Genomic DNA, 71,855 nt, shown 5'->3' with positions numbered 1-71,855 from the left:
CATTCATATGTGTTAATCTTCTTGTGAACCTTTAAATAGAGTAACTTTGGAAGTTTCTTTTAACACATGCATTCATCATTTATATTCACATAAGATGGGTACTCCCGATATTGTCATGAGAATTTTAAGTATATATAGTAGCGTACTAGATTCTACTGTCTCTTTTCATCTTCTTGAGCCGAGAGTCTATCAAAAACAACATCTCTATCCTCCAGGGTAGGGGTAAGGTCTGCGTACATATTACCCTCCTCAAACATCACTTGTGAGATTACGCTGAGTTTGTTGTTGTTGAGCCGAGAGTCTGCCGAAAACCGTCTCTTTACCCTCCAAGGTAGGGGTAAGGTTTGCGTACATACTACCCTCCCCAGGCCCCACTTGTGAGATTACATTGGGTTATTGTTATTGTTGTTGTTGTTGTTGTTGTTGTATACTAGCGTACTGGACTCTATATAAGTAGAAGCATTAGAATCACTTGATAGTTCTTATTTTAATTTTCAGACTCTCATCTTGTTAACTAACTTAAACGCAATACTTATCCAAAAACAGGACAAGTTGAAAGAGTTTTCGTAGATACACTTTCAGTATCGCGTAAGAGAGAGAGTTTAGAGTGCCATAGATTCCTCGCTAAAAACTCTTCATTATTTAGCAATTGCTGCAGTTGTATAACAACTAGGACTGCCTGTATATTTTGATACATGTCACCTGGATAAAGTAGGAATATTCTACTCTACTTTTCATTATCAATAAAAATGACTGTTATATAAATTGAAATTGGGCTTTTCTGATTAACCTGTCACAATGTACAAAAATTTAGAATAAATGTGAAACTGCCAAGTGTAGTGTTATATTATAAAATGTTCTGATATTCTTTATCAGAATATTATATACTTTGGAGCAAAGTGATATTGCCACTTTAATACCAAGGTATTAATAGAGCTTATGGCTCCCCAACTACTCGACTGTCCCATATTATGAGATTTAAATTTACCACTCTATATATTTTATTCATTTCCAAAAATATTTATAAATAACATTATGTTACTAATTCAAAAAATCAAAGCAACATTTTCAAGATTAATACAGATTAAAATCTGATAAATTTATGAAACTTTTATACGTCAGAGAATTTATTTAAAATAAGTACTCATCACAGCTTTTATTTTAGAAAAATATTGTAGGAGTTGACCTTCCACGTATATATATATACTTCTATTCCTGTCGTTTTTTAATACTAGCTAAATACAGCGGCGGAGACCAAATTTTCATTGAGGGGTTAGAAAAAGTAAAAAAGTAATTAAGGAATAACTAAGAAAATCTAACATATAACATATACATAAAAAAAATTAAATCTTATATATATAGTGTACTTTTGATTGAAATTTGAATGAATTCTTTCCGCCCTTAATGATATCCATGGCTTAAAAATATTTACATAATCAATTCAATAAATTATTTATCAGTAAATCTGCGAAATTAAATTAGTCAGACCAATAATTTTTGTATTACAAATAATTTTAAAAAAAAAAACCAAATTTGACCCCTTTCTCTATGAAAATTCGTGCATCCCGTTGTCAAAGTGGTGAATTCGTCTACGACAGTTAAAAAGTGGTTAACAGTAGGTGACCCTCAGCTTGTACTGTAAACTTCTCCTTCTCTTTTCTTGTGTACAAAGAAAAACATACTATAAAATAAAATAAAACGTTTTCCTCCTCGTCAATTAACCAAATTTTTTGTTCACATGCACAGAAAAACTTGACAGAAATTATATAAACCATTAAAATTAAAGTATATAACATAAAGTTTTGTTAATTGAAAAGAATTAAAAAGCTCAGTGCTTCAGCAACCATTAATACATGGCACTGTTTCGGAAATTGTTCTATCGGAAGCCACCTGATGGACTGTTGGAGATCTGCGACAGAGTTTACGGTTCGTTTCCCTTTGGTTTTTTCAATTAACTCTGTAGACAACTCAATTAACTGTTTGCTTATTAAGATCGACCTAGATCAATAATTGCTAAATTTGATTTATTTGTTCATGTTTTAACTCTAAATGTCTAATTCTGTTGTTGAAATGGAAAGTGTAGAAGTGATCATCTTCTAGGTCCTTTTTTTTTTGGGCTCAAATTGTAGGATATGAGGGAACTCATTTGGTTCAAGTTCACATTTTTATTTTTAAGTGCGGTGGTATTTCAGCTAGCTTGCGTGCACACTATTCCACCGGGTATCCTCCTCTACTAGAATTCAAACCTGACACATGGAAGAACATGTAATATATGAAAGAAAATTGGTGGATTTTCCAAAGCTCTTTCGAAATTGACCTTTTACTTGTATAAGTGGGTAAAACATTCTTTAGGGAAAAAAACAAGGTTTTGGAATTTAGTAGGTTATAAAATTTTATATAGCTTACTCCTCTTTTCCTAATAGACCTTACTAGTCCGGCACAGTTCGCGAATAAACCTAGTGGAAGGTTGAGACCAGCAATGCTATATGGAGTGAGATGTAAGGTCTAGCATTCTTACAAGATGAATGTTGTAGAAATTTGGATGTTAAGGCAAATGCTTGAATACGAGATTAAACACAATTAGAATTGCATCAACAGAGGTTGTAAGTGGCACACAAGACGTTTGTTATTTTGTTAGAAGTTGGCCTTATGTGGGAAGGCTGGAGCTCTTGACTGCAGAGTCATGTCGTCTCTCTTTCATGAAATGAAATAGTAGATGATTTTATAACATTTGCCTGCAGCATAATAGTTTAGCTAATAATATCATCTGTTGTTATTTGCAGTATTTGATAGGTGTTTCACTACTGATGTTTGGGAAGAAAAAAACTACAAAGGCTATGTAGCAGGTATAATTAGCCAACTTCAGGATCATTACCCTGATGTGTCAATTTTGGCTTTCAATTTTCGGGAGGGCGAGTCACAAAGCCTGATTGCAAATGATCTATCTGAGCATGACGTGACAATAATGGACTACCCTCGACACTATGAAGGATGTCCTTTGCTCACTATGGAGATGATAAACCATTTTCTTAGATCTAGTGAAAGTTGGCTCTCCCTTGGGCAACAAAATGTGCTCCTAATGCATTGTGAATGGGGTGGTTGGCCAGTTTTGGCATTTATGTTGGCTGCATTACTAATATCTAGACGACATTTCACTGGGGAACAGAAGACCTTAGACATGATTTATAAGCAGGCTCCTCGCGAGCTTTTGTACTTGTTGCAACCACTGAATCCAATTCCTTCTCAGCTAAGATATTTACAGTATGTAGCAAGGAGGAACATGAACGCGCAATGGCCTCCATTGGATAGAGCACTCACTTTGGATTGCGTCATTATTAGGAAAACACCTAACTTTGATGGCGAGGGTGGTTGCCGGCCCATACTTCGTATTTATGGACAGGATCCATTAATAGTTGCTGATCGATCTTCGAAAATTTTGTTCTCAACACCAAAGAAAAATAATGTTGTCCATCACTACAAGCAGGTAAGATTTCTTTTCCTTCAGAAATCTCAAATATTCTTTGCAAGTTCAGGATTTTTGCTATCTTAGAAAGATGGTATCTTTGTCAAGTTCTGTGGATCAGACAAGGCATTTATCATGTTGTTGCAGGTAGAATGTGAATTAGTTAAGATTGATATCAATTGCCATATACAAGGTGATGTAGTCTTGGAATGTATTAGCTTGAATGATGACCGGGAAAAGATGATGTTTCGGACGATGTTTAACACATCTTTTATTAAGTCAAACATTCTGATACTTAACCGAGATCAAATTGACACATTGTGGGATGCTAAGGATCAATTTCCAAAAGACTTCAGAGCAGAGGTATCATAGTTCTCCTTAGATGCACTTTTCTGTTATTTTATGTTCGCTCTATCAAGAAGCATATTATAATTTATGACTATGCACGGGATGAAGGTTCTTTTTTCAGAGATGGATGCTGTTGCTTCCCTAGATCCTGTGGAGGACAGTGCAGATTCGCTGAATCAAAAGGGTGATGCTGTTGGCAATACACTCCAACAAATAGCTGCGTCAAATTTGATCCCGGAAAGACTGGAATCTTTGTCCGAGAATACGGACACTAGCTTCCTCATTGATCAAGCTGCTTTAGAGAAGCCTCAAGAGAAGCAAAGAGCTGCAGCATTAGAAAATATTTCTAAGGGCTTGAGACAGTCTAATTTGGAGCAGCATGTTGGGTCATTCTCTGATCCGTCGTCCGAAGAATACCATGGCAACAAACAAAAAGCTGAGCTTCAGCTTATTGAAACCAAAGGTGAGATGAAAATGTCAGACCTGCAACCATCAACCGCTTTTTCAGAATCTTCTCCTATTGACTCTAGCATAGAAACTAATGCTCAATTTCTAATTGTTGAAAGAAAAAACTGAGCTGAAAATATCAAAGTTGCAGCCATCAAAATCTTTTCCAATGCTTTCTTCTATTTGTATTAGTGTAGAATCTAATGCTTTTGCTACATCATCACAGTGTCACCTCATGATGTCACAACAGTGGAACATCCTTCATTTCATGGACAAGAATGTGGTAAGCTGAAAAAAGTTTCTTCTCTACCTGAAAACAAGAACCGACCACTCATGACGGATGTTCTCACTTCGCCTCCTCCACCTTTACCGGCAAAGGATCAAGATATTGTCACTGGAAAGCCTCTATCTCCTGCTCCAATGCCACCAACACTACTCACTCCTCCCAAGGATAAGTTAGTCATTGGAACTGTACCTTCTCCATCACAGCCTACTACGCCCAGAAACCAAAGTCCTAATACTGTATATTTGAAAGATGATAGAACTACAGTATCTCAACCTGACACATTTCGGCTTCCTCTTGAGATGCTTTCAAGTCCATGTGAGAATGACAAAATTTCCAAAATGGAACCTTCTCTGCGTACTTGCCCGTCCGAAAGTTCTCCTTATCCCCAACCGCTTATCCCAAGTTTTTCTTCTCCATCAGCCTCCATACCCAATGTCAAACCTCTAGAAGAAAAGTTGGGTAGAGAGTGTGGGCCGTTGCCGTCGCCACCACCTCTACCACATTCAACCTCTGTATTGGAGGAGAATTCTGCTTCTGTTAGTGGACCTCCTCAAACTCCAGCACCTCTTACACCACCTTTGAAAAAAAATTCAACTTCCATTGGAGAGCCATCACCACCGCCACCGCCACCGCCTTCTCCTCCTCCTCCTTTACATACAACCCCTGTGTTGAATGAGAATTGCTCTTCAATAAGTGGACCACCTCAACCTCCACATCCACCTACCCCCCCTTTGAAGGAAAAATTAGCGTCCAAAGGTGGAAGGCTACCTCCTCCACCTCCACCGCTTCCTGGGCAGCCTGTGAAGGAGAATTCTTCTTTAACTGGAGGACCCTTTCCACCTCCAACACCTCCTTTGCCTACTGCATGGGATTCTAGTCCTACAAATTCATATGCAGTGCCATTGCCACCGCCGCCACCTCCTCCTTCCCTGGATTCATCACTCAAGGATAATAACAATCTTCCACAGACTGCTCCTGTTCCTCCTCCTCCTCCGGTTCTTTTTCCTAAGGTGGGTGTAGAAGCAAGTTCTGGTCACACACGGGCAGCATCAAGTGGTAGTGCAGGGAATAATCTGCCTGCTTCTCCATCTCCACCCCCTCCTGTTGCTCCTCCACCTAATAAAAATTACCGACGGCTTTTGTCTAGTACTGCGACTTCAAGAAGCAATTCAAAGAAGCTGAAGCCTTTGCATTGGTTAAAAATAAGTAAAACAGTCCAAGGAAGCTTTTGGGCCGAAATTGAAAAATGTAGCTATGCCTCCAAGTATGTTCTGGACATATTGTTAATGCAGTCATGTGGTCAACTCCTTTTTCAGAATACAATATCTCATTTACTTTGATGTGTTTCTGTTTTATAGGTCATCGGTGATTAATATGTCAGAACTTGAATATTTCTTCTCAGTTCAAAGTTTAGACCAAGCAGGTGCAGGAAGGAATGGGAATTCAAGGTCCAAAATTGGGCAGAAGCCTCAGAAAGTGCAGCTGGTGACTTTTCTGTTATCTGAATCTGTTATCTAAATTTGTAACATTTCATAAATACCTCTTACCTGATACTTGCATAATACTGCTGGAATCTACTGGCTGTTCTACTTCCAAGTTTTAAGAGAGATTATTTATCTAAATACTTTTATGGCAGATTGATCATAGACGGGCTTATAATTGTGAAATCATGCTTTCCAAGGTGAAGATACCGCTGCACGACATGCTGGTAAGAAAAATTCATTTGCATATATTGGACTTACATTTTTGGCATAACTTAGTCGGTGTATTTATTCTCTGAATAAAGCTGGATGAATCATATGTTCATGTTCGTATGCCATGTTTGCTTGAGTAACCATTATTTCCTTTCCATGCCTGCAAAAAGGTTGGTGATGTTATCACGATAATTCTTTTACCATTTTAAGGCCTCAAGCAACTTGCAGCCTGCTTTTTCATTGCTTTGATAGCTGGAAGTTTCCATTTTGGTGCTCCATATTAGTAATGATATCTTTTTCTCTCATACTTCCTAGACTATTAACCTAGATAACTTTCCATCCTTTGTGCTTTGTTCTTCAATATGCTGAACTAGCCTTTACAACTAGAAGTACTTATCAGATAGTTGACTTTATTGGAGAGTTCATGGCCACACAGTGGATTTTCCATACGAGCTTTTATTACAGTCTTCATATTTAAATGATAACATACTATTGACTTGAACGTGGTACAAGTTAACTGTATTGGTTTGATAACTTATTATGTTTTCCTATCTAACGCATGGCATTTCTTTTCCAATGTCTACCTGTACCAGCAGAGGCGGACCCAGGAATTTAATGCGACGGGGGCACAATATTCTATTTAATCAGTGCCCCTAAATGGCTTTTAGCATTAAGGGTGCCAAGAGATTTAAATTAATCATTTTCAAGGTATATACATATACATATACAAGATTTCTGCCGAAGTTTACGGGGTCCGGTGACCCCTCAACCTAAGCCATAGGTCCGCCTCTGTGTACCAGTAGCAAAAATAGTATTGGTCCATGAAAGTATTCGTAACTATGTAATCTATTGAAAATTGAATGATGTCTCCAACATTGGCTGATTCCATTTTGATATTTTCGGCAGAGTTCTGTGCTAGCATTGGAAGATTCAGCATTAGATATTGATCAGGTTGAGAACCTGATTAAATTTTGCCCAACAAAGGAAGAAATGGAGGTGCTCAAGGTAATAAATGTATCCACAAAATAAATTTAATAAAATATTACTCAATGCATATTAGAATATTGTAGACAAACTTATTAATCCAATGTTTCTGTTACAGGGTTATAAAAGAGATAAGGAGATGTTGGGTAGATGTGAACAGGTCAGCCCATTATGAACTAACCTTATCTTGGTTTACTATATCAGTTTCTCTCTCTGGACTTTCTTGTATATTTGACATAAAATTGCTATGACTATTCTCTGTAGCAGTTTATGTTAGAATTGATACAAGTCCCTCGTGTAGAGTCCAAGCTACGGGTTTTCTCATTTAAGATTCAGTTTCAATCCCAGGTGAGAGGATAGTGCGTCTGCTGCCTGATTTTAGAAATGTGAGGTTTTGTCTTGCTAAAGGTGCATATTTCGTTTTCAATATTTTCAGATTTCGGACCTAAGGAATAATCTCAATATTGTGAATTCAGCAGCTGATCAGGCAGATATCCTTTTTTCTGTTTTATTTCTTCCTTCTTGATTAATCTTTTATTACTCTCGAATGCTTTCTTGATATTCCCTGTTCGTTTTAATGTCCTAATCAGATCAGAGGTTCATCAAAATTGAAAGGGATTCTGCAGACAATTCTGTATTTGGGAAATGCTCTCAACCACGGAACTGCAAGAGGTTAGTTAACATTCTTTTTCATAGTATTATATTCTATTCACCACTGAAAAAAGCCCAACGATTATTGATGTCTCAGCTATTCTCATTGCTATGTGCATTTCTGGTCTTAAAATTCTTCATAATATCTTTGGCTTCACGGACATGGTTTATGCTGTTATTAACCATTTGGTGTATTCTTGGAGCAATTATTATTCCTCTTTTAATATCATGCTTGTCTTGATGCTACTGGTATAGGGTCTGCTGCTGGTTTCAAGTTGGATAGCCTCCTTAAGCTAACTGAGACACGTTCGTCGAACACTAAGATGACTCTCATGCATTATCTTTGCAAGGTAAAGATCTGCATTTTGTAAATAGCTTCATAAGGGCAGAATAATGCAGTCTACGAACTTTCTACCTGGCGTTTTCTGAAGTATGCTGAAATGAACCATTACTATTTATCAGAGAGCATTTATCAAATTCTAACCTTTCGATAGTCATGGCTTTCGGTGATACTAAGATATCCATTTTAAGTGGTTAGATACCGTTTTTTTTATAACACATAGGTTGAATCATAAAATGAAAACAGCCATCGATCTGCCTTCACGTAGTTACTTTTCTCTTTTCATTGGGAGACTTTTTTAGTTAGACTTCCCGTATCTTGTATTTCAAAGTATATTGCATCCAAATTCATCAATATAATGGCCCCTGAAATACATGGTGTGTGTGTGTTATACATTCAGAATTTTCATCATATTTATGTCATTTTTCCTCTAACACTTGTTTTGAGCAAGCACAATCCATCTTGACGACTAAGGTTTGCTCTAAGGTCACTGTGCAGTATGATTCTTTAAGATCTTATCTACCTATCGCAAGACAAAAAGGAAAAAAACTTAAGGTTTATCTTCGCAAAATGCATTTGAGCTAACTTTTTCTTGGGCTGGTGATAATCTTTTACAAAAAGCTTTATGAAATTTTTCTGCCAGATACTTGCTGACAAATCGCCTGAGCTACTTGATTTTTCAAAAGATCTTTCCAGCTTGGAACCTGCAGTGAAGGTACCTTTACTTGAACTGACTGTTGATATTGTTAATTATTAGAGATATGGATGGAACTTACTGAATTAAAACATGTTTTGTTCAGATACAACTGAAATATTTGGCAGAGGAAATGCAAGCTGTTAGCAAAGGAATGGAGAAAGTTAAACACGAACTCTCCATGTCAGGAAGCGATGGACCTGTGTCTGAGAATTTCTGTAAGGTAATCTACCAGTTTATTTCATCTTTCTGGTTAGCTGCACTTGTTATGGTTGGGTAACTAATGAAAAAAGAAATTACAGAACATTGGTATTATAATTAATTGGAGTAACTTCCACTTGCCAGGCTCTGAAGGAGTTTCTGGGCTCTGCTGAAGGCGAAGTCAGGTCCTTAGCTCAGCTTTTTTCGGATGTGGTATGTCTGACCTTTTACGACACAGGTTTTCATGGTCTTATAGTAATTCGACCATATTGAAATATTCCTCAATTGGTGCCCTTGCTTCTGCATATGACAGGGCAGAAATGTCGATTCATTGATTGTTTACTTTGGAGAAGATCCAGCTCGCTATCCATTTGAACAAGGTAATAAATGTTGAACTCAAGCAATTATCTACTTCTGCTAAGAATTTCATATGGCTGTTTGGGCATATTTATATCCTCTAAGTTGTGGTTAGTAAAACAAGTCTTCTTACATATGAGATGATCTTCAGCTTACCTCTATTATATCTTTTTCCCCATAGTTGTCGCAACGTTTATGAGCTTTCAAAGAATGTTCAATCAAGCACGAGAGGAAAATCGCAAGCAGCTGGAATTTGAGAGAAAGAAAGCAGAGAAGGAAGCTAGGGAGAAGCAGAGGACACGTAAGCAAACTTGATACTTTGAGCATTCAGTGTATAGTGCGAATTGATGTAGTCATATATCAGCCCCTGGGTTTTGGTTCAACGGTAGAGGTAGCACCAACCGGGAGATGTGTGGTAGGCGTATATCACGAGTTTGAGTCCTTACGGGGATTCAAGTCTGGTATTTAAGCTGAGAAGGATATAAGGGCGGGCCCATTATCCACCAAGTTTCAGAAATGGAGAGCAGATTTCTCAGTTATCAAAAAGAATAAATATAGTCATACATGAATCACCATATGCTCCTGCAAACATACATTGCGGATATGTGCGGACATCGCAAAGCTTTAAATGGACTGATGCAAGCTCCCTGAGCTTTTTCTCTTGTTTCAGCACTATAGTGGAACTTGCAAGTAGTCGCATATCATAGCAAAGCTTTCTGAAGATTGAAGATCCTGGGGAGTGAGAAATCAGTTCTTGATGGTGAACGGGTAGATGATGTACGTTTCTGTTAGATTGTCCCATATTTGTTGAGGAAATGGATGTTGTCTCCTTCTATGGTGTTGGACAATGATCACCTTATAAGATAGCTTTTGAGGTTAAGTATGGCCCAAGGTTCATTTTCTTAAAATTGTCAAAGTGGAACATACAAGTATAGCCAAATCAAGATGAGATGGGACGGGACTGCCATAGGAAAGCCCGCCCCCGCTAGCTAACATAGAAAGAGATTCATGTATAGCAGTAGTCTCTATGTGAATCTCTTCCCGACTGGCCAGGCCGAATCGGGGCACCACTTGGGATGGTTACATTTGAAGTTGTTCTATATAGTAGTATATCTTCCCCTAGATTGAAGACCCTGGGGGAGTGAAAAGTCAGTTCTACATGGTGAAAGTGGACAATTTTTCTGTGGAAAAGTTGGCAATGGTACTGTACAGTGCTCTAACAGGTAATCTTTCAAACTTCCTAGTCTTTTTTCTTGTTTTGAATGACCATTTTTTAACACTGTTTTGTTGGAATAATTGTTTTCAATGTTTATGCAGAATATCTAGCAGATGAGATTACTTCCATGATGTGTCAAATGTAAATATTCACCGGGGAATTAGATGTATAGAATTTATTTGGAGTATATGCTGATATAACCGATCCCAACTTGTTTGCTATTGAGACGTAGTTTTTGAAGGACATGCCTATATACCCCAACTTGTTTGGTACTAAGACGTAGTTATTATTGTTGTTGGCTAATTAGTTTCGTACTTTTTTGTATTTTGTGTTTCACATTATCGATTCAATTTATTTATTTAATTTTTTTTGCCACCATGGCTTTTTTGTAAATACAATTTGGAGTTCAGGTCATGTTCCTTTTATAGCAATAGATCAAATATGCATATACATGCAGTTGAATATCATGGGTTTCAAAACGGGAATAAACTAAATATTTTCGAGACAAAAACTACTATTTTCCTTATTATATTTATTTAACTTCTTTATCTGCTTGAAAATTAATGGGATTACAGCTTTCTTGATATTATATTAGTAAAGAACCCTTGATATGAGATAAGCAAGCAACCAATACATAGCCGGAAAGATGGTGAATATTATCGGGGGCGGAGCCAAAATGTTGGTTGCAGTTACAGTCGAACACATTAATTTTTGTTCAAATTTTATATTTGTATCAAAAATTTTAATAAATATATATAAATTTTTAATTTAGAACCCACTAATTTAAAATGAATATAATCCCGAACCAAATTCTAGCTCTATCTCTGAATGTTATTCTCAACTTATCTAACAGCCGATAAGAATAATTTGAAAGTCAAGTTAAAATTTCACAAAATAATACTCGTACATATATATATATATATTGAACTCGTAATAGTACCTCTCAATTCAAAAGTCATATAGTTTTATTGGTTAGTGAAAATTTTATGTACCTCTCTTATATTTATTTATTTATTTGTGTCTTTTTCAAGAAGATAGCTTGATGCTTTTAATGGGCATGGTAAACGTATATAATGCTTAGGGAAATTAACGTTCGTTTCACGAGAGTTTAAGCTTTTGCAAAGCACGAGGTTATAGTAAACACAGGTCGGTTTACTGGTTAATGGACCCTAAAATATATTTTATCGGTACTATTGTGCCACAATTTTAAAATCGTCAAATTTGAATAACTACAAATTATACATGAGATATAAAACCATATTACACTAAGCCGGTACAACTAATTCTGACCGAGAAAGCTACTGATGAATCAAATCACACCCAGGTTTTCCACGTGAAAAATAGCTCGCCTAACCAACCCTTGCGGGCTTCAAAAGTAAAAGTAAAAGTTGATTTTTAAAATGATAAATGTTCAAATATGCTATTATATTATACGAAATTGAATATATTTGTCATTCGCTAATACTTTAGCTCAAATATGCCATTACCGTCACATAGTTGGTCCATATATGCTCTTACAGTTACACAGTTAGCCCATATATACCCTTTTCGAAACGGAATTCACTCAAACTAATTAGTTCTTTCTTTAATTGTATTAAAGTGTATTACAAACACAATTTGCTTTTTATTAGTACTTTTTTTCTTTATCTTTCTTTTTTCTTTCATCTTTTTTCTTTTCTTTTCTTTTTTTCTTTTTCTTTCTCCCTTATCCAATTTTCTCCAATACTGATGTCTTCTCCATTTTCATCACCAATTTCACTTGACAAAACTCATAAATTCCAATTACTAAGAAAATTCTCCCATAATTTTTTTTTTATAGATCATATGTTTTTAAATTTTTACTGAACATGTATTTAGTTCTAAAAAATTTAACAAAGTATAATTGGAATAATATTTATGTAACAAAAAATCCGAAAATCCAACAAAACCGAACAATTCAAACCGATATAATTAGTTTGGTTTAATTTTGATAAAAAATCGAACCAACTCGTTCCATGTACACCCTTAATTTACATAGTAAATAAAAAAAATAGAAAATATCCGGCTGAAAAAAGACTAACAACTCAAATTTATAATACTACAACTTGAACTCTAGGCTTTTAATCATTAAATTATCTTTCTGGAAATAATTTAAATATTTTGGTCTTTTGATTATTGTTAAATGTTGAGATGTTTTTATTATTTTAAAGTTTAAACCATAATTTTTGAAATAATTTAATTTCATTTATTTAGAGGGCTAGTGAAATTGGAACTTGATTACCTTATGAGAGAATTTTCTTAGTAATTGAAATTTATGAGTTTTGTCAAGTGAAATTGGTGATGAAAATGGAGAAGACATCAGTAATGGAGGAAATCGGATAAGGGAGAAAGAAAAAAAAAAGAGAAGAAAAGAAAAAAGATGAAAGATAAAGAAAAAAAGTACTAATAAAAAGGAAATAGTATTTGTAATAAACTTTAATACAATTAAAGAAAGAGCTAATTAGTTTGGGTGAATTCCGTTTCGAAAATGGTATATATGGGCCAACGGTGTAACTCTAAGGGCATATATGAACCAACTATGTGACGGTAAAGACATATTTAAACTAAAATATTAACGAATGATAAATGTACTCAATTTCGTATAGTATAAGGACATATTTGGACCTTTGTCCTTTTAAAAAAGAAAGATACTATTTTAAAATCTTATAGACATATATTATGGACAGAAAGTAAAGAGAGGTTGGTGCGTGGGGTTTGGAGAAAAAAGTTGTGAAGTAAAAGAACTATAAAAATAAGTGAAAGGGGTTGGGTTAAGTGTTACGCAAGCACGCACTTTGACGTCCAAACGACTAGAAGTACTACATTAGTATAGAATAATATCTTTTTTTGCAAAAACAAAGTTAATATTGCAAAAACAAATATTATATAGGAGGAGATTTATAAATGTAAATAGCAAGTGTCGGTGGAAGGAAAGAAGACATCTTTTGTCGAAATCCAAGAGCAGCTTCCTCATTCCTGTGACTAAATTTAGATAGTTGGATTCACATGTCGGTAGAAGGAAGGAAAAAAAAATAATTCTACCATAAGTCTTTTTACGAGGAAAATATTTCTTATCAGAATTTTTAAATACGTCTGTGCCTGACTCAAATTATATACACACATAATAGAGCTAATAGGAAGGGGAGCCTTGAAGTAATAGAAAAATTATTTCTGTGTGACTTGTATGTCACGAGTTCGAACCGTGAAAATAGTCGGCAATACTTATATTTAGGATAGACTGTCTACGTCATAGCTCTGAGAATACAGTGCTTCTTTGAGTGAATGCAAAATGCATCGCACACCGAACTGTCCTATATTATAGTAAAGTTAATAAAGCCCTCATAGTATATGTGATCTCCACAAAAATCGAAATATTTTTCGAAATTTTTTATTTTTTTTGGAATAAGTGTTGATTTTATATTTTAATAAAAAAAATTCGAAATAAATAATTTTTCGATTTTTTTTTATTTTTTTGGGAATAAGTGTTGATTTTGTATTTTAATAAAAATTTACGAAAAAATATTTTTTCCGAAAAAATAATTTTGTCATGCTAGATTACTTAGGTGGATCAACATGTAAGCAGATCTAACCCATATGGACTGTCATGTCACATTCAATGTCAAGACTAACGGTTTAAGGATATTTATGATCTAAAACATAGACGATAGAGATGTTTTTGGTACAAAAAATAAACGAAAAATATTTTTAAACTATTTCAAATAATTCAAAGATATTTTTGACCCTTTTTCGAAAAATATATTTGGCATATATATAGATTTTACTCACTTTGTTCTAAGGGACGTAGACAATATCGTCAGATAGGTCGGCATATATATGACAATAAAATAGGATTCTCTAGCTACTTCGTCCTTTTGCACCAACATGTGAATGTTTCATGTAAACAGCCTATTTTAAGATTGGGTGGGCTGGGGTGTGGGGTGGGGTTGGGGAAGGAAAAGAAAGGAGAATATAATATTAACAACAATAAATTTAATTCAGTAAAATTTGAATGCGATTCGAATAGGGCAGTGTATATGTAGTCTTATTTTTATCTTTAAAAAAACAAAAAAATTGTTTTCGCAAGACGAATAGAAAAGAAAAATAAAACAAAAAAAAGGATAATATGTTCTCTCTCATTTTTATTCAAAGTTAATTCAATCATGCACACCATTACCAATAAACATTTCTTTAATACTTGTATTTAAGACATGAAGGCCATAATCCACAGTGTGTACCTATTCTTTCCGAATTTATTTTTCTACCAAATCATTTTGAAAACCAAAATATCATCTCTCTCCATATTTATCACTTTTTTTAAAAAAGAAAATAATTATATAGATGAATATTTATTAATACAATTCTGCTGTTGACTGAATGTTTTACTGTGATTCGAGGACTTAAACAACATATTTTTCGAACAAAGGATGCTGATGATTTTCTTGGGATGTATTTGAACTCTAAAAAAAAAAGAACGTTTATAAATCACTTCAACGGCTTTAAGAAAGATAACATTTTAAATTTTTTGATCTTTTTATAAATATTTTATGAATTTATATATTTCGAGATACATTTATCACCACAATTTAACCATTTTCACTTTTTCTCACTCATTCAGAGGTTCAGAGGAAGTGCTAAAAGAATAAAAGAAAAATCAAAAAAGAAACAGACATATTACATAAAATAAACGAAACAAAATTAAAAGACTATCATTTTAGAAACAGGGAAAAAGGAGCAAAATAAAGTCCCTTCTCCCTCTATGTTAGGATTCCATTGTTTTCACAACTTTCCTATTCCACCAAACACAATTTCTTCATCTAAAAGCCTATAATCCCATTACTCCTTCAATAAACAGTAAACCCCACAACCAAAAATACTCATTATTACAATCTTGAATCATTAGACTGAGCATACAAAAAAGTTGAAAAAAAGGAGGAAATATGGAAGTAGACAATAGAAGGAAGAGCACATCATCAAGAAATAATGGTAGTGTTGTGGCATCAGGTTCTGTTTGGGAAAACAGAATGAAACTTGATGAAGTAAAAGGTGGAATTAAAGTACTTATTAGTAATAGTTCTGAAGAAACCCCAGATGAAAATGATGATAAAAATTGCATCTTTTTTAATCAAGTGGATAAAAAGTTGGAAATAGGGCCAAAAAAATGCAATCTTGGTGTTGTTGGGGTTATGAGTGGGAAGAGAAAAACTTGGAAAGCTGAAAACTTTGAAGGAAACCCAATTCAGATTGCTAGTAAAAGACCTGATTTGAGCAAAATATTGGATGAAAAGTGTCAAGATTTGAGTAAAAAATTGGATGAAAAGTGTCAAGATTTGAGCAAGATCCCAAGTCAGAGCAAGAAAAAATCTGAGTCTCTTAATGGGAAAGCAAAAGTAGTATCAAGTAAGGAACTTGATGAGGAAAGCAAGAATCTTGATTTTAAAATCTTGAAAAAATCCAATCTTGAGGAGTCGAGTAAGAATATTGAAGGATCAATTAAGGAAAACGAGAACAAACCAAGTGGGATTAAGAAGACAAAATCTGAGGAAAATTGTGAAGAGAAATTCATCACAAGCAATGTGGTGAACTTGAGTTATGGTGAGGAGGTTTCGTCGGCTATTTTGGACAGACAGGTTCCGAAGTTAAGGTCGAAGGAGATAACTTCTGAGGCTAAATTTGCAACTAAAGTAGATAAAAATCTTGAAAATGAAGAGGAAGAAGAAGAAGAAGAAGAATGGGATGAGGTATTAGAGGAAGAAATTGATGAGGAAATGGAAAAGAAAAGTGTTGATGTTAAAGAAATTAAAGTACAAGTACAGAAGCCTAAAAAGATTGTGATTGAAGATAAGAAACTTCAGTATAGTAATAAAAAACAAATGTCAATTTCTTCAGTTAACAAGAAACAGCCCCCTCCTACTTCAACCCATGCCAAAATTCATCTAAGCCAAACAAGAACCAAATCAGGTAACTGCATTTCCTTTTTATGCTTTCTTTGTTTAAAGTTTAGTTCTGAATTCATTTTCAATTTTGTTGCCTTTTCAGTTCCAGTTTCAGATGTAAATCCTAGACAAAATGGCAAATTACAAAGCTTTGGTAAGTTCAATCTCTTAATATGTTCTTTAGAAACTCAATGTGATACTGTATTTATGGTAAACATTTATCTATATCAAAACACTTGTCTTTTATAAACACATTTCTCCGTTAAGTGACATGCCTCTTACTTGCTTAGGTTAAATTGTTTAGTTTGGTTAAAATATCGAGTTGGTACGGGTAAGGATCAAACTACTATGGTTATAATAAGTAATATGTGTCTCACTTTAACAGTTTGTTGCAAAGCACATGTCATGCATTTATCGGTGTAAATACCGGATGCGTGGTAAGTTTTTATCCAAATATTTACCCTGCGACTATTGGCTCTGATTTCCTCTTAAAACATTTCTGCAGTTGACTTAGTGATGTGGAGAAATGTATCAAAATCCACATTAATCTTTGGAATTGGAACCTTTGCTATTATTTCATCTTCATATACTCAAGATCTCAATATCAGGTAATTAGTTCCTTCAAAAATAACAAATCTTTATTCCTTTATCAGATCTGTTAAGTAAAGTATTAATTAATTATGGCTTTTTTACAGCTTCATTGCTGTGCTTTCCTACTTGGGTCTGGTCTATCTTGCTGCAATCTTTCTCTTTAGATCCCTCATTCTCAGGTAATACATTGTAAAAGGAATTTAATATATACTGGCAATATAAATAGTTTTTATATTATCCGTGCAATTTAATCGTCTATACGTTAGCTCAACCTGATGGTATATAAAGTTATACTCTAACACACAACTTAAACTCGTCGTACCATATCTTGAGATTATCCAATAATGCGTTGTCTAACATTTTATTTGGTTTTATTTTATCTTTTGTTGGGTAAATAGGAGAGCAAATGATATTGGTGAATCAAGTGAGTATGTAGTAGGGGAAGAAGAAGCAGTGTGGGCACTGAAGTTGATACTTCCTTTCATAAATGAGTTTCTTTTGAAAATCAGAGCCCTTTTTTCCGGTGATCCTGCAACTACAATGAAGGTAAAGAAAGAGTTCAAACATTTCCATTGGATTTCATTATCTTCTTATAGTTTTTTAGATCTGAATTCAAATATTTACCAATCTTGTGAAAGTTGTGGGAATTTGACAAATTTTTGCCTCTGGTAGATGGCAGTTCTGCTGTTTCTTGTGGCTCGGTATGGCAGCTTCATAACCATTTGGAAACTGTCAAAATTAGGTAAGTTTTTCTGTAAGTGTTGCATCTGCATTACTTAAAAATGACTTCTTTTGAATGTTTATTTCAGTCAAAGAAGTATGACTTTTTTGATTTTTTTTCTTGGGAAAATGTCCGAGTTTGTCATTGTACTATTCGAAATTGCTCAATTTTGCCATCCTTTGTACTTTTGGTCGGGGACTCCTATGTTAGCAAATTGTCTTATATTTGTCGTTGCTATTAACGGAAATCTAACGCGAAATGGATGGATTCTACGTGTCCAAATTCTTCACGAAAAAGTCAAAAACTACCCCTCAACTTTTGATTATCCTTATGTTGGAGCTCTATTAAGGGTAAAAAAATAAGACTTATTCCTAACGGCGAGATTGATATTAAACCAAAAGTTTGATGCACGACAAAGTTGCTCAATTTTGAATTGTACACATGTGAGTTTGATCCTTTTTACTTGTTTTTTTCAGTAGAGAAAAGAAAGTTACCAGAAAGGAAATGCAACTTTGAAGTTTTAGCTTCCTCTTAGTAATTCTTCCTAGAATAGGCCAAAATCTCATTTTTTTGGTAGTACAAAGGGGGAATTGGCCAAAAAATTGGGCAGGGGTCAAGGCGCTGTCGGGTGCTGGCGACTGACTCAAGTGCCCCCTGAAATGCGCGAAATGATTGCCTGGTACATGGCTCACTAACTCTGTCCGGGTGTGGGTACCTATTATTCGCCGGCCGTACTGATTTTTCCCATTTTGTTTTATTTAAGTACTTTGAGATCAAATTAATTACCAATCAAATTTATTGAGTAATCTGATCGAAGCCTTTTAAATTATAGCTCCTTATCAATCTTCCAACAAAATGCCAAAATGGAAAAAAAGGATTCTTTTCTGTAATTGAAACTACCACAATTTTATTTTTCCTTTTTTCCAATTTTCTCTAACCATAGCTTGCTCACTATTGTTTATTTCCTGTTTTGCAGGCTTTTTTGGAGTTATGGTCATACCAAAAATTTGCTCTTCTTATTCCACACAGTTAGCCTCTTATGGTAAAATCGATTTAATCTCTCTTTCTTTTATTTTTATTTTTATTTTCTTTCCCTTCATTTGTTTCAACTTCTTAAACATTCCATGTATTATGAAGATTAAGAAATATTTAAATATTTAAAATAGTTACCATCTCTTTTTAACCAAATTGCTGTGAAATGTTTTACACATCCAGTATATTATATTTAATGAAATATTTTGAGAATTGCAGCATTGATTTGAAAGTACTACTTATGTTATTAATTTGTGAAGTTGATGCATATCATTAGGTCAGTTAAAGGTCTGTAACAAGTATAGATTGTTAACTTACAAAACATGGTTAGAGACATGTCACAACAAGTATAGTTAATAAACTGTACTGATACTTTTTATATTGTCGGTGCATATAACTTAAATCCCTCGTTTTGAAACTCATTGGTGATGCAAAATTTTATATGAAGGTACATTTTTTACACGATGCGTTAGAGATGCTTGGGAATCATGTAGTCACAAAAAAGCAGTTGGATTTGCAATCTTCACATTAGTATGGAATTTCTCTTCAATCATTGCCAGAATATGGGCAGGTAACAAATATACATTCTAATTTTTACACAAGAGAAAAAAAAATCAAATTAAAATATATTTAAGTGAATGATGTTTTGGTAAAACAATGAAAAACCTTATTATATATACTGAGAAATTTACAATTTATTTGTGCAGTGTTCATGTTATATGTGGGATTTAGGTACTATCAACAAACCTTGATTACAGAGGACATTACTATAAAAGCTGATGATTCTTGGCAAGGAAAAATAAGAGAACAGAGACAAATTGGGAGAAAGTCCAGTTTAATGGAAACAAGAAAACAAAAGAAAGCATTTTAAGTTAATCAATAGCTAATATTATAAATAATAATATTTTTTATTAATACATGAGAGATCATTAACAAGGCTCGTTCATAGATCAGCGCAAAGCTATTAATCCAAGACGAGCGTCTTCTTCATTTTCATCTCCCCTATTTTTCAACCATTATATTTTAAGATTCTTTTATTCTTACTGTACATATTCAGCCTCTCTACTCCTTCGGGGTAGGGGTAAGGTCTGCGTACACACTACCCTCCCCAGACCCCATTAGTGAGATTTTACTGGGTTGTTGTTTGTTGTTACTGTACATATAGCTGTTTGACTAAGAAACTGATGTTTTGGAGCATAGCCTCCATTGGCTAATAAAGTTTTATGCAATTAACATTTAATTGCATAACATTGTTGTTTTGCTGTTGCAATTAACATTTAAATGGAATATTGTTTTAATCTTTTTACTTGCTTTTGGTATGGTGGTAACCTAAGTTATGCTTGGATTTTGTCAAAAATAGATTGAATGCAACAGTGAAGTTCAGCTTGGATTTACATATACACATATGTTACAGTGATTTCCACTGAGCTATTTATTGTTAGTTAATACATTTCCTGTCTCTTTTAGAAATATCAAATGTATTGTTGTCATTTGACTAGTTGCCTTCAGTGACTGGTTGTATCAATAATGTAAGTTTCTTGTAAATTTTAGAGTAATTTAATATAAAGTTTTTTTTTTCATTTTTTTTCTTAGAAATATTTTTGTTCTGTTTTCAGAGAGAAATATCAGACGACAGAACTAAACAACCAAAATTAGTCCCGAGTCCGTCCAGTAAAGAGAAGATATTGATTTTGTAGAATTTTTTTGACGGACTCTGATTGGCTTGAAATTTCATAGGTCCATAGGTAACGGCCTAGTGATCAATACTCATTGTTTCGTCATGACTTTCGAGTTCATTTTCTGACGTTTTGAGGTCATGCAATACGAATTTTTGATTTTATCTACTTTTTCGTGTGTATTTAGTACATGTGGATTTTGTAGAATTTTTTTGAAGAACTCTGATTGGCCCGAATTTTCGTAGGTCCATAGAAAATGGCCTAGTGACCAATACTCACTGCTTCGCCATGTCTTTCGAGTATACTTTTTCGTGTGTATTTAGTTCAGCTTGGATTTACATATACACATATGTTACAGTGATTTCCACTGAGCTATTTATTGTTAGTTAATACATTTCCTGTCTCTTTTAGAAATATCAAATGTATTGTTGTCATTTGACTAGTTGCCTTCAGTGACTGGTTGTATCAATAATGTAAGTTTCTTGTAAATTTTAGAGTAATTTAATATAAAGTTTTTTTTCTCATTTTTTTTCTTAGAAATATTTTTGTTCTGTTTTCAGAGAGAAATATCAGACGACAGAACTAAACAACCAAAATTAGTCCCGAGTCCGTCCAGTAAAGAGAAGATATTGATTTTGTAGAATTTTTTTGACGGACTCTGATTGGCTTGAAATTTCATAGGTCCATAGGTAACGGCCTAGTGATCAATACTCATTGTTTCGTCATGACTTTCGAGTTCATTTTCTGACGTTTTGAGGTCATGCAATACGAATTTTTGATTTTATCTACTTTTTCGTGTGTATTTAGTACATGTGGATTTTGTAGAATTTTTTTGAAGAACTCTGATTGGCCCGAATTTTCGTAGGTCCATAGAAAACGGCCTAGTGACCAATACTCACTGCTTCGCCATGTCTTTCGAGTATACTTTTTCGTGTGTATTTAGTACATGCGGATTTTGTAGAATTTTTTCGAAGAACTCTGATTGGCTCGAATTTTTGTAGGTCCATAGAAAACGGCCTAGTGACCAATACTCACTGCTTCGCCATGTCTTTCGAGTATATTTTATGGCGTTGCGAGGTTATACAATACGAATTTGTGCTTATATCCATTTTTTCATGTGTATTAGTATACATGCTGATTTTGTAGAATTTTTTTGATGAACTCTGATTGGCCTTAAATTTCGTAGGTCCAAAGGAAACGGCCTAGTGACCAATACTCATCGTTTTGTCATGATTAATGTCGCTTTTTTGCATTTTGAGTTCATTTTATGGCATTTCGAGGTTATGCAACACGAATTTGTGATTATATCCACTTTTTTTTTTGGCGTGTTAGTACATGTTGATTTTGTAGAATTCTTTTGATGACTCCAAATTGGCTTGAAAATTGTAAACTTAGGAGGGACCGATCACCCAAATTTATGCAGATGGTGTGGACTATTATTATAACATATGAAAATCTGGGAATCGTCCTCAGTTAATATTTTATGGCTCTAAAACTCCAAAAAACGAAGAATGATCAATGACGAAATGATGACTATTGTTTATTAGATCGTTTCTTATGGGCCCATAAAATTTTAGGAGATTCAGAGTTGGTTTTCCAAATTCATGTAGATGGTGTTGACTACAGCACACGAAAATTTAGGAATCGTCCGGAATTTCTGTTTTATGGCCCTAAAACGCTAAAAAACGATGAACGGTCATGGTGAAGTGATGACTATTGTTCATTAGGTCGTTTTTATGGGTCCGCAAAATTTTTAGGAGATTCAGTGTCAGTCGCTGGAATTTCTCCGATGGGGTTGACTATAGCATATGAAAATTTGGGAATCGTCTTGAATTCCTGTTTTATGGCCTTAAAACGCCAATAAATAAGGAACAATCATGGCTAAGCTATGACTATTGTTCATTAAATCATTTTTTATGGGCCGAACAATTTTAGGAGATTCGGGGTCGATCGCCCAAATTCATAAATATGGCAAGGACTATAGCACATGAAAATTCGGGAATCATATTGAATTCCTATTTTATGGTTCTAAAACGCCAAAAAATGAGGAACGATCATGGCAAAGCAATGACCATAGTTCAATACATCATTTTTGACGGTCCAACAAAATTTTAGGCGATCCGATTGAGATCGCCCAGGCTCGTGTAGGAGGCGTGGGTTGTATGTGACACATGAAAATTTTGGAAATCGGGCAAACTTTTAATTTTATGGCCCTAAAACGCAAAACAACGAGTAACAGTCAAGGCGAAGCAGTGACTATTGTAACTTAGGTCGCTTTTGATGGGCCGGCAAAATTTTAGGCGTTTCGGGTCGGGGCGCCCGGGCCTATGCAGGAGGAGTGGGCTATAGCACACGAAAATCTGGGAATTTGACAGAATTCTATTTTGTATGGCCCTAAAACGCCAAAAACGAGTAATGGTCATGGCGAGGCGATGACTATTGTTCCTTAGGTCATTTTTGATATGCCGGAAACATTTTAAACGATCTCGGTCCGGTCTCCCGGGTCTATAACACACGCAAATCTGGGAGTCTAACAGAACTCTAGTTTTTATGGACCTAAAATACCAAAAAATGAGTAATGGTCACGGCGAGGCAATGACTATTGTTCCTTAGGTCGTTTTGGATTGGCCGAAAAAAATTAAGGCGATCTGGGTCCGGTCGCCCGGGCCCACGCCGGAAGCATGGGCTAAAAATTTGGGAATCGAGTGGAATTCTAGTTTTTATGGCCTTAAAACGCCAAAAAATGAGTAACGGTCATGGCATGGCGGTGACTATTGTTCCTTAGGTATTTTGATTGACCGACAATATTTTACGCGATCTTAGTCCGGGCGCTCGGGCCCATGCAGGAGGCGTGAGCTAATGCACATGAAAATCTGGGAATCTGACTTTCAATTTTATGGCCCTCAATGCCAAAAAATGCGTAACAATCATGGTGAGGTGGTGACTATTATTCCTTTGATCGTTTTTGATTGGCTGACAAAATTTTAGGCGATCTGGGTCCGGTCGCCCGGACCCATGCAGAAGCTGTGGGCTATAACACACGAAAATTTATGAATCGTGCGGTATTCCGTTTTATAGCCCTAAAACGTCAAAAAACGAGTAACGATTATGGCGAGACAGTGATTATTGTTCCTTAGGTCGTTTTTGATGGCCGACAAAATTTTAGGCGATCTGGGTACGGTCGCATGGGCCCATGCAACAGGTGTGGGCTAATTCCAGTTTTATGGTCCTAAAACGCCAAAAACGAGTAACGGTCATGGCGAGGCGGTGGCTATTATTCTTAGATCATTTTTGATGGGCCAGCTAAATTTTAAGCGATCCGGGTCCAGGCGCCCATGCCTATGCAGAAGGCGTGGGCTATAACACCGAAAATCTGAGAATCACACGGAATTCTAGTTTTATGCCTCTAAAATGCCAAAAAATGATTAACGGTCATAGCGATGCAGTGAATATTATTCCTTAGGTCGTTTTTTTATAGGTGATCCGGATCCGGTCACCCGGACCCGTGCATGAGGTGTGGGGTATAGCACACGAAAATCTAAAAATCATGCGGAATTCCAAATGGCCCTAAAACGCCAAAAAATGAGTAACGGTCATGGCGATGCGGTGACTGTTGTTCTTAGGTCGTTTTGATGGGCCGACAAAATTTTAGGTGATCCGGATCCAGGCGCCGAGGACCATGCAGGACGCGTGAGCTATATCACATGAAAATCAAGGAATCAGGCGGTATTCTAGGTTTTTGGCCCTAAAACACCTAAAAATGAATAATGGTCATAGCGATGGGCCAGCAAAATTTTAGGAGACCCGAGCTTGGTCGCCCGGGCCTATGCAGGACCCGGGCTCATGCAGGCGGCGTGGGCTATAGCACACGAACATCAGAAAATTGGGCGGAATTCCAGTTTTATGGCCCTAAAACGCCAAAAATGAGATACGGCTATCGCGAGGCAGTGACTATTGTTCCTTAGGCTATCTAGGTCCGGATGCCGAGCCCATGCAGGAGGTTTGGACTATAGCACACGAAAATCAGGGAATCAAGCGGAATTCTAATTTTTTGGCCCTAAAACGCCAAAAACGAGTAATGGTCATGGTGAGGCGGTGAACCTTAAGGTTGTTTTTGATGGGCTGATAAAATTTTAGGCGATCCGGGTCCGGACGCTCGGGCCCATATAGGAGGCATGAGCTATAACATACGAAAATCTGGAAATTGGGCGGATTTCCAATTGTATGTCCCTAAAACGCCAAAAAACAAGTATAGGTTATGGTGAGGCGGTGACGATTGTTCCCTAGAACATTTTAGATGGATCAAATTTTTTTTAGGCGAGCCGAGTCCTGACGCCCGGGTCCATGTGTGAGGTGTGGGCTATAACACGCGAAAATTTAGGAATCGGGGGGAAATTTCAGTTTTATGCCCTTAAAACATCAAAAAAAGAGTAACGATCACGGCGAGACGGTGACTATTGTTCCTTAGATCGTTTATATAGGCCTGCAAAATATTTGGCTATCTGAGTTCGGGCGCCCGGGCCCATGCATGAGGTTTGAGCTATAGCATACTAAAATAAGGGAATCAGACAAAATTCCAATTTCATGGCCCTAAAACGCCAAAAAAAGAGTAACGGTCATGGTGAGGCAGTGACTAATGTTCCTTATGTATTTTTTGATGGGCCAGTAAAATTTTAAGCGATCCGGGTCCGATAACTCGATCCCATATATGATGCGTGGGTTATAACAAACGAAAGTTTGGGAATCGGGCGGAATTCCAGTCTTATGGCACTAAAACGCCAAAAAACAAGTATAGGCCATGGCGAGACGATGACTATTGTTCCTTAGGTCGTTATTTATGGACCAAAATTATTTTAGGCGATCTGGGTCCGAACGCCTGGGCCCATGAAGGAGGTGTGTGCTATTGCACACGGAAATCTGAGAATCGGGCGAAATTCTAGTTTTATGGCCCTAAAACGCCAAAAAATGAGTAACGGTCATACCGAGGTGGTGACTATTGTTCCTTAAGTCATTTTTGATGGATTGTTAAAATTTTAGGCTATCCAGGTCCGGTCGCGCCCGACCCATGCAGGAGGCATGGGCTATAGCACACGAAAATTAAGGAATCAAGCGCAATTCCAGTTTTATAATTCTAAAACGCCAAAAATCGAGTAATAGTTATGGAGAGGTGGTGACTATTGTTCCTTAGGTCATTTTTTATGGGTCGACAAAATTTTAGGCGATCCGGGTCCAGTCTCTCGGGCCCATGTAGGAGGCGTGGGCTATAGCACACGAAAATCTAGGAATCGGGCGAAATTTCAGTTTAATGGCCCTGAAAAGCCAAAAAAAGGTAACAATGATGGCGAGGCGGTGACTATTATTTCTTAGCTCATTTCTGATCGCGATCCATGCACTCAGGCCGGGGCATGTGCAGGAGGCGTTTGCTATAGCACACGAAAATCTGAAGATCGGGCGGAATTCTAGTTTTATAGCCCTAAAATGCCAAAAAACGAATAACGGTCATGACGAGGCAATGACTTTTGTTCCTTAGGTCATTTTTGATGGGCTAGTAAAATTTTAGGTGATCTGGTTACGGGCGCTCATGCCCCTGAAGGAGGCGTGGCTATAGCACACGAAAATTTGGGAATCGGGCGGAATTCTAGCTTTATGACCTAAAACGCCAAAAAATGAGTAATAGTTATGGCGATGCTGTGACTATTGTTCCTTAGGTCATTTTTTATGGACCGTCAAAATTATAGGCGATCTGTGTCCGATCGCCTAGACCCATGCAGGAGTCGTACGCTATAGCACACGAACATTTGGGAATGTGGCGAAATTCTGGCTTTTTGGCCCTAAAGCGCTAAAACAATAAGTAACGGTCATGGAGAGGCGGTGACTATTCTTTCTTAGGTCATTTTTGATAGGCTGACAAAAATTTAAGGCAATTCGGGTCTGGGCGCCCGAGCCCATGCATGAGGCATGAGCTATAACACACAAAAATCTAGAAATCGAGTAATGGTTATGGCGAGGCGCTAACTATTGTTCCTTATGCCATTTTTATGGGCCGATAAAATTTTAGGTGATTCGGTTCAGGTCGCCCGGGCCCGTGCAGAAGGCATGGGCTGTAATACATGAAAATTTTGAAAATCGGGCGGAATTTCAGTTTTATGGCCCTAAAATGCCAAAAATGAGTAACGGTCATGGTGAGGCGGTGACGATTGTTCCTTAGGTCATTTTTGATAGGCCGACATAATTTTAGGCGATCCGGGTATGGTCGCCCGGGCCCATACAGAGGCGTAGGCTATAACACACGAAAATTTGAGAATCGAGCGAAATTTCAGTTTTAAAACCCTAAAACGCCAAAGTACGAGTAACTGTCATGGCGAGGCGCTGACTATTGTTCCTAAGATTGTTTTTAGTTAGCCGGCAAAATTTTAGGTGATCCGAGTCCGGTCGCAAGAGTCCATGCAGGAGCCGTGGGCTATAGCACACGAAAATCTTGAAATCGGGTAGAATTCTAGTTTTTTGGCCCTAAAATGCCAAAACACGAGTAACGGTCATGGCGAGGCGGTGACTGTTGTTCCTTAGGTCATTTTTGATGGGCCGGCAAAATTTTAGGCGATTCAGGTTCGGTCGCCCGAGCCCATGCAGGAGGCGTGGGTATTGCACACGAAAATCTAGGAATTGGGTGGAATTCTAGTTTTATGGCCCTAAACCGCCAAAAAACGAGTAACGGTCATGACGAGGCGGTGACTGTTGTTCCTTAGGTCGTTTTTGATGGGCCGACAAAATTTTAGGCGATCCGGATCCGGTCGCCCGGGCCCATGCAGGAGGCATGGGCTATAACACATGCAAATTTGGGAATCGAGTGGAATCCCAAATGTATGGCCCTAAAACGCCAAAAAACGAGTCGGTCGTGACAAGGAAGTGACTATTGTTCCATAGGTCAATTTTGATGGGCCGGCAAAATTTTATGTGATTCGTGTCTTGGCGCCCAGGCCCATGAAGGAGCCGTGGGCTATAGAACATAAAAATCTAGGAATCGGGCGGAAATCCACTTTTATGGGTCTAAACCACCAAAACACGAGCAACAGTCATGGCGAGACGGTGATCATTCTTCCTTAGCTCGTTTTTTATGGGCCGACAAAATTCTATGTGATTCGGGTCCGGTCTTTCGGGCACATTCTGGAGGCGTGAGCTATAGCACGCGAAAATGTGGGAATCGGGCGAAATTCTAGTTTTATGGCCCTAAAACGTCAATAAAGAGTAACGGTCATGGCGAAGCGGTGACTAATCTTTCTTAGGTCATTTTTTATGGGCTGATATTATTTTAGGTGATCTAGGTCTGGTCGCCCAGGCCCGTGCAGGAGGCGTGGATTAGAGCATACGAAAATATGGGAATGAGGCGGAATTCCAAATTTTATGGCCCTAAAATGTCAAAAAACGAGTAACAGTCATGGCGAAGCGGTGACTATTGTTCCTTAGGTCGTTTTAGATGAGCCGGCAAAATTTTAGGCTCTGGGTCCAGTCGCCCAGGCCATCACAATAGGCGTGGGCTATAACACACGAAAATCTGGGAATCGGGCGGAATTCTAGTTTTATGGCCCTAAAATGCTAAAAACTGAGTAACGGTCATGGCGAAGCGGTGACTATTGTTCATTTAATATAGATTCGTCTTTTGATTAAATATTGTATTATCTAATTGTTCCATGCTTTCTTGTATGATTTGGTGGGTGCAAACACTAGATTAACGCCTAGCACACTTAGTTCTAACTTGGAAAGGTGGAATCGCGTTTAGGTATAAAGCAATTAGCAAGGAATTGGATAGATTAAGGAATTAATCTCCTCTCAATTAATGGAATCAAACTAGGAATAGGGAGATTCTTACTTGGGCATTAACAATTGCATGCATTGAGCTCTAAATAGCTTGGAAAGGGATTTGTGAGTAAAAACTTCTTAGTGTTGGAAAATACTAAGTTGGTATTATTGATATTATTGTCATAACATATGTTTGATTGATTGGAATCAAATACATCTATACACATAGCGTAACATACACGAAGGATGAGCAACCACAGTGCTTTCTCTCATTGATTACAACAACAATAACATACCTAGTATTTTCCACTACGTGGGGTCTGGGGGTCTCATTGATTACTACTCTCTAATTATTTTCGCATTCTAAGTGTTTGATTAAATTTCGTAGTCATAATTTTAGAAGTAATTGCAGAAAATTATTCTTTTAATTGAAGATTACTTTAAGTTCATTGAATTCACACACTCTTTGACATTGTAGCACACACCATACTCCTCGTGGGATCGACCCCAACCTTGTTGGGTTTATTATTGCAATCGGCCGTACTTCTTTCAAATTGAGAGTAGGATTGGACGTGACCAATTTTTGGTGTCGTTGTCGGGGAGTACGGTGTTCTTGTGTTACCGTGTTATTGTGTGTTTATTCGAGTTCTTATCTTTTCTTTGTTGTTACTTTGATCCATTTGCTTTTGGTGTAGACTGTTATGGTGGAAGAAGATCTTGGCGCTCTGCCTTTAGGTCCTATCAAGGAAGCACCTCGTGCACGCCGAGCAGCAAATTGAAACCAACGGAACGAACAAGTTCCATCGCTTCAACAAGTTCCACAGGCACCTAGAGCATGACAAGATCCACCAGAAGCGGTGCGAAATCGAGGATATTCTAGTGCGATTGTACCACCAAGGATAGGGGGTATCTTTACAATCACTAGTGTGATGATTAATATGCTTCAAGATAGAGGATATTTCATAGGAGACCCCAATCAAAATGCCAACAAACATCTCAAGCACTTCATCGATGTGTGCCATATGAACAAGCAACCAAATGTTTACAATTGAGGTTATTTATGTTCTCATTGAGAGAGAAAGCTTTAGATTGGTTGGAGAGAATGCCAAATCACTCAATTCACTCATGGGACGAACTTGTGAAGTTCTTGGGCAAATATTTTCCACCGGGGAGAATGTCCATATTGAGAGATGAAATTTTGGGGTTTAGACAACATCCCACAGAGGCATTACATGAAATATAGGAGAGATATCGTGGAATGGTTAAGGAATATCCAAACAACGACATGACTGACAACATGTTTCTTCAATCATTCTACTGCGGTCTTAATACCACCAATGAGACCTATGTAAACCAATTGGTTGAGGAAAATATAATGAACAAGACGTATCAAGAAGCTGAAGACATATTGGATGAAATGGCCGACACATCAGCGTCTTGGCAATCTAGAGCTAATGTGCCCCAAGAGGATCCATCTATGGTAAACTTGACTAAGCAAATGGAAGCTCAAGGAGAACAAATTGCAGAATTGACAACAGCCTTGAAGCTGCTAGCCAAGAACCAAATGCCAAGGCAAGTTAATGCTATGGACAATGTTTAAGGTCTGGGTTTTAATCAAACAACAATGGGTAACCAATTCTAGGGTCAATAGGGCATTTATTTTGCCCAAGGATCAAATCAAGAAGGTGACTTCCAAGAACAGTGTTACTAAATGCAAAATGAGGGAGTTCAATATGTGGGTAACTATCAAGGAGGTCAACAAAGGTCTAACAATCAAGGACAATGGAGACATGACAACCAATGGCAAGGGGGAAGTTTGAATTGGTCCAACCAAGGAAATCAAGGCTGGAACAAAATTAATCAAGGAAATCGCAATGGAGGGCCATCTCAGAACTACAACCAACAAAAGCCCTACAACAGTCAAGGGCAATCTTCTGGTGATCCCGAGCTAAGAGGTATAATGGAGAGAATGATTAAAAATCAGGAGCAGTCCGATAAATAAAGGAGAGAAATGAATCAAGTGGTCAGTTCTCATACCACGTCAATCAAGCAGATTTAGAATCAATTGGGACAGTTCATCTCAACTGAATGTGAGGCCACGCAGAGCATTGTCAAGTGATATTGTTGCAAATTCAAAGGGAAATGAGGGTATAGGCCACATCTTTGCAATTACCACAAGGAGTGGTAAAGTCCTTAAAGGAAGAACCATTTTTGAGTGAAGATGATTAAGAAGAGGTGATTACACCTCCTAGAGTTGCTGACCCTCCTAAAGTCAATGTTCTGGTAGTAAAGCCAAATGTGATTGAAGAGATGCGATAAGCACCTAGTTCTCTTTAAGATGTGATTGATATACCTCCCAAATGAAATGAAGTAATCAAAGAAGCAACTAAGGAGGCTCCCAAGTCCTACAAGTAGCTATCTAGGCCACTTCCTCCTTTTCCGCAGAGGTTTTTCAAACAACAGAAAGAGGGACAGTTGCAGAAATTCTATGATATGTTGAACCAGATAACTATTACTATGCCTTTTGTGGAGGCACTTGGGAAAATGCCAGGGTATGCCAAATTCATGAAAGACTTGGTCACCAAGAAGAAAAATGTCAACTTTGAGATAGTCAAAGTAATACATCAGTGCAGTGCAATCATTTCACAGGCCGAAATGAAAAAGATGAAGGATCCGGGGGCATTCACTATCTCTTGTACTATCGGTGTGACAAGCTTTGCCAAAGCATTGTGTGACTTGCGGGCAAGTATTAATCTAATTCTTTATTATGTGTTCAAGAAATTAGGTTTGGGTGATCCAAGGCCTACTTCTATAAAGATTTTTATGGCGGATCGAACTCTGAAAAAGCTGTTGGGGGTCATTGATGACATTCTTGTCAAGGTGGGTCGTTTTTACTTTCCAGCTGACTTTGTGATATTAGATTGTGAAGTGGATAGAGAGGTCCCCATCATACTTGGTAGACCAATTTTGGCTACGGGCAGGCCATTTGTGATGTGGAAGTAGGAGAACTGAAATTTGCTTGAATGATGAAGAAGAAATCTTCCATATCCAGAAGTCAATGAAGCAATCGCATGACTATGGAGTGATCTCTGTGATTGATACAATAGATGAAATGGTAGATGAGGATATGCAAGAAATGTGTCATGGAAAGATGTGATGATTCATATGCTTTGGATTTATTATTGGTACCAACCGAAGTTGTGAGTTTTGTGCTTGGAATTGGGTTGTGGTTGAGTGCTGAATTTTGTTGTTAGCTTAATTGTCTAGTTGTTTTTATGAGTCTGGCTTGTGTTTTGATTTTCTCAAGGGAAAGCAAAGAGTAAGTTTGGGGGAGTTGATAAGTTGGTATATTTTCCAACTTCTCTTATGCCTTTTAATAGAGTTATGCTCTAGTTGATGTGATTAATGGACTAATCATATTTTGAATGATATAATTGCAGTTCATGAAGTTGGGTGAGAATTAAGAGATTGAAAATCATCAAAAACCTACAAGAAAAACATCAAATTCAATCCACAACTGAAGAACAAAGCTAAAGAAGCAAAAGTCCATCCTACGGGGGCCACGCAAGTCACCCACGCATTTGGAGAACTAGGAGGCTGGAAGTTTAAGTTCTGGAAGTGGCCACGCATCCTGGGTGGGCCACACATCTTGGCCACGCACTAAAAGCTGAAAAAATAGAGTACTGGGCCATGCATCCTGCGTGGGCCACACAACTTGGCCACGCAAGACCCAACGGGGATAATTTTATTAGCTTTTTAGAAGAGTATAAATAGTATGTTTTAGGTCTTTTTTGACAACTTTTGACAGGGAATATTGTACGAACGGCTATGATCCTTCCTAAGGGTTAACAAGTGACATCACGGTTTCTCAATCTTTTTCTTCTCTATTAGTATCAATGACAAGATTAAAGGGTAATTTGATTGTTTCTTCTATTGTCATGTCTAGCTAAACGCATTAGCTAGGGTTGTGAAAATGGAGTGGTGTTATAGCTATGGGTTATTAATATAGATTCATCTTTTGATTAAACATTGTGTTATCTAATTGCTCCATGCTTTCTTGTATGATTTGGTGGTTGTAAACACTAGATTAATGCCTATCACACTTAGTTCTAACTTGAAAAGGTGGAACCGAGTTTAGGTATAAAGCAATTAGCAAGGAATTTGATAGATTAAGGAATTAATCTCCTCTCAATTAATGGAATCAAACTAGGAATAGGGAGATTCTTACTTGGGTATTAACAATTGTATGCATAGAGCTCTAAATAGCTTGGAAAGGCATTTGTGAGTAAAAACCTCTTAGTGTTGGAAAATTTTAAGTTGGTATTATTGATATTGTTGTCATAACACATGTTTGATTGATTAGAATCGAATACATCTACACCCATAGCATAGCGTACATGAAGGGTGAGCAACCCTAGTACTTTCTCTCATTGATTACTACTCTCTAATTATTTTCGCATTCTAAGTGTTTGATTAAATTTCGTAGTCATAATTTTAGAAGTAATTACAGAAAATCAATCTTTTATTTGAAGATTACTTTAAATTCATTGAATTCACACACACTTTGACATTCTAGCACACACCATACTCTTCGTGGGATCGATCCTAACTTTGTTGGGTTTATTATTGCAATCGACCTCACTACTTTCAAATTGAGAGTAGGATTGGATGTGACCAGGCATAGCGTGGATAAATACGGAAAGAATCCTTGAGAGTGTTAAATTACCATGAATTACTCTTGTGACAAACTCAATCAATAGTCAACAAAGTAGTCTCCTTAAAATAAGGATGTAAGTATGTGAGGATCTGATTGGATGTCGACATCCTTAAAGAAAGGATATCATATTCCTTTCCAATTGAAAGACAGGCAAATAACGTGCTAAGGCAGCATGTTAAATGGATTATTATCTTATGTAATCTACTAATTGTTATTCATACATGGGTGGCCTCCAACTATTTATGTATATCACCAAAAGGCCGCGTGAAGCCACGTACAAAAAAAATAAGTGAAAGAGTGGTTCTCACGCATACTTCAAGTCCGGTCTTCAAAACAAAAATTGACAAGTCTTGAAGCAGGAGAATTTGTAAACATATGAATTTTATTGAATTAAAGTTCATATTAAATTTGGATAAAATTTAATTTAATACTTCGCTTTTTATTGTGGGACTGGTCACGTAGGATTTTTGTCTAGGTTAGCTAGTGACAATGTTGTATTTTACTATTTCGCTTTTTAGTGCATGTCCTATTTACTAGTTATCGTTTTTGCTTTGCATCTTTCTTCTGCATTTCATGGTGTTCCTATTTTTTCTATGATTGTTGTGGTGATACTAATGTTGTCTCCTCTTGTCGTTTTGTTTTTTTGTTTTCTTGAGCCGAGGGTCTTTCGGAAACAGCCTCTCTACTCCTTTGGGATAGGGGTAAGGTCTGCGTATACACTACCCTCCCCAAACTCCATTAATGGGATTCTACTGGGTGGTTGTTGTTGTTGTTGTTATATATTAAATTTGGATAAATTTTTAAATTCAAATTAGTTATTTAAGTCTACCATGGATTTAAATTAAAGTCCAACTTTATTTGGGCCAATCCATTTAGTTGGACTCCAAAAGACGAACCCATTTTACTAGCCCAAAGTCCAAATGGCTAGTAGCTTGTCTTAAAGCCCAGGCTCATGACATATGTCAAGTGATGCGGCAATCCAAGTCAAAAGAACGAGCCAATAAAATCATGCCATGTATCAAATGATGTGGCAATCCAAGCCAAATAAATGAGCCAATGAAATCACGACATATGTCAAGAAAGGATGGGCACACCAAATTAAATCAACAACCAATAGAGTTGTGCCAAATGTCTAGATGGTATTGGTCAATTCAAACGAACCAATCAAATCGCAGAGCCACACCACTCCCTACAACTATAAATAGAGGTCTTCATAAAGCTAGAAGACACCAGAAGTGATAATAAGAAGCAAGTAGAGAGCTCGTGGATCAAACACCACAGATTTCTCTACAAGCTACAAGTTCAAGTACTCAAGCTACAAGTTCAAGTTCAAGATCAAGAACGAAGGCAAATTAAATACCAAGGCGTTCCAAATCAAATTACTTGTTCGTGGTCAAATCCAAATCCAAGTTCAAGGAGGAGATTTAAGACCAAGCCTTATAAGCCCTTGAATTAAAATCAAAATCAAGTTCATCAAGATAGTTTACATTCTTGAAGAATCAGAGGAATACAATAGAGATTGTAACACTCAATATTTATTGAAATCAAATACTATATTTGTTACTCAATTTTTCAGTCTTGATTATTTACTTTTCTCGACGCGAAAATTTATTGTTACAACCATAATCATCCTCATCGTCCGCTTCGTGCACCTTCTGTTTTTCCGGCTCGATTGAGGCCGGTATCATTGATTGTTATTTAGTTTCTTTTTCTTTGGTCGGTTCTCTGTTTTTGATGTTTAAACCGCAAGCACCAAGATTACCTCATAGAACATTTCCTTTGCAGACGACTATTCCCCGTAGACTGTTTTGACTCTTCACGGAGTGGGAAATTCAAGCGCCTAATGTAAGGTCGAAGGCACTGATCTCATGCTGTGAACCCATGGCCTTCCGAACAAGGCGTTGTACCTCATATCCCCTTCGATCACGTAGAACTTGTTTCTTGGGTGGTCCCGACAGTGTTTACCGGTAAAGTTATCTCACCCTTGGCAGTCTCGCATGCCATGTTGAATCCATTCAATACCCGGATCGTCGGTACAATTTGGTCCTACAACCTTAGTTGTTCTACGACCAATGATCGGATGATGTTGGCCGAGCTACATGAATAAATCAACACACGTTTAACCCGAGATTTATTTATAAGTACAAATATTACCAGTGCATCATTGTGAGGTTGTACGATGCCCTCAGCGTCATCGCCGCTGAACGATATGGCTCCTTCCACGACGTAATCCCGAGTGCGTTTTTCCCTCGTGATAGAAACTTTGATGAGTTTTATCATTGGCCCTTGGGGGATATCCACTCCCCCAATGATCATGTTGATCACGTGTTGGGGCTCCTATTGTTCAACCTATTTGTTGGCGTCCCTGTTTCTGAAGTGGTTTTTGGCATGCTCGCTTAGGAATTCCCTAAGGTGTCCATTGTTGAACAATCGAGCTACTTCTTGTCTTAACTGTCGACAATCTTAGATCCTATGACTGTGAGTACCGTGGTATATATACACCGAACTATGATCTCTCTCAGGGGGATCGTACTACAGTGGTCTTGGCCACTTGGTCTCTTTGATACATCCTATGGCTGACACTATGCTTACAGCGTCTACATTGAAATTATACTCTGTAATCTCGGTGCTTCCCTACTCCCAAGCGACCTGTCAAACCCGCTCTTGCTCATTAGGCCCTGGCTACCCTGTACGGCTGATATCGATCTTGGAACGGCCTCAGCTCATGATCGATGATTCTTTTAGATCTGTCACTGGTTCTATTGGGATACACGGACCCCGAAGAGGCTCCGAGTTGGCCGTCCTCAACTCTGATCTTCCATTGATACCTGTTGTGGATGTCAGCTCAGGTGACTGCCGGGTATTCCACCAAGTTATGCTTTAACTACTAAGAAGCCACGAAACTTCGGGGGTTAAGCCCTTGAGTAAATACTTGAACGGCCCAATCATCCGCGACCGAGGGTAGATCCATCTGTTTCATCTGGAACCTCGACACGAACTCCCTAAGCATCTCGTTATCCTCTGCTTGACCTTGAAAATGTCTGACTTCCTCGTCTAGACCTTGATGGCACCGACATGGACCTTTATGAAAGCATCTGCAAGCATAGCAAACGAGTCAATAGAATTTGGAGGCAAGTTGTGATACCATATCATTGCTCCCTTAAACAAGGTTTCCCCAATTTTTTCAGCAACACCGACTCAATCGCGTCGTCTTACAGGTCATTCCCCTTTATTGCGCATGTATAGGAGGTTACATGCTCATTTGGATCCGTGGTCCCATTATACTTAGGAATATCGGGCATTCGAAACCACTTCGGGATCGTCTTCGGTGCCGTGCTAGGGGGAAAGGCTTCTGAATAAACCCTAGATTTATAAGTTTCCACCTTCTTGTCGTTGGCCTCTATGTTTTTCTCGCCAGACTCCAGCTGCTTTGTCAACGCTTCAAGTATCTTCATCACTTCGAAAGTTTTCCCGGGCCCGAATTCTCCCGGTTCCACAATAATTTGTTCATCCCTTTGAGTATTTTCCCTAGTACACTCGGGCTCGACCCTGTTAGGGACATGGATCGGGTTCTGTAACTGCATTATTGCTGCTTTCTGAGCTTGCAACATTTCAAAAATCAACCGCAAGCTCACGGGCGCCTTCACCTTCCGGTGTCTCTCGAGCTGATGTTCGAGGTGCCCCCGAATGCTGTTTTTGTGGTCAGTTGGTAGATTGATGTTGATGGAAACCTGTGAGTTAGTGTCTACCGGGTCGGCGACTGGGATACCATTGGGATCAGTAGGGGCACTCAGCGTCAACGTTCAAGTGGGAAGACTCAGAATTTGACATCCTTAGACTAACCTGGAATCAAAACTTCAAATAACAAGCGTAAATCAGGGTATGTTATGGATATTCGTATCAAATCACCACTATTATCCTTAGCCCCACAGTGGGCGCCAAGATATTTACCCTAAAAAATGAGTAACAATTAAATTTGTACGCGGTTTAAAGGATACGTGATTTAATTCATTACGAATTATCTAAGAACATCAAGAAATTAAATTAAAGAAAAAATAAACTACCAAACCAATCGTAATGTGATGATCAAGACTGATCTTAAGCTGAACACTGAAATTTGGCCTTCGATCAGACCCATGATATAAGCTCGGTTGCGATTAAAGAAGAGAATAACTAAAGAACACTTTGAATAATAGCTAGATGACAAAATGGAATTTTATTGCTTTGATTTGCGTGTCAACAATGTGCTAAAATAAAAGAAACTTTTCCCTTTATATAGTAGGGGAATTTCAGTCCTAATGCAAGTCTAAATAAGGTAAAAATATTCTTTCTCCGGTAAATGGCGATCCGCAGTTGATATCGGACGGGATTCGCGCCGTAATATCCGGCTGAGGGTGAATATTACGGCTCCCTACTTGTCATGCCAAACCGTTCCTCCTTTTTTCGTGGTATCGAAACTTTACTTGGTCCAGGTCTTGATATTTTGTCGTTCCCGATCCTAGATACATCGTTCACTCCTCTCGGGTTTCGATACGAGGGGTCCTTCGGCCTTGCTTGTAGTTGTGTAGAACCGTGCTTCCCTCTTGTTTCCTTATCGGGGAATCTGGGAAACATTTGCCCTCGATTTTACCCACACACAAGTAGTACATTAGATAAGGCTCGTGATTTAGACAATCCAATCATTCATGTGTCCCTTTCAAAACTATTAATTTACTTTCTGAACAAAGTTGATGAAAATGCAAAGGGAGCACTTGCCTCCCTTCTTAAAGTACTGCAATGTATTCGCTATTGTTAGTACACTGGAATTAATTGCATAAATATGGTTACACTTCACTTGTTTTCTGTCTGATAATTCTGTTGATTGAGTTTTAGCTATTGTAGACTAGTGTGATGCGCATTCATATATGAATATATGATCATCTATGTTACGTGTTGAAAAAATTCGGAAGAAAATGCTGAAAGGGAGTAAAATCACATATGTTGCTCGAATATTCAAAATATGTCTTTACACTTGTTAAATATGAGTTTCAACGATGAAAAAATAATATATCGCGTTTGGTGCAGGATCACAAGGGATAAAATAAAGGAATCAAGATTCCCTATCATTCACGTATGGACTAAGGAAACAATCCATCAATGGGAGCTCTAGAAGGAAAGGAAAGGAAAAGTATCGATGATTAGAGATGAAAAAGGAAGAAGCAACAAAAATCTGGAAGAAGAATCAATCAATGATTTGATAGATGATTGATGGAAGCTATTATAGAAAGGCCCCAAAATCAAAGGAAAATAAGATTTCAAATCTCTACACTGGAAATTGTTAAAGACCGAAATCAGGGGAGCAATCATCAATCACTCAAGTAATAAGAAGATCTGCCCAGCGGAAGAAAAGCTTGTCAAGGCCACAAGTCAAGAAAGATCAACGGAAACTTGACCTTATTCTTGGAAAGAATCAATTTACGATTCCTTTCAAGGATCAATTCCCTTGGGTTTGTAATCTCTCAAGATTCACGTCAATCAAGAGTCAAGAAGGTCTCACGAAGTATATATACATATGTTCTAGGCTTGAAGCAGATATACTTTGAACAAACCATTATCACTATTTTTGTTCTATTCCAAATAAGCATTGTATTTCTTTTTTAGATCTGTTGTGCAATTAGTGAGAGAATAAAAGGAGATAAACACTGGTGAGGCATTGTATCAAGAATGAAAAAGTGACATAGAGACTAAGTTGTTGGTGTAAAACCATATGAACCATCTTATAATCGAGAAACTTCAAATACTGAAAGAGATCACTCTTGCAATCCAAGGGCACTGGACGTAGGATTCACATTGAATCTGAACCAGTATAAAAATTCTGGTGTCTTTATTTCCTGCACTTTATTTCTGCATTATTACTATTCTGTTCTTATCTCTAGTCGACTAATTGGTAAACTAGTCAACTACTTAGAATACAAAAAATAAAAATCGACAATTCACCCCCTCTTGTACTTTCAATTGGTATCAGAGCAGGTCTCACACTTTTATCTTTTGCTTAACAGTTAGTGAGAAAAGATCATGGTAAATCAGGTAAAAATTAGAGCACTATTTCAAGAAGGGACATCGCAAGTAAGGCAACCATACTTCAATGGACAACATTTATCTTTCTGGAAAGTACGCATGGAAATCTATGCAAAATCCTATGACGTCAAGGTATGATGTGTCATAAAGAAAGGGAAACTACCCATTGCCTGCAACAGTTCAACCTCCTGCTGATCCTAAGGATATAGACAAATACACAGATGAGCAAATGGTTGTTGTTCATGTTAATGTTAAGGCTCGAAATTTGCTTTATAATGCTATAAGTGGAGAAGAGTACGAGAAAATTTCAAGTTGTGATACTGCCAAAGAAATATGAGATAAACTTGAAGTTACTTATGAAGGAACCAACAAAGTGACAGAAATACGGATAAAGATGTTGGTTCATGACTATGAACTCTTCCAGATGAAAGAAGGAGAATCCATGAGGAAATGTTTGCAAGATTTAGCAAAATCATTGGTGATCTGAAAGCCTTTGGAAAGCCCTACTCAAGTGGTGATTAAGTTCAAACAATTCTGAGGAGTTTGCCTACCACATGGCAAACAAAAGTAGTTGCCCTCAAATCCCAAGATCTAAACAAACTTTCATATGATGAATTATGAGGAGATCTTATAGCATTCGAGAAAACCCATCTCAAGAAAACAAATCAGGAAGATAAGAAGAAAACAATTGCCTTCAAGGCTATAACTGAAGTACCTAAGAAGAAACTGCCATGGTTTCAAGGAACATGAATGGATTAATGAGAAGGTATAGAAATATAAAGAAGGGAATGATATCATCCAGATGAACCAAGCAACATAATTACAAGACAAGAATGATGGGAAATGCTATGAATGAGGAAGGTACGGGCATGTTCAAGCTGAATGCATTGAACTTAAAAGAAATGCCTCTAGAGGATTCAACAAAAACAAATCTTTTGGAAGCTGGAGTGATGAAGACAGCTGAGAACATGAAGAAATAGCAAATTTGTGCTTCATTACAATTTTAGAAAATAACATGAACAAATACTCTGGATGTTGGACTGATGAAGACACATCAGACGATGAAAGCAAAGGAAATACTGAAAATTATTTCATGACACGTGGTGAAACAAGCGAGGTAAGATCCTATAATTGTAATAGATGTAATGAATTGCAAGATATTCTTGATCTCAATCTAAAGGAGTCACAAAAGATGTTGAATGAATTGAAAAGACTCAATAGGGAAAATGACTGGGAACTCAAACTTGAAGTATGTGAAATCGAAAGGGATGTACTTCAAGATGAGGTTCAGAAATTGCAAATGCAACTGAATGGCATGCGCAAATCCACCAGTCACAGTTCTGTCATGTCCAACCAAGCGACTTACAAGTCAACTAGAAAAGGGTCGGCTAGAAATGAGTCCACAAGTACTGACACAAGTGATAGATCAAAAACTGGATCAATCAATGTGTGCCATTACTGTAACAAAGTTGGAGATAAATACTTTTTTTGTAGATTTCATAAGTCTAATGTTTCAGGATGGATTTGGAAACCCAAAAATAATCCTAATTCTAGTAGAACTAACCAGCAAGGACCCAAGCAAGCTTGGCTACCTAAAAGAAGGGGATAATTCTATTTTGCAGGAACATCACAGAAAGATCCGCAAAGAAAAATGGTACTTAGACAATGCGTGTTCCAATCACATGATATGTGACAAAAACTTGTTCAAAGAAGTTACTAAAATAAATGAAGGAAGTGTCAAATATGGTGATGATTCAAGAGGAAAAATATTTGGAACCGGCACAGTTCCATTCAATAACAACTATGATATTACTGAAGTATATCTTGTAGATGGACTCAACTATAATCTCCTGAGTATAAGTCAACTATGTGATTCAGGGTATGAAGTCAAATTCAAGAAAATAGGATGCGCTATTGAAGATGAGTCAGGTAAAATAATACTTACAGGAAAAAGGTATGGAAATATTTACATTCTTGATGGCATTGAAAATTTAGATAGTCACATCTGCTTAGCATCAATATCTGATGATCCATGGTTATGGCATAAGAAACTTGGTTGCAAGCATGCATCAAATTGAGAAACTCTCTAAGCATGATTTAGTTATTGGACTTCCTAAACTTAATTTTTCTAGAAATCATGTATGTGATGTATGTCAGATTGGTAAACAAACCAGAAATTCTTTCAAAAGCAAAGACATTGTGTCTACGACCAAGCCCTTATAATTGCTTCACATGGATTTATTTGGACCCACTAGAACTGCTAGTATTGGAGAAAACCGATATGATTTTGTTATTATTGATGACTACTCACGTTTTACATGGGTAATTTTTTTATCTCATAAAGATGAAGCTTTGAAAAACTTTTAGATTTTCTATAAAAGAGTTGAAAGAGAGAAAAGGTATCTTGTTACAACCATCCAAAGTGACCATGGAGGAGAATTCAAAAGAAGAGCATTTAAAGATTTCTGCAATGATCAAGGATATACTCACAACTTTTCAGCTCCAAGATCAACCCAACAGAATGGAGTAGTTGAGCGGAAAAATCGAACTCTACAAGATATGACTGGAACAATGATATTAGAACATTCCCTGCCAAATCATTTTTAGGTAGAGGCAGTAAGCACAACCTGCCATATTCTGAACAGATGTCTTATAAGACCTATCTAGAAGAAAACTCCATATGAATTATGGAAAGGTAAACGGCCCAACATAGGCTATTTTCATCCATTTGGCAGCAAGTGTTTCATTCACAATAACGGTAAGAACAATCTTGGAAAATTTGATCCAAGGAGTGACGAAGGTATTTTTATGGGTTATTCCATAAATAGTAGATCTTTTAAAGTTTATAATAAACGTACTTTATCTGTAGAAGAATCAGTACATGTCATATTTGATGAAAATAACACTACGACCGAGAAAGGAATTGTTGCAAGCGATGAAGATATCAGCCAAGAAACATCACAGACAAGCAAGTCACAAAAGTTGACTGATAGCACAGACGTTGTCACAGAGTCAACTAATGAACCGTCAGCAATCAATCAGAATCACAGAAGGAGTCAACTACTCATACGATTGGAACACGTCCAAATGAGTGGAGAATTAAACTGGAATATCCTTAAAAATTTATCATAGGAGATCCAAGTGAAGGAATGAAAACCAGGGGAGCTATCAAGAAAAAGACAAATGTAGAACTTATCTCTCAAATCGAACCAAAGAAGGTTGAGGAAGCCTTACAAGACTCCAGTTGGGTACAAGCAATGCAGGAGGAACTCGATCAATTTGATAAAATCAAGTCTGGGAATTGCTACCTAAGCCTGCAAATGCTGTCGTAGTTGGAACCAAATGGGTTTTCCTAAACAAGCTGAATGAAGATGGAAAGGTTGTGCGAAACAAAGCCAGATTAGTAGCCCAAGGCTACTCTCAGTAGGAAGGAGTCGACTACGATGAAACTTTCGCTCCAATAGCTCGACTAACATCTATACGGATTCTTCTTGCATATACATCCTTCAAAAGATTTAGACTTTTCCAAATGGATGTCAAAAGCGCCTTTTTAAATGGATTTATTAATGAGGAGGTGTATGTAAAACAACCTCTTGATTTTGAAGACTCAAGATTTTCTTACCACGTGTATAAGTTGACTAAAGCTTTGTATGGACTCAAACAAGCTTCTCGAGCCTGATACTAAAGACTTAGCTCATTTCTACTTGATAATGGTTTCATAAGAGGTAAAGTAGACACTACATTATTTATCAAAAGATCATCACGAGGTAATCTTATTATTCAAGTCTATGTTGATGATATTATCTTTGGAAGTGCTAACCCTCTTTTGTGCAAAGAATTTGCTAATCTCATGCAAAGTGAGTTTCAAATGAGCATGATGGAAGGCTTACGTTTTTCCTTGGACTTCAAATTCAACAATTTGAAGAAGGAACTTTCATATGCCAGACAAAATACACAAAGGAATTAATTCAAAAGTTTGGCATGAGTAGTGCTAAAGCAATTAGCACACCAATGATCCCGTCAACAAGTCTCGACAAGGACGAAAAAGAAAATCCAATTGATGAAACTAAATACCGTAGAATGATTGGCTCTTTTCTCTACTTTACTGCAGTCGACCAGATATTATGATCAGTGTATATAAATGTGCTAGGTTTCAGTCAGCTCCTAAGGAATCACATCTGACTGCAGTAAAGAGAATAATTCATTATCTCATTGAAACTGTTTCATATGGACTATGATACCCCAAATAGAGATTTCTTTGTTGCTCTCAAAGACAAGCCCATTGCTCAGGCAGAGTAATCGATCTTGATGACATAGAGGCCCTCAATTGTAAGGTAAAGGATTTGTTTATTTTCCAAGGATGGTCTAAATTCCTCTCTGTACCCCCTCCCAAAGTTTATAAACCTTTAGTGAGGATGTTCTATGCCAATCTTCGTTCAAGCAAGCCTGATAAGTTAGAATCTCTAGTTCTAGGAAAACGCATTGTCCTTGATTGTGCCATGTTTGACTTAATTTTTCAGTGTAAGTGCTTTAGCTTTCCTATGATTTTCAAAAATACCTGGCCTGATGATTTTAAAATTCTTTTGATTAAGAAAAACGTTGTATAGCTGAGTGTCCATCTGATTTCCTTCCTAACCAGTTAGGTACCAGTGATGTTAGTTTCGAAACTTGAGTTCTGGCCCACATTGTTGCAACTACCCTTCTTTCTCGCAGTGGCTCATTCTCTACCTTCTCTCAACGAGACATCTTTCTTGTTTACTGTCTAGTGACCAAACTTAAGGTTAAACTGTCCTCATGGATCATAAACTTCATGATTGAATGTGCTGATAACCCCACCAGTCTACCCTATGGTATGGTTATCACCCAACTCTTGGAAGCCCACAACATCTCTATCTCACAATACCACTTTGTTTCTGTTTCAAAATCCTACAACTGTAGAGCCTTTGCCAGTATGGGGTATGTGTGTGTTAAGGGTCACTGGGTGAAGAAATAGGAGGGTGAAGTTAAGAATGTTCAGCCTGATTCAAAGATCAAAGTCTCTGTTTCCCATCATAGTGTAAGTGATCCTTTGAAGCAGATATACTTTGAACGAACTATTATCACTCTTTTTATTCTACTCCAAACAAGCATTGCATTTCTTTTTTAGATTTGTTGTGCAATTAGTGAGAGAAGAAAAAGAGATAAACACTGGTGAGATATTGTATCAAGAAGGGAAAAGTGATATAGAGACTAAGTTGTTGGTGTAAAACTACATCAACCATCTTGTAATCGAGAAACTTCAAATACTGAAAGAGATCACCCTTGCAACCCAAGGGGACTGGACGTAGGATTCACATTGATTTCTGCACTTTATTTCTTCATTATTACTATTCTGTTCTTATCTCTAGTCGACTAATTGGTAAACTAGTCAACTATTTAGAATACAAAAAATAAAATTGACAATTCATCCCCCCCCCCCCCCCCGCTTCACCCATGTCGAATCTCTCAAAAAAAGTACTTTAGGGGGATTCAAGCAACGTAGAAATCTCCACCACTTGAAATTGGCAAAACACATAGAAGTCATTTGCTCCACAAAACTTGGATCAATATACAGTTAAACATCTTTATAGCAACTGCATTTATTCCGATAGTTTTTGGATGCTATAGTGAAGTGTTGTTATAGAGGACATATATTATAACATAACATAAAAGATCGATTCCGAGAAAAAATTGGCTTTTATAGTGAATGGTATATATGTTGAGTTTTTTCTAAAGGGTTGTGAATGAGAAATGGAAGAGGCACCTCTTGGCTTGCACCTCTTCATCTCACCCTTTCATTGTCTATAAATTTAGAGGCTAGGCCTCATTTTTACAAAATGAAAAATCTGAAAATTTCTCCCTTCTTCTCTATATTGTTGCATTGTTTTTCTAAATAAACAAAGTGTCAAGTATGATTTGCGCCGTTTGTTGAGTTTGCCAAAGTTCTGTAATTTCGTTTGTCAGTAATACAGAATAGTTTTTCCGTTCTATCCTGGAAGGAAGTAATCCATAACCATGGGCAACAGAGAGGAGATTAAATCCCTTAAGGACAAACAAGCAACTTGTAGGCTCGAAAATTATTTTACGTTTTATTTATTGAACTGACTTTTTTTTAATTCTCTGATTTTCTGGTTTTGAAAATAAATTACCAACAATCTTAAGAAATTTGATTGAATTATTCTGAAATCACTGGATTCGACAATGGTAAAGAAAGAAAATGGCATGACGACTTCATCACTTTTTTTGGCAATTAAGAAATGTTATACTTTCTGTCTGCCAACATGCCAACTTAATTTGTGACCAATTAAAGGTTGTAAGATTGAGATAATTGTCAAAGAAAATAGAAAGATGCTGTTTGCATTATCAACACAATAGTGTGCTGTTTATGAGAAAATTGTGTATCATGATTAGCGGTGGAAAATGGTTAATTCAAAACAGTTAATCATTCATATTATTCATTAAAAATGAGTTGAATAATGAACTTTTTTAAAAACGGATCAAATATGGATAAGAAACATATTATCCATTTAGAAAATGGATAAATAATAAGTTTAACTTTTACATTTGTAAAGGCTCAAATTAAGAGTTTCTCAAGTTTGGGAGAGTAGGAGTTCTCCTAAAAGTGATCATATTCAAGAAGTCATAGCCGGTTAACCTATTTTTTATTCGCATTAAATATAGATCGGGTCGGATAATTTATCCGTTTTTTTTTCATTACCTGTTTCGACCCGAACCATATCCGATCCGACCCACTTGTTTGCCACTCCTAAATTCATGATCTAGTGTATCGTCTAACGCAGATAATGACATGGCTTGGTTCCAGAGTTCTATTATTGTTAAAAGATGAAATTGACAAACGCGACAGTTATAATGGTAGCATTATGGTCAGATTTAATGGAACGATCTGCCAAGGTTGTTTGGTTGAGATAGAAAAGAGAAGATCAGGGATTTGAAATCACATTACCAAAAACTACGTACTACTGTACTTCAATATAATTATCAAGATTAAGTACAAAGAGAATGGAAGTATCATATATTAAGTTGATCAAAAGGATATAGCAAGAATTATATCTGTTGTGTCTGCGGTTGTGGATTTAGTACCATGGCATGCTTCAAATAACGATGCAATATTTGATAAGATAATGCAAACGATTCTACAACTTTGCATTCAAAAAGGTGACAAGCGTGATCAAAACAAAGGGAGTTATCCTTTGCTAATTAGTCGTAATATTGTCATTATTTGCCACATGGCAGAGAAGGGGAAGAAAAAAAAATGAGGAACTGCAAGCCTTCTCAGAAGTATGCCAAAAGGTGCAAAAGAAGGGATGGTCATAGCGTCAAAGTAATGGATCTAAAATGGCAAAATCGGGTTCTATTTTTTAACTCTGCTTTTTATTGATTTAAGAATTTCTACCCTTTGTGTTAATGATGAAATGCAATTGATATAAATATTAGGGTAGATATTATTACATGATGATCTCATATAACATATTTGGAATTATATGTATGAGTAGGAATAACATGTGTTTACGATTAATTTTGTTATTCCTTGACCAAATGAAAATTGTATAATTTATAATACAGTCAATTTGGAGACTACACTAAATACTTGAAAGTATTTTTGAGATCATGACTCTAATATATATAAAGATGAACATATTAGAGTAAGAGATCAAATTGTTTAAAATGTTATAATAATTTAGTTGGAAAACCATTTGGAAAGGGAATTAAAATTCTCATGATGTTCTACACCCATTATGAAGACTAAAATCTTAGAGGATTTCTACTTCTGTTTCGAGATCAAAATCTGCGTAATTTTTTACTCGTTCCTTGAGATTAAAGTCTTCGTGACTTTCTACTCTGTAACGACACAACCGGTCGTTTTGAGCATTTGCACTTCGCTCGATAGTTTACGGGCATGAGTAGCTCTGTATGATGTATTATGACTTATGTGAATCGTCGATTTTGATTTTCAGGTTATTCGGAATCGAATTGGAAGAATGGATTTCATTGTTGAAGCTTTAAATTGGGAGAGCTGACCAAGTTTGACTTTTTATGAATTTGAACCCGGAAGAAAATTTTGATGGTCCAGGTAGGTCGGTTTGGTAATTTTGAACTTAGGAGCGCGTCCGGATTGTGATTTGGAGGTCCGTAGTGGAATTTGGTTTGAAATGGCGAAAGTTGAATTTTTGAAAAGTTTGACCGGGAGTGGACTTTCTGATATCGAATTTGGATTGTGATTCTGGGAATTGAAATAGCTTCGTTTTGTCAAATATGACTTGTATGTAAAATTTGAGGCCAATCGGACGTGATTTGATAGGTTTCAGTATCGGTTGTGGAAGTTTGAAGTTTCAAAGTTCATTGATTTCGAGTTGAGGTGTGATTCATCGTTTCGATGTTGTTATGTGTGTTTTGAGGCCTCGAGTAGGTCCGTGTTATGTTATGGGACTTGTTAGTATGTTAGGACGGGGTCCCGAGGGGCTCGGGTGTATTTCGGATTGATTTCGGATCATTTTTCCTTCATATTTTCACTGTTGTGTTCTACTCGTTTCTGGTGTCTCAGTCCTTCATCGCATTCGCGTGGTAATTGGCGCGAACGCATAGTGTATTCCGATGGCAGCAGCAAATTGTTCTTCGCGATCGCGAAGTATGTCCTGCATTCACGTAGAGTTGGGGCAAGTCTTCTTCGTGTTCACGTATGGAGGATCGTGTTCGCGTAGTGATGAGGTTGGCAGCTGGGAGTTGGAGCATTCTTCTATGCGATCACGGAAGGTGAGTCGCGTTCGCGAAGCCTTGGTAGCAGTGGTCATCGAGTTCGCGTGGGGTGTATCGCGAATGCGTAGAGTCTTTTGTGGCAGTGTGAGTTTTATTCATTGCGAACGCGATGAATTTCCCGTGTTCGCGAAAGAGGGGGCTTGGGCAGATTATAAAGTACCCTATTTCGAAGGTTTCAGCTATTTTTATATTTTGGGATCTATGGAGCTCGGATTGAGGCGATTCTTGAAGCAATTTTTACCATATGAATTGGGATAAGTGTTCTCTACTCGGTTTTGGTTATATTTCATGAATCTATCTTCGTTTTTAATAATTGGATTGTGAATTTTAAAGAGAAAATTAGGGGTTTTGGCCTAAAGTTTCATAATGTGAATTTTTGAATTTTGAACATTGATTCGAAGTCGGATTTGAGTGAAACTAGTATGCTTGGACTCGTAATTGAATGGGTTATCGGATTTTATAAATTTTGTCGGGTTCCGAGGCGCGGACCCGGGTGTGATTTTTGGCCGGTTTTGGGTTTTGATTAAGGATTCGATCTTTATCATTTGGAATTGTTTCCTTGGGTTTTATTTGATCTATTTGAGTTGCTTTTGGCTAGTTTTGAGCCATTCGGAGGTCGCTACGCACGTGATGGCATCTTTGGAGCATCGCTTGGCATGCTCGGCATTGGTATTGGCTCGTTCGAGGTAAGTAACTCTTCTAACCTTAGTGCTGAGGGTATGAAACCTCGTAATACGTGTTATGTGATCGGTATTAAGGTGACACACATGCTAGGTGACAGGTGTGTGGGGGTGCACTATGTGAATTTGGACTTTGTTGCTTCTATGGCATTGTATAATGTAACTACTTTGTTGATGTCCGTGTTTTCACCATGTGATAAAGTAATTGAGCTGTCAATCATGCTAGATATCATGATAGGCTTTATGACGATACTGCTAGGACCCATAGTGATCGTTTCTTGCTGTCATTTTACTGATTTCATTGATATTTCGTACTCAGTCATATTCGTGCATTCATATCATATCTCAGTCTCAGTTGTTATTTATTGATACATCATATCATTATTGTCGGGCTAGTTTCATGACATTGTGAGCCCGTAAGTGAGACTGGAGAGATTGATGACTAAGTGAGGTCGGGGGCCTGTTTGTGAGGATATTGATACTATAGCACGTGAGTTGTTCGTGCGGATCCAGATATTGATACTATAGCACGTGAGTTGTCCGTGCGGATCCAGATATTGATACTATAGCACGTGAGTTGTCCGTGCAGCACGTGAGTTATCCGTACGCATCCAGATATTGATATTATAACAGTGAGTGGTCCGTGCAACACGTGAGTTGTCCGTGCGGATTATAGCGCTTGAGCTATAGGAGCCCCTCCGGAGTCTGCACACCCTCAGTGAGCACAGTCGACTATAAATGTGTGGATCGTGTTGTACGCCGCAATGGGTATTGTACAACGCTGAGTGATTGAGTGTGCTGAGAATTGAGCATAGTGAGAGAGGATGCAAGACAGTGAGATTGAGTACTATGAGAGTGTGAATATATGAGCTCATCATCGAGATGCATTGCATTTGATATGCGTACTTGAGATACATGCATAGAGATGCATTTTCTTCTGCTACCCTGTTTTGGGACATTTATGATTTTACCTGTATCTTGACATGTAGGCATAGAGACGTACTTTCTTCATGTTATCTGAAAATGAAACATCTTACTTATTGTTGAAAGAATTTTTGGAAAAAATCACAGTTTTCAAACTCACTCGTATTTTGGCATTTTCGGTAAAAGATTTGAGTTTTCACTGAGATTCCTCTTTTACTACCTGTATTATGCTGTTAAGAACTATTGTGAAATATTGGTATTGTACCCGACCTTGTGTTAGCTCGTCACTACTTTCAACCTAAGGTTAGGTTTGTTACTTACTGAATACATGGGGTAGGTTGTACTCATACTACACTTTTGCACCTTGCGTGCAGATGTTGGCTGATGATGTTGCTGTGATCGATGGGAGCTGGATTGAAGATGTACCTGCATCCTGGTTGTAGCTGCTTCTTGTTCATGGTAGACTTAGATCTATAAAACCTTATTTATATACTATTCAAACAGACTATGTATTTATTTCATTTCAGCTTTGTAAACTCTATTCTTAGAAGCCTATGATTTGTACTACCAGTCCTTGAGAAATGTATAAAATTCAATAAATTACTATCGTTTATTTATCTTGTTAATATCATTGAAATTGGATAGTTACTAGTTGGCTTACCTAACGGGTTGAGTTAGGTGCCATCATGACTAGTGGATTTGGGGTCGTGACATACTCATTGTCGGAAATTAAAGTCTAAATGACTTTCTACTCGTTTTGGAGATTAAAATCTTTATGGTTTTTTACTTCAATTTATTATTTGGTTTGAAGATTAAAAACTTCACCGTTTATTAGATCTGGTTATACCAGCTATTACTCGGTTTGAAGATTAAAACTTCACTGTTTATTAATCTGAATGTGTCAGATTAGTTTGAAGATTGAAAACTTCACCATTTATTAATTCTAGATCTGTCGTGACACAAATAACAGTTCATGTGGTTGGCTCTACAAAAATAATTGGGGTGGCAAATATGAATCTCCTTTTAAAAAAATATGTTCGGACTATGATATTATAACACCAAACGACTGCCCCTTACTCACCGCAATCTAATGGAATTGTGGAAAGAAAGAATAGAACGTTAAAGGAGATGATGAATGCCTTGTTGATAAGTTCTAGTTTACCACAGAACTTGTGGGGGGGGGGGGGGGACTATTCTTACAGCTAACCGAATACTCAATCGCGTTCCCCATAGAAAAATACAATCTATTCCATATGAAAATGGAAAGGTTGGAAGCCCAACTTAAAATATTTTAGGTATGGGGTTGCTTAGCTAAAGTACAAGTTTCTAAACCCAAAAAGGGTAAAGATTGGATCGAAAACTAATAATTGTGTTTTCACAGGATATGCAATAAATAGTAAGGCATATCATTTTTTGTTTCATAAATCAGAAAATCTCGACATTCATATTAGTACGGTAATTGAATCAGATAATGTTGAATTCTTTGAGAATATTTATCCGTATAAAAAGGAATGTGAGTCGTCTAGTAAAAAATCTAAGTGACCTTGAGAAGAAGCAAGAGAAAGTACGTTTAATGAGCAAAATCCAAGATGTAGTGAACGTCAAATGACAACTACTTCCTTTGGATCAAATTTTCTAACATTCTTGTTGGAAAATGAGCCTCAAACGTTTAAAGTGAAAATGTCTTCCTCGGAAGCATAATATTAGAAAAGAGAATAAACCTTTGGATTCTAAGTGGATTTTCAAGAGGAAAAATAAAAGATGATGGCACTATTGACATGTATAAGGCAAGACTTGTTGTTAAAGGGTATAGATAACGAGAAGACCTTGACTATTTTGGCATATACTCGTCGGTTACGAGTATTGCGTACATATGGATATTAGTAGCATTGGCTACGGTGTATGGTCCTGAAATCCATCAAATGGATGTGAAGACATCCTTGTTAAATGGAGATTTGGAGAAAGAAATTTATATGGAACAACCTGAAGGGTTCGTTATTTCCGGAAAAGAAAAAAATGTGCCAACTTGTTAAGTACTTTACGTACTAAAGCAAGCGCCCAAACAATGGCATGCGAGATTTGACCAAATAATATTGTCAAATAGTTTCAAAATTAATTAGTGTAAATAAATGTGTTTATGTTAAGAATACTTCAAATCATATAGTAATTGTTTGATTATATGTGGATGATATGTTAATGAAATATTTAAAATGTAGGAGTTTTTAACTTATGCATGACAAAAGCCAATATTTGACGTAATGTCTAAATGATATAATTTTTTAACCCCACCAATCCTTAGTAGATATTGATATGATAGTCAATGAATTCATTTCTTGTACAATCTTAGTGATGAAACTACCAATTTGAAGTTGTTCACGTGCCTTTCCAGAAAGGATGTATTTTTCTTGAACATTTATGAAAGAGAGCCACTTGGAAGCTTGTGAATTTTTATAAAAAGATGTGTTTGTATGTTTTTGTATGGACATGACCGTTCATGAACGGATGTATTAATATGTTGGTCTATAATATGGTGAATCAACCGATGAATATGACCAAAATCCATTGCAAGTTAGATTTGTTTTATGAATGAAGGTGCTATAATTTACATATCATATAGACGTATGAATAAATAGCATACAAATACTTGAAAATAGCAGAGTGTTTGTGAAATGTGTTATATATTAAACGGTTGTGGCCATAATTAATGTCAATCATTCCAGTTATTGTTATAATATACTATTGTTATATTAAGTGTAATCAATAATCTGATATGCAATAGAAAGTCGAGACGTATTAATCTACGACATAAGGAAGTTCTCACTGAACTGTGATGACAATGAAATGAGTCTTGAGATATTTGAAATATACTTAAAATTATGATTTGCACTATAATAAATATTTCGTGGTAATAGAGAGGTATACTAATGCAAATTATATTAGATTACCGGTTTAACTGTTTATAAATCTACAAGTGGATATATTTTTACAGTCGGTGGAGGCTGAGGAGCGGTGTCTTGAAAATTATCCAAATAAACGTGCATTGTCCGCTCTACAATAGAGGCTAAGTTTATAGCCTTAGACAAGGACAGTAAAGAAACAGAATAGCTCCAGAATTTCTTAAAGATATTCTATTTTAGCCCAAATTATTGATACCTATATACATATATTGTGATATTCAAACGGCAATAGGAAGGGCTGGGAGCATCATGTATAAAGGAAAATCTCGTCATATACGGCGAAGACATATAACCGTTAGAAAACTACTCTCTAGGGGAATTATCATAATTGACTACGTGAAGTCAAATGATAATGTGTCGAATCCAATTATAAAATGCCTAACTAAAGAGGTAGTTGAGAGATCATCGAGAGAGACTACGGCTGATGATAAGTCATTATGGTGATAACTCTACCTAGAAGACTGGAAATCCCAAGATCTAGATTCAAGGAGATCAAACAAAGTCATTTAATGACGGTTCAACATTGTCAAATAAAACTTCGGTCCATTCTCGTGATGAAGACAATGTTCAGTACAAAGGATAAAGTATTAAGGCTTTTTAATGATTTTTAAGTTTGATACGGGGTATATCAAATAGTGTATTTACGAGATAACACATTTAGGAATCGTCTATGTAAGTGTGAAGTATAAGACGCTTCAAGGAAGATTCTGTAAGGACAATTCTCTATGCACTTATGAAATCAGGTGGTGTTCATGTCTCAAACAAACACAACAATGATAACCAAAGACGGTTATGGGTTGATTGTGTGATTTATGGTTGTCTAGGTATACACAAAAATTCGACGGTTCAAAGATATCAAATCTACCAATTGACCGAGTATATCCGACATAAGTTCACTACGGAAAGCTCAAAGGGAAATCTACTTATCCAGATGCGATTAATTCTTGCTTGCGAATCACACAATTTTTTATGCATGTTTTTATAAAAATGGTCATTCCCCATTCATATAGGGGATTGTTGAGTATTTTCTAAAGGGTGTAAATGAGAAATGGAAGAGGCACATCTTGGATTGCACATCTTCATCCCACCCTTTCATTATCTATAAATTTAGAGGCTTGGCCTCATTTTTACAAAATGAAAACTCTGAGAATTTCTCTCTTCTTCTCTACATTGTTGCATTGTTTTTCCAAATTAACAAAGTGTCAAGTGTGATTTGCTCCATTTGTTGAGTTCGCCGAAATTTTATAATTTCGATTGCCAGTATTACAGAATAGTTTTTCCGTTCTATTCTAGGAGGAAGTAATCTATAACCTTGGGCAACAGTGAGGGGATTAACTTCCTTAAAGATACACAAGTAACTTGCGGGCTCGAAAATTATTTTATGTTTTGTTTTATTGAACTAACATTTCTTTACTTATCTTATTTTCTGATTTCGAAAACGGACCTAACAATATACGTATATTTTTATAGAGAGGTCTAAGTGATTCTTGCTCATAGTCTCCCTCTAGATAGTGAACTATGTGGCTAAGCGGCGGAGACACCCTCTAATAAGTGATAGACATTCGACACCACTTGACACAAATTTTTGCTTTATTTATGTACGTAAATAATATCTACTAGATAAATGTATACATACAATGGGCAGTTGCTCGCTTGAAAATGAAGTACATATCAAATTTGGAACACGATGTAAAGCCGTAAGCCACCACATATACCCATAGTACTTGCCAAAGTTCTGCATATGCGCCCCTAATGTGGCTTGAGAGTAGGGGTAGCAAAATCAACCCAAGAAAAGATCACATGTCCAATCCACTCAAATTTAGGGTGAAAATAGCATGGGATAGTCAGGTTTTGGATTGGTATTAGAAAAATAGCAAGCATTGGTACAGTCATTAAAAAATAGCTATTGTTTTATGCGAACATAAAATCTAGACAAAAATACTCTAACTGAAGCATTAAAAATTCTAGCATAATATGTTGGATTATAGAATTTCTGTGTATGAACTTCTAGTATATTTATGTTGGAATTCCAACGCATTATGAAATTCCAGAACATTATGCTAGAATTTTATATGTAAAAATTTCAAACTCCGACATATTATGCTGGTATTTTTCGAATTTTTAAAAATATTTTTGTTCAGATTTTATTTTACATGAAAAAATAGCTAAATTCTGATTATTTTTTAATTTGTGACTAGTTTTCAATTAACAATTATAAATGAATCCATTTCTAAAAACAAATTCCAAATTTGGGTGAATCGGCTATTTTGACCGTCCATTTGACACCACCAACATAAGACTACCAACTATCTATGGCAAGAACCGTCTAAGGATTCTTAGTCAGTACATAACGATTTGCTATCTTTTATTTGAAAAGGAATGTAACTAATGTAAATTCTTGTATAATTGTTTCATTGGAGCAACAGTAAAATTGTTAATATATAATTTATAGGTTATGTGTACGAATTATAAAATCAGTCATGATTAATGCTTGTATCAAGATATATTGTCTATATCACATCCTTTTAGGGTGCGATCCTTCCCAAAATTTTATGTAAACGCGAAATGGTTCATGCAAGTTTAAGTCCTTTCTCCACCACAAATCGGCTGAATAGTTGTATCACACAAGTCACAAGGTGGACCTTGCTTTTCTCTGTAGGTTTTCCTTCACGTTGTCAAATTCTTGTCTTGTGGATACTAAATTCCCAAGTGTAATATTCAATTGTTTGTTTATCTCGACAGTGACTATGGTCCATATACCAGAATTACTTAAATCTTAACACGTACCCCATCTTAAATAACGACTCGTTAGACACTACATTCATTCTTAGGACCGTGACTTCGACAGAATTTATGTTGGTATTTCGTACGTTATATGATTAAGAAACTAGAAATTGTACTAAATGATGTGTCTTTTTGGTGAGTGGCAGCATAAGCTGGAAATTAGAATCTATCTCTTTGGATGGTTGTTAGATTAACATTATGCTTTGGAATAATGATACAATTAGATAAAGGTTATGACTTGTCGCAAAAGGTTACGACCATTAACTACCTGAAAATAGATGTGTCAGACATCCCATTTCGTATATTTAGTGTGATAAACTAGTTAGTAATTAGGTCAAAGCTTAGATTAGTTATGGCTACGTAGAGGTTAAGAGTAACGTTAAAATTATAATTTTCGTATAATTTATAGGGTACGGATTCAAACTATGAAATTAGCACTACTAACGCTTGCGTAAGGGTAAACTGTCTATATCACACCGTTTGATGTATCGCTTTTTTTCGATCCTGCATGAACGTTTTCGTGTATCAGACTGACCTTTTAATTATGAGTGACGAAAATTTTCCAATTTATTTCGTATTTTTTGAATTTTGCAAACAATTGGCTAATAAACCGTCATTAATGTTTTTTCCTGCGTAGGGTTTTTTTTTCTTTTTTTCGGGGGGGGTTTGGGGGGGGGGGGGTGGGGAGGGGGTGGAGAGGGGGAGTTAATTAAATAGCTCCATGAAAATATTGTCCTCGTCATGTCTGAACGTTATAATTTTCCATTTTATTTTCATCCTATTCCTCTCTTCTTTTTACACCGAACAATTAAAACTTCATAGCAATTATAATATTTCGTTTTTTTTTTTTCAAAAAAGAAATATCAATGGACTAAAATTTCTTAAGACCCTGAAAGTTTTGCGTTTAAGTGCACGCAATTGTTTCTTAGGTAAAGTGATAGAGCCACCTTTATCTATAGGGTATCAGTTGATACCCCTTTGTCATAAAATTACATTATGTAATTAAATAACTATTTATATATATATATATATATATATATATTATATGGTGAATCTCCTTGACTTCTTTAATTGTATTTACTTCTTCAAACTTTGATTTTCTTTGGCAAAAGTTTTGGCTCCGAAACTGAGTATGGCATGCATACTAATTAATCTTCCTATAAATAACAAGAAAATAGTGGGAAAGATATAATGGAAAGCCTTCTATGCTTGTGTTAATAAGGGCTCGTATTTTATTTATTTATTTGTGAACCATAAAATTGTTGGAAGAAAATAAATATAGATTATTCTCTCAATTTTTATCAAAGAGGAAAAGGATGGGAATTTTAATTATCAGGAATTGCTTTCTTAAGCATTAAATGATGGAGTTTGAATTGAGTGGCCATTCCTTACTTATCTTAAAGACAGAGATAAGATATATAAAATTGTGAAATGAGAGGAAGTCTTCGTCTGTATCTGTCGCTTATGTTATAAATTCTTTGCCTCCCTATTTTCAACTTTCCAAATTTTGTTTGATGTTACTATATATCATCATTATCTTTTATGTTTCAAAATTATTACAATAAAGTGAAGCACTTCTTTTTCTTTCTATTTTTTCTTTTTATTTGGATATAGGATCTAGGGCAGATTATGCAAGTTAATCAATTTATTATTTTTAAATCGAATTATGTTTATAAATTTTGAAAAAGTTGAAAAGGTATAAGTTTAAGATGGTTGCCTTTTCAACTTGATGTCACCTCCAAGATTCAATCACAGAAGATGTTTCTGGTTGTTTGGTTCAATAAATAGGCAGGACGTGTCAACAATGCTAATAATATACTTTTTCCGAGCAAATTTATGTTATTTTTAATCTGTTTTTAAAAAAAGATCTCTTTTATAAATTAAAAATAATTTAACTTAAACTTTTTAATTTATCCATAATAATAATTTTTTGTAGTTACACAAATATTATGACATGTTTAAGTTTATAAATTTTAAAAATATTCCTTCTTAAGTTATGGGTCCAATCAAATAAGTTTACATAAATAATAAAAAATAGTAATTAATATAATTTGAAGGGGAAAAAATAAAAAGTCGGTTTGTTAGTAATAATATTTTCGAGCTCACATCACATGGCTGATTGATTTCAAGTATATCACTAAAAGATTCCATAATAATTCAAGCTGAGGAAAATAGCTACCCAAGATAGGATTAGGTCATATATATGTTTTTAACACTTCTCATATTTTTTAATTAAAAGATTGTCCATTTACTGCTGCATTAATCTGGGGAATTTCTTTAAATAATAACTTTTCTTATAAACTATTTAAAGATGTAGAAAATGCCAGTATTAATTACAGTGTAGCCAATAGTATAAATATTTGTATTACGAGGATTTATCATGAATTGACAAGCTTTGTGTTGGCTACTAACCTACCGTAAGCTTTTTCCTTTGTTCGGGTTTGGGACTGATAACATGCATGGGAGAGATACAAACTTATTTGAGTTTGAAGCGTTGTTATTGTTATTGCAGTCAGGGGCATATTTACCTTGCTTCGAGAGGTATTTTGTGATGGTGCTTGGTGAATATATATATAAAATAATCAGTAAATTAAAATATTACATATAACTATAATATATAAATTTATTTGTTTACTTCTTTTAAATGTTAATACCATTTAAAAAAACCACGTAGGCTATTGATCGTAGCAAACAGTATAGAACTATAGATCATGCATAAAACAGCGCAAAGCACATGGTATTCTTGTGGTTGTAAAAGCTTGCAAAAGAATACAAACAAACAAATCCTTTTAATAATTTTGTCCACAGTTTAACCTTTGGATTCGATTGGATATTCTCATATTCAGTTAGTACATAGTTTTTTGGTATTTCAGGAAAGCTAACTGTGGGCAGGGGCGGATGTAATGCTTTAACATCAGATCAATTGAATTCATAATTTTTGATGCGGAATAAAAATTTATATATAAAAATTCTTTAAAATTATAAAAATAGTAGATATGAACCCACAACTTTAAAAATATAATTAGTTCAATACTAAATCTTAAAAGTTGAACCTATAAAATTTAAATCTTAAATTCGTCTCTGACCGTGGGCTGCACAGTTCATGAAATCAAGACTACTGGCAGCTGAAGAGTCTTGTAAACCCATGTGAAGCTGTTATTTTCATCACTTAATTCTCTCTTCCTTTTAAATAATTGATGAAACCTTTGCTATTTGAATATGACATTTGAATTCTCTATCCTCCCTTCGTCGGACGGTGCTTTTGTGGAGGATATGCTACGAAAAATTAGGTTTGAAAGCTCTCAAGTCAAGAGCTAATGGTTGCGTGTTCGACAGAACCAATGGCGGAGCGAGTCTATTAGACGTGGGTTCAACCAAACTAATCTATTTCGCTTAGATAATATATTTATATTAAAAAATTTATTAAATATGGATAAATATTTAATTGTGAACCTAATAAAAAAAATGAATTAGGGGTTCCAATTCCATACAAATTCAAAACCCATAACTTCAAATCCTACCTTCGCCATAACTCACCCTCTTTCTAAGCACTGTCTTATTTATACCAAAAGAAAGATATGATTAATTCAGATTTTCTTTCTATTAATTTTCTTTCTATTAATGATGATTAAGATAATTATTGAGCCAACAATATTAAGGGTTAGAAAAAACTTATCGCCTCTGAGTTGCCAATGGTTATTATAGTTTCTCTTAAATTAGGCTACACTTGTGGGGTACATATTTTATGTTCACTAAATCAACTTTGCTAGCTATTACGACCTCTTTGAAAAGATAAAAAAAATTGTGGTTAAAAACAACAAGAAAAGATGAAAGCTACTACCTCCGTTCGAGTTGATGTGAACCTATTTTCTTTTTGGTACGTTCCAAAAAGAATGACCCCTTTTTAAATTTGAAAACATTTTTGCTTAAATTTACAATTCTACCCTTAACGAGAAGCTTTTATAACTACACAAATACTCTGGCCCCTTTTTGAATTGTTTAGGACCACAAATTCCAAAAATCTTCATTTTTTCTTAAACTCCGTGCCCAGTCAAACATATTCACATAAATTGAAATGGAGAGAGTATGTATTATTTTTACGTAAATATAATAGTATGAAATAAGAATACATGTATCAATACTACTTAATTATAGCTGTGTAAAGATAAAGATATTCTTATATAATAGACAATTTATTGTATAGGGTAAAATATGTTATATTAAATGATCGCATGAGAAAGTGACATGTTGAGTCGAAGATAAAGGATAGCTGAAACCGAAGGCAACGATCTCGTCTGTTACCGGAGAGAATGATACTCATAAAGATGAAATAAATGTCTGTCACCCGGTAGCATTTAATGAAAAATATTCTACAAATTTAGTACAATGCTCGTTACAAAGAATATGGCATTCATGCCCACTGTTACACATTCTTCAATGGCCCTCATGATTGATATTAAAGAGGGGCTTGATCCTAGGACCTTGTTCCCTAGGTGCAGTTATAAATAGTGAGCTCTATTATCATTGTAAAGGACACGAATTTTTTGATAAATATACGCTACACTCTGTTCAAAGCTTAATATAATCTTATCTTCTTGTTTTTTGATTTTATTGTTGTTGTACCCGGAATCCCTGCTCCTGGAGCTATAATTTCTGCTATTTCGTCTCCATCTCAAAGCTAAGTATTGCATATTTATATAATTCATCTATTATCTCAGGATCAAATTAATTCACTTGTCTAGAAACCACGTATAAATTCAACTGTATCGTTTTACGGGTAAATAATTTGACGCCCACCATGGAGCCTAGACAGTTGTGCAATTAAGTTGGTCCTTGCCTCTTTTACCAACGTGTTTGATTATTTGTTCTTAGCAAAAAATCATAGAAAATGGCAGATAATGGTGTTAACAACACACATAACCTTGAGGCCCAAGGAGATCAGCCTCAGCACGAGAATTCAATCAGTGATACCCGCAGTGAGGGGAACGAGGCCACACCGGTCCACGACAGGCGGTATCTGCGACATGTTCGGGAAGCGACTCCTAATGATGTGGAAGAAGAGCACGTCATTAAAGCGGTAAGGGTCCTGCAGGAACAACAAGAGGCTATTCTAAGCCATCTCACATGGTAAGATAAGATTATGACGGAGCTGAAACATGCATTATCAGGTGCTTGCAATAACACAAACGGTAGGTCTGGTTCCTCCCGATGCTCCCGCAAATCAAACAACGCAGAGGATCGATAACAACACCCTGAGGGACGAGGTCGGCTTCGATGGGGCCGGGGGGAGCGGATCCGGTCATAACAGCGAAAGTGATCCCTTCAAAAACGAAATCATACGGTTTATGAGGAAAGTGAATGCCCGCATGGACCAAATCCCGGGCGCACCGCCGGTGCTGAAAGGACCGGACACAAAGAAGTACACTCGATTGCCATACAAACCAAACGCGGCATAAGAATTAATCCCGAAGCGGTTTAAAATGCCTGATGTGCCGAAATATGATGAGACTTCGGACCCTTAGGAGAATATCATCACCTATACAACGGCGGTGAAGAGGAACGATTTAGCTCCCCACGAGATTGAATCAGTTTTGCTGAAAAGATTCGGAGAGACTTTCACGAGTGGAGCCTTGACGTGGTATTTGTTGTTGCCCGAGCATTCCATAGATTCCTTCGAGATGCTCGCGGATTCTTTCATTAAGGCCCATGCCGGGGCCAGGAAGGTGCAGGCCCGGAAGGGCAATATATTCAGAATTAATCAAGGAGAGTTCGAGTTGCTGCGGGAATTCGTAACCCGACTCCAGAAGGAGAGGATGTTGCTCCCGACTGTTCCAGATAAATGGGCAGTTGAAGCATTCACCAAGGGTTTGAATCCAAGAAGCTCTTATGCTTCCCGGAAGTTGAAGGAAAGCTTGCTCGATTTCCAAGAGACGACTTGGGCGGATGTTCACAACCGGTACGAGTCAAAGATAAGGATTGAGGATGATCAGCTTGGCTTCCCCTGCGTCGGCTAAAGGTTGGGATTATAATAAAGAGAAGTCAAAAGATGATTTCAACACAGATAAACGATCTTCGAGGAGTCAATTTTTACCCTATGAATGGGCCTAAAGACGCGGAAGAGGTTTTCGGTCGGCAGACAGGTCCGTTACCGATAGAAGAATTGATCGCGGTCGAAACAACAGGTCATTACAAGACAAGGATACGTCGGGTTCTCGAATCCTTCCTGCCCCAGACTTTCAGAATACAACTTTAACGTCAGTATAGTAGAGTTGGTATCGGCTATGAGGAACATTAAAGAAGCACGCTCCCGAAGACGATGAGGTCTGATCCCAGCCAGAGGGATCTTAATTTTTGGTGCGAATACCACGAGACGAATGGTCACCGGACTGGGGACTGGCATCTACGTGAAGAGGTGGCGACATTGCAGAAAAATAGCTATCTCAGGAAATTCTTAAGCGACCGGGCCAAGAATAATTATGGTCACAATCGTGACAACACGAAGCCCTCAAAAGCAGGAGAAGATCCCCCGCGCCTGACGATCAACATGATTTTCGGAGGGGGGGAGGGAGGAGGGGGACGAGATTAACGAGGTTACATTCTCGGCAACAAAAAAGATGAAGGTGTCAGTAACCCACAGCGAGAAATTCCGGGAAGTCGCTGAAGACGATATCACTTTTACGGAGGAAGATGCAGACGGATTGTTGTTACCACACAACGACGCAATAGTAATTTCTTTAAATGTATTAGATTTTAAAATCAAATGTGTTCTGGTGGATCCAGGGAGTTCGGCCAACATTATACAATTGAGCGAATTGGAACAAGCCAAACTTACCGGAAACATCATTCCGGCCACAAAACTCCTTGTCGGGTTCAACCTCGCAAGCGTGATAACCCGAGGAGAGATCATGTTGCCCACAAATGCTGAGGGGGTGATAAAGATGACCCTTTTTGAAGTGGTGGATGGTGATATGGGCTACAACATTATCCTGGGAAGAACGTGGTTGCACAATATGAAGTTTGTACCATCAACGAATCATCAGTTTCTGAAATTCCCAACTCCCGAGGGGATTAAACAGATAAAAGGCGATCAACCAGTGATAAGGGAGATGAATGCGATTTCGGTCTCCAGTAGCAAAGGGAAGGAGCATGCGGCATAGCAATTACAGGAACCGGCGCCTGCTCCCGAATCAAGTGAAGTCAACCAGGGGGAAGAGGCGTCGGAATCTTATCAGGTGCCAAGATATTTCCGGGTACCAGAAGAAACGGACGCAACGAAGTCCACAACGGAAGAGCTTAAGCAAGACGCATTGTTCGAAAAGTTCTTGGAGAGGAAATTCTGTTTGGGGACAGGATTGCACCCCGACCTCGGGTCTGGGTTTATTGAATTTCTTAAATTTAATGCTGATTGTTTCGCGTGGTCGCATGCTGATATGACAGGTATCCCAACGGAAGTGGCCGTAAAAAAGCTAAGCTTGGATCCTAACATCCCTCCGGTAAAGAAATATCGTATTGCCAAGGCTAGAAATAAATTCGTCAAATAGAAGGTAACTCGCCTACTTGATATCGGTTCGATCCAAGAGGTAAAGTATCCGGACTGGCTAGCTAACGTTGTAGTAGTTCCTAAGAAGAACAATAAATTTCGCATGTGCGTAGACTATAAGGACTTGAATAAGGCGTGCCCAAAAGACTCGTTCCCACTGTCAAACATCGATCAGATGATTGATGCAATAGCCGGACACGAGTAAATGAGTTTTCTCGATACTTACCCCGGGTACAACCAAATTAAGATGAACCCATAGGATCAGGAAAAAACTTCGTTCATAACAACTTTCGGCACATACTGCTATACTGTGATGCCCTTCGAGCTAAAGAACATTGGAGCCACTTATCAGCGGCTCGTAAACAAGATGATTGAAAAACAGATAGGGAAAAATCATGGAATAACTTATAGATGATATGTTTGTTAAGTCTTTGAACGCATGTGATCATCTTAAACACTTATAATAAACTTTTGACATCCTAAAGAAGCATAACATGAAGCTTAACCCCGAGAAGTGCACGTTCGGGGTCAGCTCCGGCAAGTTTCTAGGATTTCTGGTGTCACAAAGGGAGATTGAGGTTAACCTCTATAAATTCAAAGCCATTGAAGACATCCTGGACCAGCTATCAAGCGTAAAAGAGGTTCAAAGGCTCACAGAGATATTAGCCGCTTTGAGCAGGTTCATTTCCCGATCATCAAAGCCGTAGAAAGGTGAAAAATTGTTAATCTACCTAGCAGTCTCAGAGTAGTGGTAAGCGTCGTTTTTGTCCATGAGGATGAAGGTACACAATTTCCCATTTATTACGTTAGTAGAATTTTAACGGGAGCGGAAACTCGCTACCCGCATTTGGAGAAGTTGGCCTTAGCTCTCATAGTCGTCGCTTGAAAGCTAAGGCCATACTTTCAATGTCACATGATAGCTATGGTGACCACCATTCCCCTGCAGAATATACTTGATAAGCCCGACTTTCGGGTAGGCTGGCCAAATGGGCCGTCGAAATGAGTGAATTTGACATAGAATATAAACCTAAGACTGCGATTAAGTCATAAGTTTTGACCGAATTTGTGGTCGATTTCAATCCGGGATTGCTGCCTCTAGCAACCAAAGAAGCAGTGATGGTATCAGAATTGACATCAGGAGTTTAGACCCTATTTAAGGACGGAGCTTCCAACGTAAAAGGGTCTGGGCTTGGCATAGTATTAACCACGCCTTCAAGAGAAACCCTAAGGCAGGCCATAAGAACGATCCCTTTGAAATCAAATGTGACTCCTAGCTGGTGGTAAATCAGGTCTACGGGATCTTCGAAGCCAAAGACGAGCGCATGCAATAATACGTAATAAAGTTTCAGGCTCTGCTTGCTCGATTCCGGGAGTGGTCAATTACGCATTTCCCGAGGGAAGAAAACTCGAAAGTAGATGAATTAGCTAACCTTGGCTCATCAACAGATATGAAGGGATCGGATTCGGTACGGTAGTACAACTTATGCACTCGGTTCTGGACGCAGATAGTTACTACTTGGTAAACATGACTAATTTGATGTGGGGCTGGAGGAGTGAGATCATTGATTATCTCGAGCATGAGAAGTTGCCTGAAAATCCCTTAGCATCCTAGGCGTTGCACGCTAAAGCAGCACGATATAGCTTCAAAGGAGGCCAATTGTACAGGAAATCTTTCCAAGGCCCTCTGGACCGATGCTTGGGAGCCTCCAAAGCTTATTATGTTATGCGGGAAGTCCACGAAGGAATATGAGGAAATCATTCGGGTGCAGATTCCCTAGTACTAAAGTTGGTAACGGAAGGATACTACTAGCCCCGAATGGAACAAGACGCCAAAACTTTTGTTCAAAAACGCGATAAGTGTCAACGCTACGCACCATTGGTACATCAACCAGCTAAACCATTGCACTCAGTTTTGTCTCCATGGTCGTTCATGAAGTGGGGAATGGATATCGTCGGACCACTGCCGTCGGACCCTGGTAAGGCAAGGTTTCTTTTGATTTTAACTGACTATTTTTCTAAATGGGTTGAGGCGGGTCCTTATCAGAAGATCGGTGAACGTGAAGTGGTGGATTTCTTGTAGGAGAACATAATTTGCAGATTTGGGATAACCAAAGAGATAGCGTGCGACAACGGGCCACAATTTATAGTCGCAAAGGTCACGAAGTTCCTTGAAGACTTGAAAATCAAAAGGATCGCATTTTCGCCCTATCATCCGAGCGCAAATGGTCAAGCAGAGTCAACGAACAAAGTGATTATACAAAATCTCAAAAAAAGATTGAAAGCAGTAAACACAGATGGACCGAAGAACTGCCCGGAGTACTATGGGCATACCGAACAACGGCCAAATCGAGCATAGGAGAGACTCCTTTCTCCCTTGTGTACAAAGCAGAAGCCTTGATCCCGGTGGAAGTAGGGGAGCCTACCTTTAGATACTTCCAGGCGAAGAAGAAGCAAACAACGAAGCAATGTTAGTTAATTTGGAGTTGCTCGATGAGAGCAAAGAGTTGGCGCATATAAGGATGGCAGCTCAAAAGTAGAGAATAAAGAGATATTATAATCGAAGAACCAACCTCCGTTATTTCAAAGTGGGAGATTTGGTTCTAAGAAAAGTTACTCAAAACACCCGAGAACTCAATGCAGGGAAGCTAGGCCCCGAGAAGAACCACTTGCACCCGAAGCAGGCCTAGAGACACATGTTCGGGTAAACGCCTCCTGAAGTAGCCTCGCCGCATCAGCAGGATCAACCAAAACGTCCTCCTCGGGGACGATAACCGAGCCCTAGGGTAGACCTGTATTCAATAGGAAAGAAGAATCAAACAACTTCCTTATGAGAAAAGGTAAAAACAAGATGAGTTCAACTTATCATGATTTTTGGCCTTCCACCCGTATTTCAGGGACAACTCTTTCCACGTGCGGGTTTCGGCCGTAGTAACGACCAAAATTTTCAAAACCCATTGGTCCAAGCCCTCAACCCTAGGGGGAACCCACCGAGTCGTTGATACAGGTAAAGGAAGAAAAGTTAATAATGATAAGGAATGATATTTACTAGAAGAAGAAACAAACGATAGACTTACAAGTGCAGTTCCATAATTCTAGGGAAGCCGGAGCCGAGGCCGGAATGATGTCATAGGTGGCGACTGAAACAAACCGTTCCATCCATCCACGGTCGTTATCATCATCCATGCTGGATAGCAATACATGGTGGCCTTGTTTGCTGAAGTTAATCATTCCCCCACGGAAGATCTTGGGGGAAGAGGTTCATCACGTGAGTTAGGGATAGCTCCTCTCCTGTTTCTTGGCACAGGCATCGAAAACAAGCAGTCGTCCTCCACACAGAAGGAATCGCTTGTTCCAAACACACCTGGTAGCGGAGGCAGAACTCCACAATGACGGAGTCAAGATCTCCACTCAGAGAAAATGCTCCCAAAGTGAAGGAATACGTATAGAAATACGTGAAACCCTTCTTGGGTAAAGTTACCCGCTCCGCCATATCAGGAGTGATAATGTCTAAATCCTAGCAATGTCAATCTTCCTTTATAGCAGGAATACTGGAAGGACAGATAGAACAAGGGTATCTGCTAACGGCCCATGTACAAGGGTTAGCAGAAGAAATTTCTCTTCGAAGTCTTTAGTTGTGACGAGACTTCTGGGAATGATGGTACTTACCGTAGGAGGAGAAGCCTCATCGTCTTTGCCTTTGTTCTTTGAGGAGTTAAGGTTTTAAGAAGAAGAAGTCATTCTATGTTAGAGAAGAAGGAAATGTTTTTCTCTAATGAAAGAAAGGTTGAAGAACATAGTACGAGTTGAATGAATAGAGTGTGAGAGAGTTTGAAGAATTATGAGGTGTGAATGAAGGAGCTTGATGCGTATAAGTGAAGAAATAGGCGGCTAAAATCGTGGTCATACTTACCTCGATAACCGGCAAAACTAATGCTAAATCATGGGATGACGCTTGTTCGGGGCATTAAATGCGGAGAGACGTGCATCTAATCAACCGTCAGAAACTTTTCAGAGGGGGCCAGTAAATTTTCCGCCAAAAAGAATGTTTCTACCAACTTCCCGGTGACACAAAGTTATGCCACCGGAAAGCAAGGGGACTATCTGTATGGGGTAAAATATGTTATATTAAATGATCGCATGAGAAAGTGACATGTTGAGTCGAAGATAAAGGATAGCTGAAACCGAAGGCAACGATCTCGTCTGTTACCGGAGAGAATGATACTCATAAAGATAAAATAAATGTCTGTCACCCGGTAGCATTTAATGGAAAATATTCTACAAATTTAGTACAATGCTCGTTACAAAAGAATATGGCATTCATGCCACCGTTACACATTATTCAATGGCCCTCATAATTGACATTAAAGAGGGACTTGATCCTAGGACCTTGTTCCCTGTGTGCAGCTATAAATAGTGAGCTTTATTATCATTGTAAAGGACACAATTAATTTTGTACACCAAAAACCTGTTAAATCTTAATTCTAGGACAAAAGAAAATTTATTCGTAGCTGATATTTATAACTTTGTGACGTATGTAAGCTCGAGCATTAAACAATAGTTGAATGATGTTATTCACAATTTGGTTTGTAAATCCTAAAGTTATATTCTTGGGTATGTTGTAATAACTTAAAAGTAAATATTACAGGCAGGGCAGTGCGTAATATAGTATTTAGTATGCAGTATTTGATATGGTATTTAGTTTAATTTTTTTTTTAAAATGGTATTAGATATTGTAGTTAGTATTTAAAAATATTGATACTATACCGAAATATAGACTAAAGTCTAAAGTTACACAATGCACATATTAGTGATTATAACATACTAAGTTACACAATACTTTTTTTGGCATTTATATTGAAGTTGGTAGTCCTTATTATACTGTCTAAGTTCAGCAACTAACTTTTAACAAGTAACAAAATATTTTTAATAATCAAATTTATTCTGTTATGTATCTTTTTTCTCTCTATATATATTGATTTTGGACAAAGATTTTATAATAGTTAGGTGAGCTTAGAATATTTTTATATTTATATTTATGAGTATCTTATTTAGTGAGAATATTACAATATGTCGTTGTACGCATTAGTTAATATTCAAGCCGAACAAATCGATTTTATCATATCGAACAAACTGAAATCGAAAGGAAAAAAGGCCGAACCATATAGAATTTAATTATGCACAATATTAGTATTTTAAGAAAGCAAATACCTAAAATATACTCCCTCCGTTTCAATTTATGTGAACATATTTTTTTTTAGCCTGTGCCAAAAAGAATGACCACTTTTTTTATTTGGAAATAATTTACCTGTATGCAATGATTTATAGTCACACAAAATATATGTGCTTCATTTTACACCACAAATTTAAAAGTCTTTTCTCTTTTCTTAAACTCCATACCCAATTAAATAGGTTCACATAAATTAAAATAGAAAAAATAAAATAAAAATATCTAAATATCATACCGTATCGATTGACGAACAACCTAATTACAAGGTGCTTCCGGGACATCTGATAAAAAAGTATAGAATGGAGTATATATTATAGGGACAAAATGGTCATTGAAATTCCAAAGAGTCGGTTACAAAAATACAAACTCGTTCGCTTCAATGATAAAACCAGACCAACTGATTACAAGGTGTTCAACACACGTGTCAGATTCTTATTGCCAACTAGATCAAGCAGATTTGTATACACCCATGAAAACACGCCACGTGTCAAACCAGAAAACACCTCACGCTGGCTGCTAAAAAGACATTATTACCCTTAAACCAGCTATAAATTCATGTCCATAACCTCAATTCTAGAGAAATTACATTAACCAAATACACAGAATCTTCAATATTCTGCAAACCCTAAAAAAAATCCCAATTTCTTTCCAATTTTTGGAGAGTGAAATCCTATTTAGGGAATGCAGAGAGATGATAAGAAAATCCCCATTTTCTGATACCCTTTTAGGAGGCTGTAAGCCCCAAATTTCCCTCGCCGGCGGCCGGAATTGCCACCGGAAACACGTCAATCTTTTTTCTGAAGGTTCTTGAACCCACCCACCCAGCCCCCATATATATCCCTCAATCTTTTTTTGAAAAAACAAACACCCTTTTCAGTCTTGAGTCAGAAAAGTTGCTCAAAAAACAATCTTTTTTGCAAAACTAACACCCTTTTCAACCTTGTGTTCAAAAAGCAGGTCTTTTTTGCAAAAGCTGACACCCTTTTCAACCTTGTGTTCAAAAATTAGGTCTTTTTCGCAAAACAATAAATACCCTTTTCAATATTTGCTTCAAAAAAGCAATCTTTTTAGCAAAAACAAACATCCTTTTCAGTCTTTTTCTAATGGGGCCAGAAGAAAAGAATGGAGTTTTGTACGGAAAATACGAGCTGGGACGAATTTTGGGTCAAGGAACTTTTGCAAAAGTGTACCATTCGCGTAACGTGGTAACAGGGGGAAATATAGCCATGAAAGTAGTAGGGAAAGAAAAGGTGATAAAAGTAGGAATGATGGAGCAAATCAAACGAGAAATCTCCGTTATGAAAATGGTGAAACACCCAAATATAGTTGAGCTTCACGAGGTTATGGCGAGTAAATCAAAGATTTACTTCGCCATGGAATTTGTTAAAGGCGGTGAATTGTTCGCGAAGGTTGCCAAAGGGAGGTTAAGGGAAGATATAGCACGTGGCTATTTTCAGCAATTGATTTCGGCTATTGATTTTTGTCATAGCCGTGGAGTTTATCATAGGGATTTAAAGCCTGAAAATTTGTTATTAGATGAAGAAGGTAATCTTAAGGTAACTGATTTTGGGCTTAGCGCGTTTTCGGATCATTTAAGGCAAGATGGTTTGTTACATACAACATGTGGTACCCCTGCTTATGTTGCACCTGAAGTTATTGGTAAAAATGGCTATAATGGTGCAACAGCTGATATTTGGTCATGTGGTGTAATTCTTTATGTGCTTATAGCTGGTTTTTTACCATTTCAAGATGAGAATATTATGGTTATGTATAAGAAAATTCATAGTGGTGCTTTTAAGTGTCCACCGTGGTTTTCATCAGATGCAAGAAAGTTGATAACAAGAATGTTGGATCCGAATCCGGGTACTAGAATTACTGCTTCAAAGATTATGGATTCCTCTTGGTTTAAAAAATCTGTGCCAAAGATATTGAAGACTAAAGAGGAAGAAGAATTTGGCGTAGGAAAGGCGAAAACTATTGAGTCTTTAAATGCTTTTCATATCATATCTTTATCGGAGGGGTTCGATTTGTCACCTTTGTTTGAGGAAAAGAAGAAGATGGAGAAGGAACAATTGAGGTTTGCAACAACAAAGCCAGCTAGTAGTGTGATATCAAAGCTAGAGGAAGTGGCGAAGACGACGAAATTCAGTTTAAAGAGGAGTGATTCTAGTGTTAGATTGCAAGGGCAAGAGATTGGGAGAAAAGGGAAGTTAGGAATTGCTGCTGATATATTTGCTGTGACATCTTCATTTTTGGTTGTGGAAGTGAAGAAAGCAAGTGGTGATACATTGGAGTACAACCAGTTTTGCAGCAAAGAGCTTAGGCCAGCTCTTAAGGATATTCTTTGGACATCAGCACCTGAGAATTCAACTCTTGCTTGAGTTACTAGAAGCTATAGATTCATGTGTTAGAGGATTGAATTTGTTTAGTTTTGTTCTTGTTCTTGTTTTTAGATGTGTTTATTGATATTGAGACTGAATTTGAATTATGTGTCTTGAAATGAAACTAGGCTGAATTTGTTTAGTTTTGTTCTTGTTCTTGTTTTTAGATGTGTTTATTGATATTGAGACTGAATTTGAAGTATGTCTCTTGAAATGAAACTAGGCTTCTGATGTTGCATCTTTTGATAGTTCCTTTATTCTGTTTTCTTGAAAATGTTTGTTTGTTTTTGTGTTTGCCGTGAAATCACCGCTTACACCTATTTTAGGATAGATTGCTTACATCACACTTTTTAGGGTGCGCTACTTCCCGGGATCCTGCATAAATATGAGATACTTTGTGCATCTTTTTAGTAAAGGTTGTAAGTATGTTTGCAGCTTGCAAAAATAGGATTGGCCTTCTTTGAGAATTGGGTGCATATATCTTCATTTTTTAACCACCACAAAAAAGATGTTATTTTAATATAATATAAACTGATCTCTTCTTTGGTAGGCTATGGCCGGATAATTGAATAGTGTACCTTATCCCCTTTTCACTACTTGGCTATTTTGGATTGTATGATTTTGAAGAATGACTCTTTTCAATTTGATTGTAAGATGAAAGGAACTCCTGATTGAAAGAAAATGAATGAATGTCGGTCTTCTGACGTTTCACCATTGGGGTGATGTAGCCCCACGTTTTGGACAGAAATGGAGTCAGAATTTTAGAATGATGATTTTAAGTGTTAATAGTTAAGTTTTAAATTTAATATTTATATTTATTTAATAATTTTTTAATATTATAACCTTGTGTCAGGACTTATGGACCGAGGGACAGTCTCAGATAGACAGTTTCTATGGGGCGTAGGCCTCCCAAAAAGGCAATATAGGCGGGCAAAGGTTTTCACCGGACAGAGATTGGCCCTCGAGTGCAAAGACAGAAGGGAGCTTGACTGCTTTTTCTCCTATTTACTACGGCGATGAAGAATCAAATTATCACTATATTTATTCCTTTTTTCTACTTCTTCTTAGGGTTGTGGGTTTTTCTACCAATTGGGGCTCTCCCTTCACTTCCAATAGACATGCTAAAGCCCCGAACCATAGCGTACTTAGTACTAGTGCCACAAAGATGTTTTTAGATCTCGCATTGAAAATCTTCCTTCTTTTGCATTATTTGTTGGAATAAACAATACATATATGATCAAATTATATTATTTAAGTTAAAACCTACTGATTCGGTAACTAGGCTTCTAGTCCCGCCTAGTGGCAGAGCCACATTGAAGCAAGGGGTGTCAAGCGATGTCCCTTCG

At 37.0% G+C, this 71,855-nt stretch overlaps 5 protein-coding genes across 8 annotated transcripts; all 5 read left to right on the top strand.

Annotated features, from left to right (window-relative positions):
- The first annotated feature begins 1,668 nt into the window (after nt 1-1,668).
- On the top strand, nt 1,669-10,155 carry LOC104084784 (formin-like protein 18). 2 transcript variants are annotated; one of them, XM_009588736.4, is made up of 18 exons: nt 1,669-1,926; nt 2,784-3,484; nt 3,611-3,826; nt 3,920-4,274; nt 4,485-5,808; nt 5,903-6,029; nt 6,181-6,252; nt 7,145-7,243; nt 7,341-7,382; nt 7,490-7,570; nt 7,659-7,709; nt 7,813-7,894; nt 8,129-8,223; nt 8,857-8,928; nt 9,014-9,130; nt 9,253-9,321; nt 9,422-9,488; nt 9,647-10,155. In XM_009588736.4, exons 1-18 carry the CDS (start codon nt 1,854-1,856, stop codon nt 9,778-9,780), a joined length of 3,777 nt encoding a protein of 1,258 aa, XP_009587031.1. In that variant the 5' UTR covers nt 1,669-1,853; the 3' UTR covers nt 9,781-10,155. The 2 variants fall into 2 exon arrangements, with proteins under 2 accessions (XP_009587031.1, XP_009587030.1); XM_009588735.4 differs by having other exon boundaries at nt 7,487-7,570; nt 9,647-9,920.
- Nucleotides 10,156-15,409: 5,254 nt separating this feature from the next.
- Nucleotides 15,410-22,131, top strand: LOC104084783 (reticulon-like protein B21). Of its 3 annotated transcripts, none has more exons than XM_070177043.1 (9): nt 15,410-16,657; nt 16,736-16,786; nt 17,138-17,240; nt 17,328-17,402; nt 17,622-17,769; nt 17,896-17,965; nt 18,921-18,986; nt 19,425-19,547; nt 20,593-22,131. In XM_070177043.1, exons 1-9 carry the CDS (start codon nt 15,637-15,639, stop codon nt 20,616-20,618), a joined length of 1,683 nt encoding a protein of 560 aa, XP_070033144.1. In that variant the 5' UTR covers nt 15,410-15,636; the 3' UTR covers nt 20,619-22,131. The 3 variants fall into 3 exon arrangements, with proteins under 3 accessions (XP_070033144.1, XP_009587029.1, XP_009587027.1); XM_009588734.4 differs by lacking the exon at nt 20,593-22,131 and adding an exon at nt 20,337-20,556; XM_009588732.4 differs by lacking the exon at nt 20,593-22,131 and adding an exon at nt 19,684-20,224 and having other exon boundaries at nt 15,411-16,657.
- A 7,576-nt stretch (nt 22,132-29,707) lies between these two features.
- On the top strand, nt 29,708-31,606 carry LOC104094537 (uncharacterized). The gene is made up of 4 exons (XM_009600490.2): nt 29,708-30,021; nt 30,092-30,263; nt 30,895-31,329; nt 31,502-31,606. Exons 1-4 carry the CDS (start codon nt 29,708-29,710, stop codon nt 31,604-31,606), a joined length of 1,026 nt encoding a protein of 341 aa, XP_009598785.2.
- A 30,369-nt stretch (nt 31,607-61,975) lies between these two features.
- Nucleotides 61,976-62,518, top strand: LOC138893477 (uncharacterized). Its single transcript, XM_070178093.1, has one exon. It carries the CDS (start codon nt 61,976-61,978, stop codon nt 62,516-62,518), a length of 543 nt encoding a protein of 180 aa, XP_070034194.1.
- A 6,713-nt stretch (nt 62,519-69,231) lies between these two features.
- LOC104094536 (CBL-interacting serine/threonine-protein kinase 6-like) lies at nt 69,232-70,747 on the top strand. The gene has a single exon (XM_009600489.4). The coding sequence runs from the start codon at nt 69,232-69,234 to the stop codon at nt 70,507-70,509; it is 1,278 nt and encodes a 425-aa protein (XP_009598784.1). The 3' UTR covers nt 70,510-70,747.
- Nucleotides 70,748-71,855: the final 1,108 nt, after the last annotated feature.

The sequence above is a fragment of the Nicotiana tomentosiformis genome, chromosome 6, assembly GCF_000390325.3.
Source record: "Nicotiana tomentosiformis chromosome 6, ASM39032v3, whole genome shotgun sequence".
NCBI lineage: Eukaryota > Viridiplantae > Streptophyta > Magnoliopsida > Solanales > Solanaceae > Nicotiana > Nicotiana tomentosiformis.
This window is presented reverse-complemented; position numbering and strand designations above follow the sequence as displayed.

Bases quoted from the DNA above. Each gene is read 5' to 3' on its own strand.
- LOC104084784 (XM_009588735.4), top strand. From the start codon at position 1,854: ATGGCACTGTTTCGGAAATTGTTCTATCGGAAGCCACCTGATGGACTG. The intron at 9,131-9,252 runs GTAATCTACCAG...TCCACTTGCCAG, and splicing joins TGTCTGAGAATTTCTGTAAG to GCTCTGAAGGAGTTTCTGGG. The intron at 9,489-9,646 runs GTAATAAATGTT...TTTTCCCCATAG, and splicing joins TCGCTATCCATTTGAACAAG to TTGTCGCAACGTTTATGAGC.
- LOC104084783 (XM_009588732.4), top strand. From the start codon at position 15,637: ATGGAAGTAGACAATAGAAGGAAGAGCACATCATCAAGAAATAATGGT. The intron at 16,787-17,137 runs GTAAGTTCAATC...ACATTTCTGCAG, and splicing joins TGGCAAATTACAAAGCTTTG to TTGACTTAGTGATGTGGAGA. The intron at 17,241-17,327 runs GTAATTAGTTCC...GCTTTTTTACAG, and splicing joins ACTCAAGATCTCAATATCAG to CTTCATTGCTGTGCTTTCCT.
- LOC104094537 (XM_009600490.2), top strand. From the start codon at position 29,708: ATGGTTAAGGAATATCCAAACAACGACATGACTGACAACATGTTTCTT. The intron at 30,264-30,894 runs GTTTGAATTGGT...CCTTTTCCGCAG, and splicing joins CAACCAATGGCAAGGGGGAA to AGGTTTTTCAAACAACAGAA. The intron at 31,330-31,501 runs GTGGGTCGTTTT...TTCCATATCCAG, and splicing joins TTGATGACATTCTTGTCAAG to AAGTCAATGAAGCAATCGCA.
- LOC138893477 (XM_070178093.1), top strand. From the start codon at position 61,976: ATGAAGGTGTCAGTAACCCACAGCGAGAAATTCCGGGAAGTCGCTGAA.
- LOC104094536 (XM_009600489.4), top strand. From the start codon at position 69,232: ATGGGGCCAGAAGAAAAGAATGGAGTTTTGTACGGAAAATACGAGCTG.